The following is a 70,661-nucleotide window of genomic DNA, read 5'->3' on the forward strand; positions in this document are numbered from 1 at the left end:
ACTACATACACACACTCCCTCAAACATTAAAGGTACAAATGGTAAAGGAAAAAAGTAAGAGGAAAAGAGGAAGGGGTTAATCGTCTGTGGCAACCTAACAGGAAGTGGAAGTTCCTGTTGGCAAAACGCTGAGTGCCGTGGGGAGGCAATTCTGAGGTGGAGAGAGAGAGAGAGAGAGAGAGAGAGAGAGAGAGAAAGAGAGAGAGAGAGGGGGGGGGAGGGAGAGAGAGAGAAGAGAAATGGAGAAGTCCCAACATCTTAAAAAAGCAGAGAAAGAAAAAATACTATGTGAGCAAATGAAATGAGACAAAGCATGGAAAAGAGAGGAACGGAATTCACACTTTAATTAACACAATATTGTCAACACTGAATATTGATAGAGCAAAAACTGCACAAACTTGCAGTAAACAGACATTAGTCATTATTACCTCATTTGACAGTGTGACAATATATGTACATCAGAAGACAGTCATTGATTTTGCTTGGTGTTAAATGAATTCTAATTTGTTTGGAGTCCAATGCAAACAGAAGAATTATTAAAGTGTGTGGGGCCTGTAAATCACTTCCTCCTGTTAACTATTTAAAACAGTTTCACGTGTAACTATAAAGAATATGGCAATGTGAGATAAAGAATGCCAGCTCACTATGACCTGTAGCGTCTGTTCTTAAAAAGTTTACCTGACATCACTCTCTTAATACCAATCGCAAATTTTGTGTGTCAGGGCATGAGCAGCATAGCGTGTCTTGGTTATCAGTACATAAAAAGAAAGAGTGTGTATGAAAAGAGTGTGCCTAAAAAGAGGGTGCATACAGTGCAGAGATCGAGGGTCAAAGGAGAAGCCCAGAATGGAGGAGGAGGAGAGTTGGATCGTTCGATGCTGAGCTTGAAAATATGATTTCATCCCGCAGCTCTGGCGATGTGGAACACAATGTTATCAGAGGATATGAGAAACTAATGTCTGCAAACAGACATGTCTTTTTGCTTCCTCCTCGGTGATGGGTGGAAGTATAATTGTGATGTGAACATTAATCTTTAGTCCATAGCTACTGGACTGGATCTGCCAGAGTTCAGGGTGCCTCCAAATATTTGTTCCATCCATGCATCACATTGCCAGTTTTTAATATTGCTGAGGGTGTTACTGGGAGAGCGCGTTAGTGAATGCAGGTGGGTGCAAGGTTGGATAAAGTAAGTGCTGTGCTCCATGTCGACGTTAGACTTTAATCTTTAATTGCTGGAATGGCTCCAAACTCCAAAATTCCATAAACATAACTATGGAAATAATAATGAATTATTTGCTGAGCACCACTGTAGCTGTTTAATATAATATGACAAAATAAGCATGTGATGTTTCAGGACTTAGGTACTGCGGGTATAAGCAAAATATATGGCAGCTTGTTTTAGACATGAGAAATATAAACCAGTGCACTGTGGGAGAAAAACTGATTCACTGAAGACAGTGTAGGAAGGGTAATAGTATATTCGCACAAATTCAAATTCAAAATCCAGCAGGCAATTAGATAGGAAGCAGAATTCGTAAGTCTAAAAGTCGATCTCCAGTGACCTGACTTCCTCATAAGACTCTAAGGATGTGGAGTATCTAGGTGCTGGTTGTGAGGCACAACATGCGCTCATGTTTACATACCCACAACAACATTACCTTAAGGGGCACCATGACAGAGCAGACCGTGATTCTCTCCAAAGCCCACAATGACAGAATGGTCAGGATGAGCAGCAGGGCTGAAGCTGCATTACTGAACACACACACACACACACACGCACACACACACACACTCACGCACACGCCCACACACACACACATACTTTTTGTTTTAGACCTGGACACATGCACATACTTTTGCATAAAAACCACTGAGATTTAAACCTCTGCACTTTTTTTTTTTCACACAGCGAGCTATAATTTTTTTCATTTAAAATGTGTTCAGTGAAGTGGCACACAGTGAAGTGGGATTATCCCATGGCATGCAATAACTGATGACAGATATTTCAAAGCAGACTTCCTTGAGGTCCTTGAGGCTTTCTCCTCTAAGGAGAGCACACATTCGGGGAAACACACTCACAATGACGCCCAGACCTCGTTTCTGTCAGTTAGTGCCTCGATTATCCACACAGCGGCCACTGCGTCTGGCATACACGCATCTCTTCCTGTGTTTGTGCGAGACACTTCGTCTGCTCCCAGGGCCGCGGTTCGGCTCCACTGTTCCGTCCCTGTCGCAACTCCGCTGTGGCGCATCAGGGCGTCTCACCCTCTGATTTCCTCTCTCCTCATTGGAAAATCACCTTCCTTTTTTCCACTGGGTTTGAAAAGGGCGCATTGCTGGGATCCGGACGGGTGGAGGTACCTTATCAAGAGTGTGGGTGAAGCCCTGCTTGTTGTGCTTTCATACGTTTGATCAGTTTAGGCTGTACACAACCAGGTGTTGAAAACTGTCAGTAAGGAAACTTATACGATAATTAATATTTTGTAACATATTTTATATTGTAATAATTCTAAAAGCAGTGCTTTTAGAATGCTTTTTAAATAGTGTATAGGATCCGTCGCATGACAGGGGAATAGAAATTATACTACACATTAGATATAAACTGTGTTAATACAGATTAATTGGACATTATAACATTTATTTTGTTCATATTTTATTGATGTTTTTCTCTCTTTTTTTGGTAAAATATAGAAATGTTTATACTTAACTTTACATTTATACAGAGTGGACATGAGCCATATTATCAAATAAATACAATGAAATATATATGTATATATATAAATGTATATATATAGTGCAATGGTTATGATTATTTATTGATCCTGTACATCTAGCTAAATGACAGCCAGAGGTAGAAATAGTATGTTTTAGGGACTAAAGTGGATCTACTTGGCAGTGCACTGCGTTCTGAGCTCAACACACTCACAGGATGTGATAACACATCCGTCCACATGCACGTGCACCAGACATGCGGACCCTCACCACGGCAGAACCCCGCACTACCCCGATTACAGCGTGGACCGTAGCGCTGTCGGCCCTCTCCTCCAAAACACTTCGTTTAGTTTTACAGCATAAACAAACTGACTAATCCACCGCTGGCCACGGCATGAGTGCAGGCAGCAGACACACTGACCACTTGCTTAATGGTTATTAGGCCTCCCAGCCTGCTGTTGTCTCCAAACCTTTCTCCTCTTCCTCACGGCCTTCTCATAGTGTAGAGCCACTGAGCACTTGGATTACTAGACATCATAAAAGGATGCTGATCAAACAGACGGATGCCGTATCATATTAGCGTTAATATCTTCATCAGTCAGCAGTTAAAAAAAAAGAGGACTCAGAAGGGCTAACGGAAGGGCTTCAGAAGGGCTAGCCCTAAATAGAGATCAAAGGTTAGAAATTTTGTCTCCATCGCTTGTGGAACATTTGAAGGGGGAGGTACATGCTGAGAGAAGAAGAGTAAGCGGTCAATGTCATCGCTACTGGCCTCTCTACCTCTGCCATCAGCTACTAAATGAACACAGTGAGCCTCTTTGTCCTCAGGCACACCCTATAGCAAGGAGCAACCTCTCTGCCACACCGCCAAACACACACACACACACACACACGACAGCAAGGAGGATTAAAACCCATGACCTGTGTATTACCGTAGCGAAATAATGCAGCGCTTATACCTAAGTCTATGAGAAAGAATTTGTATATTCTGTGTTATATACTTTCATTAATTTCTGATTTTTTCGAATTCTCTACATATATGTCATGTTGACATGTAATATTTTGTTTATGCCTAAGCGGCCTGTTTCAGTAAACAAAAGAAAATCTTTTGAGTTTTTAACTAATTATTTATTTTTACTCACTGTATTTGTTTCCTTTTTGGGCTCAATTCAGTGTGCCCATACCAATTCCGTATAATCTCAGCTACATTTGCCCCCACACACACACAGAAACATGAAAGTACAGCAGGCACACGCGCACACACACTGTATCCTCCCACAGACATAAAAGCACATGCACGCTCTCACCAGAACCTAAACAATTTCCATTACATAAGATTGTCATATATCTGCCCCAGTGCCACTGTGTGCAGAGGAGCAATGGCATGTGGACAAAGCAGAAAAGGTGACCAACGAGCGCACAGAGACCTAGCAGCCTCTCCCGCTACAGCACTGCAGAACATCCCAGCGCTTTCTAGCCTTTGGAAAGAGGACGGAAAGGACACACCAAGAGACGAGGAGAGCCGGGAGAAAGAGGAGGACTTCGTGCGGTCAGGTAAAAAACTGTCTCCGTGTCACGATACTGATCATGTGCTGAAACCCCAGCCCTCGTTCATTAGTCTAATTTAGACTGAGGTACATCACAAATATGTATATCAGACACATGTAAATCATGCACATATACCTAACTGAAAGTAAACACAAGGAGAATGGTTAGGATAGCATTTACATATCCTAATCAGAAACAGCTTACACACACACACACACACACACACACACAATCGCTCTACGCACCATATACACTAGTGTGGCCCATAAGCACTATAACTCTGCAAGCAACCTGAGCAGAACACCCATTGTGCTCTAATACAATCCAACTTCCTTTTCTTACACCGTGGTATTCTTCTCACCAGAATGGAGAGCCAGCAAATGAAGGAGGTGGCAAACGAGGAGAGGAAGAGAGGAGGGTGACGGACTTGAGTGGGGGTTGATAAGAAACACTCCCAGAGATGGACCGGTATTCCCTGTTTGCCCCACTGTCCTGTTCATTTCCACAGCGGGACGCCACGAAGGGCCTGCTCTGTGAGAGACTCAACGGGGTCAGGAACGGGTCGTCATCCCCAGGGACACGCACGAGCACGTCCCCCCGGAGAGCTCAGGACGTGAAGTCCGGTCCGGCGCACCACAGCCAGCACACAGCTAACACCGGTGGACTGAGACCGAGGAACCGTTTCTTCAGCTCCGGGGGAAAGGACCATAGACGCTGAACGACTCTCACGCACACGCGCGTCAGCGTTCAGGAAGCAGCGGGGCAGGTAATCCTCTGTTCTTCTTCTATAGGCTTGTGTCAAGAGATTCTCATGTCAAAACGAGCAGGAGCTGCTTTAGATCAAGAAGGAGCAGCTGATCAATTTCATGGCTGTCGAGCTAAGCTCAAGGGTTTAAAGTCTTTTTCTTATGATGTAAAAATAGTATCTTTCACTCTGCACACTCTGTAGTTTGATGTTTTACCTTTTCATAAAGTGGACTATCAATAAGCTTTAAAAAAAAAAGGGATTTAAAATGTAATCAACAACATGAGAAATCTAAAAACCTGTGGAGGCATATGTGTCACCCAGGCAACATAAGAGAGTAGTTGTGGCCTTTGTGACATAATGCATAGCATTTCTATTTTTTTCAAAACAATAACAAATCTGATTGGTTAACAATCACTTATACTGACATGAACCTGTTAAATATTATGCATGACTTTCCGAGTTTCATCAATCAACAGTTTATTTGCAGAAGATTTCAACCATGAATTAAACAGAATGTATAATCAGCAATATGAACTTTGCAACTTTTATGAAAAAAGTAAATTTAGAAAAAGTAGCTGTTCAATTAATAACATTCGTACACTTAAAACTTTCCTGGCTGAAAATGTGAATTGAAATAGTACTTCACATTAAGCCAGAATTCGGGTTGTAATTTTTTGCTACATTTAAGCTGTGCTCTGTGACTAGGTGTAGATTAGACGTTACTGCTCGGTTAGTATGCAGATGTGTGCTAACCCTCACCCTTCCTGTGTCATCTGCTATCTGTTGTCATCAACAACAAAGCATTTCTAATTTATGACTCCAGGACAATAACCGGAGCCTGGGGTTAGTTATGGGGAAAGGCCGCGCACGTCTCCTGTCTCTCTGTTTGGATTCGGAGGCAATGCGCCAACAGAAGATTGTACACGGTGGATTACCGAAGTTTGCTTTTTGTGTACAAAGCTCGTAAACCACTTCCCATCACACTTCTGCAGTAATACTCGCAGTCTGTCTTATTAGTTTATGCAACTTTAATCCATTTGTTTTGTTTTTTCCACTGCATCTAATAGCAGCGTAACAGAGGGCTCTGACACAGTCAGTCATTAAGGAGGACACCAAGACAAATGGCAAAACTCTGTGTGTATTCTTCTGTATAATTAGATTAAAGTCATCTTCACATTAAACATACAAGTGTAAGTGTGACAATAAAAATATATAGTGAGGAGATATAAAGTATTAGCATTTAGTATTATGGTTTTATTCCAAAAAAAAAAAGCCTGTGTAGACTTTGGTTGTAGAAATTCAAATTTAATCTTAGATTTTCGGTTGCGCTGTATGAATTGCTATTTTAATGACCCAACTATCCTAAACTGAAGTGGCAGATGTGTGCCTTTCATAGCACAGACATTATAATTGCAGATGCTTTACATATGCCACCTTTTATGGAAGTACATAACTCTCATAACTACCTGACTAAGAGGAAATGAAAGTGTCCCAAAGGCAATTACACTGGTTGTGTGTGTCTGTTGTTGTTGTTGTTTGGGGGAGTTAGGGTGATGATTTATGCCAGTCTCCCACCTGTCTTGACACAGCTAAACTCGACCCATCATCCTTGACCCAATCATTGACCAAAGCAGCCAGGCCAGCCTAATTCATCCCAGGAATGCCTGACCTCTGCAACTGCTCCCTCTTAAGCTTTAAAGTATTCATGTCACCATTAAGCACATGTTCAAGTTTAAAACCTACCTCACACATGAGGTAACGCTCTAACTGGAAGTGATGCACTTCTCTGACCAGTAACAAGGAGTTATTTGGAGATGAACAATCACTGACATTCACCCCTACAGCTGTCAAAGAAAACATATCTCCTGATTTGGGACATGAGATTGGTTATAACCATCCTCTAACCCTCTATCTTTAGTTCAAAGCTGAGGGAGTCAAACCTCTAAGGATCAGATTAAGGTTGTCTCAGATGTGCTATGACATGTTACTGCTTTGAGAGTCTTTGCAACTGGTTTGAACATATACAATCTATACTGCCAAGAATGGTCATTTGACAGTGAATCAGACATTAACCTTAATCAAATTCAAACAATGTCATGTGGTGTGACCGCAGCTTGTGGTGCGACGCTGGCTATGGTAGCCCTTGGGATGTGGTTCGGAGGAATGGACTTAAGTAAATATTTACTCCGAGGGTAGGGGGTGGGAGTCATGTGCAGACACTACAAGGCCTCTTATGGTGTGGGCATCTAGTGTACCCACTGCAACATCACCGCTGTGAGGAAAACCAGCCAGGCAGAGCCTGCCAACACATCCTGGCACGGTCACAGAGCGTTACCAGAAGGTTCTAGACATGTCGCAGCCACATTGCCATCATACAGGGGAGAATACTGCTGTACGTTCGCGGCTGCATGTTCTTCCTGGGTTCAGTTTTGTTATTACTTCAGAGTATAGCAAAATGATGTACATTTGCACAGAGTATAGGCAGCATTTCGTTGCACTTCATCTGGGTCAAAATAGGCCTTCATTAATAATGTCAGTAGATATGTTATGGGGAGGTTGAACAATGTACATTTTCACAAGTGCCACTGTCCATATGTGAAACACCGAACGATAGCCTGATTTTAACAGGACAAGAGCACCTGCTGTTAGCTAAGCACCTTGAAGCAATTTGTTTTTACAGTCAACAAACATGGCAGACTCTGTTCTGCATATTCTGAAATAATCCAGATGTTAGCTACAAATACAGTATCTAAGCAGATGCATTGCAAAGCTTCATGTTTTGGGTAATAAATAAACATAATAGAGGAGGTGAAGCATGAGTGCGCCAACTTATTTTCAGACACCTGCAATGTATGAAAAAAAAACCCATAAACACATAGCAAACATTAGTAACACATGGTACAACTGTCTCACTTACAAATGGCATATATTTTACATATCTAGTCACCAGTGCTTACAACCTTAAAAGACTGTGTGTGTGTGTGTGTGTGTGTGTGTGTGTGTGTGTGTGTGTGTGTGTGTGTTGCACCTTCACTGTTCACACTCTCACATAGGATAGAGATTGTTGCCCTTGTCTCTACCTCATAAATGTCTCATGATAAGGCTCAACTGTCTGGTGCATTGTCTCAGCATGCTGAAATATGACTAGTGCAAATGACCTTCTTTGCCCCCTTCACAAACTCTCTCTCCCTTTCTCTCTCTCTCTCTCTTGCTCTCTGGGAAAGAGAACTGGCTCTCCTCTCACACTGTGATTCCTGTGATGGCTGCTTCCTTTAAGGTACCCAGTCTGGAGGAAATCATATTGTTTAAGATTACTTCCTAAGAGAAGAAGAAAAAGAAGATGAAAAAAGGCCAAAGAGAGAGAGAAAGAGAGAGAGAGAGAGAGAGAGAGAGAGAGAGAGAGAGAGAGAGAGAGAGAGAGAAAGAGACAGACGGATATTTCTGTCGCCCCTAATATTCCGTTCCCACCAAGGCCACTCCATACAAATACACACACACACACACACACACACACACACGCAGACGCTCACTAAAACAGAATAATGCTGAGGAAACTACTAGGTAGTAATAAACCTCTTTCAGACTCTTCTCTGGGGGCCAAGTATGGGGAACATCAATTGTTGTTTAATTAGTCAGGCGCTCATGAAATCCTATTTTACCAGTGTGGAGGAATAACTGATTACAAAAGACATGCCTACTACTTTTGTTATATTTCTCAGTTGCTTCTGAGCAGCGTTTTATATTCCAAACCTACTTTTAACCAAACACTAATTCACTACTGAAACCACACGTTCCTTCCTCACTAGTGACTTTTGATATTAATTTCAGTGTAGTTGTTGAGTAGATCAGAATTCCATAATATGCTTTTGGAGTGTAAGTATGTTATATTAAGCAGCTTGTCAGTATAATACATTTTTGCAAAGCACTTAAACCTTCATTGTATGAAAGGTACTATATAAATAAGGTAAAATTTAGTTTTATTGCAAAGAATAATAATAATTAATAATTCATGATTATTGTTGTTGTTGAAGTGACTGATTTCAGGTATTGCACTATGGCTGAAAGGATGGCTTAGAGACAGAGGTCACTAATATTAAAGACTCACTGTTATTTCTGGAAAACAGACTACAACTAAATAGTAGTAATGTCCAAGTGACCTCATAACTTCAAGTTAATCTCTGAAGTAATTCTGACAACATTTACAGAAACACTAGACTTTAACAGGCATTTCTATATTTAGTAAGCAAAAACAATATCCTCATTTATTGGAACACCAAGTGAAAATATACGTGAATGCATTAATGTCAAGAGTCACTCTAACATTCATATGAAAAAACTCAATGCATGAATAATGCTGAAATACTGTATGCACAGTATCTGTAATGCCTAATCTCTATGAAAACAGTGAGCTCATATTTTCTGGAAACCAATTGGTTTCTTGGGCATTAAAACAAATTCAGAGTTTAAAGTTTTTTCTTTAACATAATATTTGCCTTAAACCTGAGTCTGTCCATTTTCTTTATAATGTGACTGAATAGAGATCTGGTCCTTGCTATTTCAACTGAATCTAAACAAACAGTATCTAATACATAGGCAGGCCCACGTCAAAGGCTAAAGGGACAGCTGCATGGTTGTCTAAAACCGTCCTGCTTTTAGACTGGATAGCTCATGCAGACAGGCAGCTCCCACGGTCTGACTTCCCCTGCCATGCTGTTCTCCATCAACAAACAGCAGACCTAGCCACCAATGACCCTGAGACCAGGCAGATTCATGCCAGAATTAGAGTCACTCATTCCTGCATACATTTTGTGCAGTCCGGCCACTCTCTCATAAAACGCAATATATCTAGTGTGCACTTAACATTCAGCGTGATCTCATATGGTCAGACAGGTGGAGCCAAATAAATTTTATGAAGCGCTTGTGGAGGATTAGGAAGCTAATGTAAAAGATCTGGCATTGTTTGGTGCAACTCTAAAAGAGGAACATGTGAGAAATCAGATGAAGGCAGAGCAGTAGAATATTAGTGCCACCTTCAGCACAAATGTAACATAGTTTATAAAAGTCAAAGATCTAGTAAGCTACAGCCCTCACCAATACCCAATACCATTTCTCTGTCTTCATATTGCAACCTATTCATGAGAAAAACTGTGTAAGAATAGAGCTTGCATAAGTTACAACTTGTGTCAGTGTTTCACCGAAAGAGTTGATCTTCCCTGTTTCTCCCACAGGCAGACAGGGGTCAGGTGTCCAGGTCGTAAGAAGCCATGGGTGACTGGAGCCTTTTGGGGAACTTCCTAGAGGAGGTGCAGGAACATTCCACCTCGGTGGGGAAGGTGTGGCTGACCGTGCTCTTCATCTTCCGCATCCTGGTGCTGGGTACGGCAGCTGAATCGTCGTGGGGCGACGAGCAGTCCGACTTCATGTGTGACACGCAGCAGCCTGGCTGCACCAACGTATGCTACGACCGCGCCTTTCCCATCGCCCACATCCGCTACTGGGTGCTGCAGATTGTGTTCGTGTCCACGCCCTCACTCATCTACATGGGCCACGCCATGCACACGGTCCGAGCCGAGGAGAAAAGGCGGCAAAGGGAGCAGGAGGAGTGTGAGGCCGGGCAGGGAAGAGGAGGTGACGGAGGAGGAGGTGAGAAGGCGTACCTCGAGCAGAAGGAGAAGGCGTCCGAGACACCAGCCAAGATCCGCCTGAAGGGGGCGCTCCTGCAGACATACGTGCTGAGCATCTTGATCCGCCTGGTTATGGAGGTGACCTTCATCGTGATTCAGTATATGATGTATGGCATCTTCCTGAACGCCATGTACCACTGCAACACCTTGCCCTGCCCCAACCCTGTCAACTGCTACATGTCACGGCCAACAGAAAAGAACGTATTCATCGCCTTCATGCTGGTGGTGGCTGCTGTCTCGCTGTTCCTCAGCGTGGTGGAACTCTACCACCTTGGCTGGAAGAAGTGTAAAGGACACGTTACAAGGTGCAGGGAGAGTCGCATCACTAACGGCAATATCGACGCCAGTGACAAAAGTGGGAAGGCTGTCTCCACAGCGACTGCAGTCATGGCAACCATCAGCATGGAGCTTCCAGACACGCCACAGTCACAACCTTCCCAAATACACACACCACCGCCGGATTTCGATCAGTGCCTGGCTTCAGCAGGTCCGACGTCGCCTGCGCTCCTTCATCACCATCATCTCCATCCACTCCACTCAAACTACGAGCCTTTTTCCAACCACTTGGCCCACCAGCAAAATTCGGTCAACATGGCCACCGAACGCCACCGCTACAGTCGAGATGAGGTGGGCGCAGGTGAGGACTTCCTACGGATGAGCTACGGGCACCCGTCAGTAACGGCAGCGCCCTGCAGACATGGCCCATCAGAATTGTCGCCCAGTGTTCCCTCCACGCCCAGGTCTGATGGCAGCTTCGTCAGAGACAAGCTCCGCCTCAGCAAGACCAGCGGTTCCAGCAGTAACAGAGTCCGGCCGGATGACCTATCTGTGTGAGACAGGCTGGACCACAAGCCCAGTGGAGAGAAGTGCCATGCAAAATCCTAGAGGTGCAAGAGAAAGACAGAGAGTCTTCAGTAAGTTATTGGTACTAGCAGCAGACTACAATTTTAGATGACCAACTTCTCTCTAGTTGCATAAAGATCATCTTAAAGCTGCTGTAAGCAATGTTGAGAGTTTTTGCAGCAGACTTTGCCACCACAGAAATTTCACTTTAATCCCATGACTTCTATGCAAATGACACACCAAAGCCCCTCCCTTTAAAGACATGCACACTTAACACTTAGCCCTCCCTTCTATGTGCTATGCCCCCAGATAAGTGGCAGGCGGGTAGGACAGCCTTCTTGTAGAAATATTTTCTGATTGGTTAATACAACCAGAATGCACTGAATTTTTAGCTGTTGATTACAGATCTTGGGACATTTTTAGAGCATCATTTTAATGATAGTTAAAGGATTTTAAGACAGTTTTGCCGGTGTTCTTTTAAAAATGGCTTACATTTGCTTTAAGTGGCAATGGACATAATGGAGAGAAGAATGACAGAGAATGAGGTAGAAGGAAAAGGGTAAGAATCTGTATCAGAGCACCTAATCTGGTTTCATTGAAACTATAGTATAGTGTAGTACATGGATGAAATAACAGTGAGACTAAGAATAACTATAGATGGGATTTCACACTGTACAAATAAACTTAAGTCTTGGAAAAAGACACTGATGCACAATGCAACTTTATCCTCAAAGAAAGGTCAATAGTGAGAACAACTTTATCATTAACCTCCTGTTCACTATCCACGGGTCAGATTTGTACAATCAGTCTCTTCTTATCTTCAGAAACCACACAGCAAACACACCAGTCATCCCAAAACCAGGCTAGTGTACAAAAAGCCAGACTACCTGTAAAAATTTCAGCCAAAGAGCTCCATCTCAATATGTTAGTGTGACACTTTAATGGAGCCAAAACTGTGAAAAAAGACCTCAGACCCTTGTGTGTGAGTGACAAGTAATTATTTAGATTCTGGACCATGGATTGCAATGCTACTGTGAATTCCAAAGAGAATTTCACTTCCACTGACCACATCTTATGGAGATCATGTTTGCGCAGTGTGGATGGACAGTACGTTTCCTGCGGAAAACAAATAATCTCAGTAATGTCATTGGGGCAGTTCATTTGGCATGGTGTGATGAACTTGGCAAGTTGGCAGACATTTCTAGAAATAAAAGGTCAAAAGGAAAGCCAAACAAGCAGGATAGCCACCACCTCTCACTTCTGCAGCTCCAGTACGATACACCTACAGTCAAACCCTCCAATCATAATCAAACGGATGTCAGCTTATTGCTTTTGAAATTGCTTTTGAAAAGCATCAGACCTCCGTCAGTTTCACGATCACAGGTTTTGCATGGCCTGTGAAATCCTGAAGAACAGAGCCGACTTGCTGTGAGACTCTCATGAGAGCCTGGAGCAAAACAGATGGCTGATGCATGCGATGATGACTCTTAACAAGAAAGCATGATAGCATTTTGATTAACGTCACAAACATTTACACTGCAGCCACATTAAATGCCGTTAGACTACAATCGCTGCTACGTGGTATTTTTTTTTTGCTAGATTAAACTGTTTATGGAAACCAGGGTTTTGATTTTTTTAGGCATTTAATTTTAGCAGCCTGTGGGTGACTAAACATGTGAAGCAATGTGTGATATAGTCTTTATGTAAGCCTAGCCATGTAAAATGTCACAATGATCACACTTATGCAGGAAAATCAAGGGTATGAAACATAATTTTTGTTTGTTTCAAATTTGGTGTAAATTAATTTTCAACAATGTGTGAGAGGGAGATTACTGGCAATGTAACATATCATCCTATGTGTATGTAGGACTATGTGTTAATTATTTTTGCTTTTCAGTCAATGCAATATTGTCAATACAGCATTTTGATTTATTAAGACATTCAGCCAATATTTACACATTACATCAGTTTCTATTTCCATATTTCCCTTCAACAAATGTACTGTTGTATTTCAATTTAATAATAAAACAATTTTGCCATGTGGATTCTCTGTCATGTGCTGCTAAAAGGTATTTGTGACCATGATTAGAAAACAGGCAAAACTATACAGCAGCTACACAGGCCTACTTAGATTTAATTAAGGCAAGTGTAAAGCAACTTCATTGTTGTATCTGTTATAGGCCATATGGGGCATTTGAGAAAATAAACATAGGTCACCCAGAACACATAAACCCAGAACATTCACAGGATAATTAAAGTTATATTTTCCTGATTACCATGAAGCTCTGTTACATGAATGTCAGCATCTAGTCTTCTAGGCTACCCCTAATTAAATTATGCCAGCAAAAGAGAAGTGTTTGCAGTGAGCTGTAGAGTGCTTATTTGATCGTACGGCAGTGAGTAAAAGTGAGTCCAGTATTTAGGTTCAAAAAAGATCATGTCCATCATTTTGCCTAGCCTCCACCAACATCCTCATCACTATGTACCATGCATGAAGGACCAGGTGCTTTTGTTGCTACGGTTTTGTTTGTTGTTGTTGTATTTTTTGCTCACGTTTTATTCACGCAAAGTGAGTTATTTTTGAGTAGGGCCACTTTCACTTGTACTTTCTCTTCTTTAACTGTGGCCTATTGTTGGGGAATAAAACACCACGGTTTAATCTACATTTAAACATAACGGTGCATGATTTAATAGCGTATATACGGTAACGATACGATTTTGGGATTTGTAGTTTTTTATATGCTCATACCATATTGCTTCACATTACATGCCAGCGCCAGATAATACTACATATTCCAGCAAACATTTTTTGTTTCGCCGGTTCATGCGTTTTTAAAATGAGGAAAGTTTGCCAACAGGGATGAATGTAGGACGGCTGATTCGAGAGAAGTGTAGAACTGCTATAACTAGTAACATAAATGTGAGTAACAATTTTCAGCGATTCTGTATCATTATCTGTTTGTTTGTTTGACTAAGGTCAGTAGCCGCATAGCAGTGTACTAAGGATTGTCAGTAGCAAAGCCACAGGCTAGCATAAGCTACTGAGATGATATCTGAGAAGACCGAGATAGCTGGTAAATTCAGCTTCATTTGGCAGCTACATTTGCATTGCAAAAGATGCACGTCCGGTGTCAGTGAAGTTTGAGTGAAACTGTTTTTGCTTTAAAGTTTTGGGTTTGGTGACATTCTAAAACGCTTAATGTACTAAAACCTAGGAAGCAACATTTCTCTCGTATACTACTTGTCGGTGATCTACCATGACACTGTATTTTAAGAAATGGTAATATTTGCGTAAAAAAAAAAAATGTTTAAATGGAGGGACAAAAGCTTAACGTAAATATTATTAATTTATTCTCAGAATACATTTTCATCCTGTTGGTAGCAGAGAGTACTCATGACTATTAAAGTTTGAGTGAAATCTGGTGTTCCTGTGTCAATGTTTCAGTGCATCAAGCCACGTTAAGCGTTTTCCTTATACGTATAAATGGAGACAGCCGCTCAGTGTAACTACTTTATTTATAGGTTACAGGTTAATTCTTTTGACAGTAGATAGTACTCATGACTAGTAATATGTGAGAGGGGTTTGTTGTTTACAGGTCATTGTTTTAGTACCTTAAGCCTCATTAAGCTTTTTCCGCGTTTTAGGCAAAATAAAAAGAGATCACATGGGGTCCCAATGAAACAAATAACCTAAAGTCATAATTTTAGGAGCCCTTTGTCTCAGGCCTTTAGAATCGTCCCCCATATAGTAACCCATACTGATATAGAGTGCTCCTTGGAGTAAGTAGGTCATTTATTGAATAAGCATTTTTTAAAACATTTTTTAAAGTGCTCTTTGCATTCTGGTAGCAATCAATACATCAATTGCGCTGATAATACAAAGGAAAAAATCAGGTCTGTAAAAAACCCAACCGATCATTTCATTTGGATCAAATGAAATGATTGGATTGCTTACCTGCCTGCCTCTCTACCTCACAACCTGCCCACCTGCAGGTGCTCTGCAGTCTGAACATGTACTCATTCCTTCACATGGTTCTACACACACAGTTTACCTACTCTATCTTTAAGGTAGCTATCTCTGTTCACTCTGAACAGCGTTTTGGTTTACCTGTGTCTGACAATACACTCTCAGCAGATTTGTCATCATGAGGACGTTGTGGACACGCATTGGCACTATGGGTACCGTGGCTCTTGGGTCAACCTTGTGGTCTCAGAAGAAGACTGAGGCTGTTCGAAAAGATGTGGAGTCTGACAAGACTTCTTCCACTTCTGACCAGTCCTCATCTCCATACGAGCTTAAACTTGTTCAAGTCTTGTTCAGACATGGGGCGAGAACACCACTGAAATCTATCCCGGATGTTTTGGAGGTACAGCTTGCTAAGAAAGTAGTGTAAATGAATGGGGTCCAGTGCAAAGACAACCATTTACAGTACTTCATTGGGCGTAGCAACATATTCTTGAACACTGGACCAATGTTTGCTTGTCTTTTGAAGGCGCAGTGGGTTCCTGATCTACTGGAAGTTCCTGATCACACCAAAATTGATTATGTGGTTAAAGACCTGCATGGAGGTCCTAGGCCCTCTGCTCCTGTTGAAGACAGCTACAGAGCCAGTACACTCACGGTTTGTGCAGTTATATGTTTGAATATTTTTATTTAAGGTCTGGAGTATGACAGACAAGTAGTTGGCAGACGCCGAGTGAACTAAGACATTGCTCATTGTTCCTTTTTTGATTTTGCGTGAAGTATGGGAGAGCAGGTCAGACCTGTTATACGGCAGACCAGTTCTAGTAGAATGGAATTGTCTGTATGATCTACTGCATTTGTACAAATTGTCTGTTGAAAATGTGCAGTACTGTCACTTTTTTTTTGAAGGACAAAGACAATGAGCATACTAAAGAGTCGACAATGATGTGTTTTTAAGATTCTGTGTGGATTATTCTTATTTAGGCTTTATCTTATATATACACAGTCTTCTGATATTAACTTTGATTAACTTTTACTTAAGTACTCAGTGTGGCAGTGACATTCAGAAAGCGCTCGGAGCACAGTACTGGCATCTCTGTGGCCATCTATGTAGTCCTAGCAGCCAGTGCCTTCAACAGTGGCATCTACCTGTGCTCCCCTTAACCATTAGGGTGGCACATACCCGGGTCAGCTGACCACAGTGGGCATGCAGCAGCTGTATGACCTTGGACTCAGGCTGAGGAGGAGGTACATCCAGGATGTGGAGTTCCTCAGTCCCTCCTTCAGCCTTAAGGAGGTGTAGTAAGTCCCTTGTTTACCTTCTGCTGGCAAAAAAAACATTGGCCAAGATCAACCGGGCTGACTGTTGCTTGACTTTTGAGTCGGAGTCTCTTCCTCTGCAGCATTCGCTCGACCAACATCGTTCGCACCATTGAATCTGCAAAATGTCTGGTGGCAGGGCTGTTCCAGCAGCAACAGACAGGTATAGCCGTATGCTGGGGGGAAGGGCCAGGGGTGGCGTGGAATGGACGTACCTTTAACGTGGCATTAACACAGCTTGTGCTGGTCCTCCCTTTTATTCTTCTTTAAATTATTTCTAGACACTGTGCTGATCTACACAGAGGAGGCTGCGAGAGAGATCCTCTACCCAAACTATCATGGATGCAAACTGCTCAAGATGCTTAATGGGCAGGTTTTGTGTAAACTAATGTATATCTTTCTTAATAGCAGACTGAAAATAAAATGATTGTAAAAATGTATGGAATACAAAAATAATTGGCATATTTATCTTGCATGAAAAATGTACAGAAAACATGACACTTTAATGGCACATATAAAACATAGACAGCTCCCACAGTATATGACTTGCACAGCGCAGCTACACAAAACGTATGGCCTTGCATAGGCAGGCACATATCTGTGAATACAATGTTTCCTCAAACAACTGCACATCTGTGTCTCTTCATACTATGCATGATCATTAATGGTGAGCTCTGAGTAGGTGTATCGAATTAAGTCTAAAAAACTAAAATAAAATGGGTCACTGTTCTAGATGAGCCTATTATCTGGTTGAAGTGGGTCAAACAGCATATGCTAGTTGTCAAATGAAGTGCGGTCTCAGCTCAATTCACAATGGCATATGCCATGTTACCCTGACAAAGGATCACTGCAGAAATGTGCAGATGGATATGCAAGTGGATATAAGAAATTGGATATGACGGTCAGATATCTCTGTTGTTAATTGTTCTCTGTAAAATGCCACTTGAACATAAATCCCTGTTGAGTTTACAGTTCTGTGTCATGAATTTCTGTGATTGGCTTAATCCTGTGATCAGATGTCTGTGATTGGCTGTGGTGTATGCCCTACAGTTATCGCTGGGCAGAGTCGGCCACGTTGCCAAATATCGCTTCAGATCTCCAGACTATTCAAGCTGAACTGGGCATCAGCCCCTGCCAGCGCCTTGACTTCATCCTCATCAGAGACGACATGGTGGCAAGAGAGGTTTGGGAACTCTACACAGGCATGAAAACTAATGGTTAAAATCATGATACGGCACCTCCTAATGACACATAATATCAGCATCATATTATTAATGGCAGAAGCCTCTTAAAATTACCATGTCAGTGTATAAATATTCAGTGATAAGGTGATTCATCAGATAAGCTACATTCTGTATGAGCAGAATCACTGTACCCAAAGATGAAAGGATGTGCTGTTAACCCTGTTGAGGTTGCTGTTTATCACACACATTTATGTTTCAATGTAACGAATTCAAAATTCAAGCTGTCGGCCTGTGGCAAAATAACTACTGGAATCAGCAGAGAAAGGCATGGAAATGCTCTTAGCATCAGGCCAGCATGTTTTCCATGCTGACCCTCTTTGTGCTTGTAGACTCATGGTATGCCGTACCCTTCGGTGCTGCAGAACTGGAAGCCTGTAGTGGAGCAGAGAGCTGTGGATATGATCTACCACATATATGAGCCCAGCAATAGGTGAGCTCCTTAGATGGCATCTGCAGCACGTTTAGGGTTGTGGAGAAGGACCAAGATAGGGTTGAAGATGGACTGCATGTGTGAAGTCAAAAATGATGTTACGTTTATTATAGTGGAAGTATAAGCTCTGACAGACATTTTCTAGATTTAGCTTTACTGAGAGCAAAGAAGATTGTCAAGGTCTAGACTTTTGATCATACTTCATGTTAATTGCTTTACTAAATTCAAACTGAAGTGGACTAAGATGGTGAGGTTGGTAGGGACTACATATGAGTGTTAAAGGCTCAGAATTATGTGGTTGTGTTTGTATTCAGGCAGACGCTTCAGTTATGCGTGGGTCCTGTCTTCCACACACTCCTCACCAACATGGAGACAAAGGTTAATGGTATTGCCTCTGATATAAACAGGTGAGCTTTTCAGTCTTCTTAACACCAGAACTGCATAGTCAAAAAGAAAATCTTTCCACACACCTTGTAAGCTTTAACACAATCTATGCCTTAATAACCTGACACCAGGTGGAGGTACAATCACCAGGCTGCAATACTTTCCTATGTCTCTTTCCCCTTCACCACTTACTGATTACAATATAAGATATACAATATACAAAATAACACCTGTTTATCCACCTTACAATGGGTATTGATTATAAAATTATATTGATTATAAAATTCTGTTGATGGCATATAAAGCAGCACAACACTTAATCCCAATTAGCTGTTAATCATCCCTGTTTATTAAAGGCACAGGATGCTGGTCGGTTTGTGTTGCCAAGAGTCAAATCCATAGTTAAAACACAAATTTTGGCATACCAGAAAATCATGAAACAAACTACCAATTAATGTTTGAAATTCTGACACTTTAATGACTATTAAGTCTTTTTAATCCAGATTCTAATATCATCTAGTTTTATGGCTGTATAGTTGTTACTTAATTGAATTTATTCCATTTCTGTATATCACTATGTTTATTACACCTTAATTCTTATTGCTAGTTCTTGCTTATTCATTTTTAGACACTTTTATATTTTTACTTTCTTTTATTGAGCTTTAAACATAAATGCCTATTGATTGTACATTGTTTATTATATTTTATATAGCCTTGCACCTTGCACTATATAAATAAATTTGAGTTAAATGTGCCACAGACACTTGATTACTGTCCCCCCCTAGTGTTGGGCACTCGCACAAAACAGGTGCATTTGTTATTGTCAGAATCAGGCTTTATTGGTCAAGTGTGCTTGCACATACATGGAATTTATCTTTGGACATACAGTAGCTCATGGTACACAATTGACATTAGAGCTTTCACACTGTGCAGCACAGACACCCATACCTGAGTACAACACACACTTTCATTCCTATACACATTCACACAGACAGTCTTTGAATAAAAACTCAAGCCACAGGCTTGTCATATGTCATTTTTTCAATGATAAAACAGCTATTATACTGACTTCTAGTGAGGCCACTAGAAGTCAATGAGGAGGTGTCAGATTCTGTCCCAAATCTGTTTTAAACATGGCCCCTTCCACGTGGGGGCCCTGCTCAATGGAGCATGAACTGGTTCATTTGAGGACTACAAAGCAGTTTTATTCTTCATCTTATGTCAGTTGCACTTTATAGATAAAACGTAAAAATAATTACTTTTCTAAATATTGTTTGCGACTTTTTGGCTGTAACAATTATGTATTGCTCATTTAAAGTGCAGGGTACAGCAGGTAGGAGGCGGCATTGCGGAACAGAATAAAATAAAAATAGAATACAGTGGAAAAAATAGAATATTTGTTCAGTATATGATTTTGTGAGTTAGAACAGCAGTGCTTCAGTGTAGTAATTGCTCATGAGTGTGATGGCAAGAGGAAAAAGAGCGTTGCTGTAGACTGGTTGCTTTGACCATCATTTTGGTCAAGCGCTGTTCTGAGAGGGGGAGCTGAAACAGGTGATGGGTCTGCGATCATCCTCTCTGTGTGCTTATGGGTTCTGGAGTTGTGCAAATTGAGCAGAGTGTGCGGGATGACACCAGTGGCCTTTTCTGTAGACCCAATGGTGTGTGCATGTATGTGTGATGTTTCACGGCAGAGCTGCACCAGACTCTGATTGAGGCAGTGAGGATATGCTCTATGATGGCTGTGTAGAACCGCACCAGCCTGTGATGGAGATGGTGATGCCATGCTCTGTGGTGCCTGTGTAGAACTGCACCAGGCTATGATGGAGGTGATGATATGCTCTGTGATGGCCATGCAGAAGTGTACCAGCAGCTCATGAGGCAGGTTGGATCTCTTCAGCTGATACAGAAAGTACATCCTCTGCTGTACTTTTTTGTGATGGAGTTGATGATGTCCCACTTAGTCTCTCATGATTGTAGTTCCCAAAACCTTGAACTCCACATTCATCACATTCTTGGCAAGGGCTGGCAGTGGTGAAGTGTTTCTCCTAAAGTCCATCTGCACTGTTTTTAGTGTGTTTGGCTCCAAGTTGCTTTGACTGTTCGACTACCCTTCTGTAAGCAAATTCATGACCATCTTAACATTCATGACCAAACTTCACAATGTTAGCAGAGGGGCCCATGGAGGAGCAATTTGTGTACTGCAAGCAGAGCATTGCGGAGATTACACACAGGGGGCGCCAATACTCATTGTCCGAATATCTCAAGTGTTTTCCCAGCTTCACCCGCCGCTGTCTTGTGAGGGAGCTGGTGATCTACAAGCAGGTGGAAGCAAGCATGCTGAATTGGGTGAATTTATTATGTAGCAGTTCTGGATTGATGGTATTGAATGCAGAATTGGGTGAATTTATTGTGGAGCAGTTCTGGGTACTGGTATTGAATGTTGAGCTAAAGTCCAAGAACAGAACTCTTGCAAAAGTCCTTGGCTGTTAGAGGTGTCGAAGGATGAAGTGAAGCCCCATGTAGACTCTGTCACTCTCAAAGGATTTCCTAGCCACAGAGGTCAAGGCAGTGGGCCTGTAGTCACTTAGTCCTTTGATGGTTGTTAATTTGGGGATGAGAGTGATAATTGAGGAGCATTTAAAGCATGCAGGTAATTCACACAGCTCCAGTGGTCTGTTGAAGACCTGCATGAAACAGATGCAAGTTGGTCAGAACAGGCTTCAGACCTTCAGGCAGGAGGGTGGAATGACTTCTGTCTCTGGAAGAGTCTGCACATCATCTTCACAGATCTTTAGTGTTGGCTGTGTGGGTTGCTTGGTAGAAGACAGTGTTTGAGTAAGAGAATGTTTCTGCCCTGATTTGAATGGGGGGTGAAATTGAGGTGGAAAGACACAAGATTCAGCTCATTGGCCAGCTAATCATTCCCCATTGTCTGGGGCGACTTCTCCAGTCAGTTGACTAGTCGTGGGCTGATGGCCTACTTCCTTTTTATTCGATTCCAGTCCTTGTGAGAATAGAAATGTCCTCACAGGAACTGATGTAAGATGCCAGCGTCCATGCATTCCTCCAAATTGTTGGTTGCATATTCAAACACATTCCGATTAATATCTGCCAGGCCAGCCTGTGGCTTGTCTATTGCCTAATTTGTCCATATTTTCAAGGTACTAACCACAGCAGACTTGATCTTCTGCCTGTAGGTTTAAAGATGATGAATGAGGCAGTGATCATACTTTTCTTTAACTTGTGCTTGTTGAGCAAGGAAACTGTTCCTGTACTCGGTACACGACACCACTCTGATGCCGTGCTTGATAGCGCTGGGCGTGTTTGATATGCGGTGGCCACCGTACGCTGCTGACATCACTCTGGAGCTGTACTGGCATCGACAAATTAAGCAGCACTATGTCAAAGTCTCCTACATCGGTCAGGTAGGAGCCTTCATGCACACTCCGGTTCCCTGCACAGCTCTGACAGATCCTGCATTCATCCATCCACTGGGCCTACTAAAATATATTCTCCTGTGTCCCTACAGGATCAGAAGATCCCAGGCTGCAGTGATGTCTACTGTCCTCTGGAAGAGTTTAAGCAGGTACTAGCCATGTATGCTCTGCCCAAAGAGAGCTACCATGACCTGTGTAACCATACACAGGACGTCCCCATCCATTGTGAGAGCACATGAGCCTATCTGCCTCACCATTAAGGATCAAGAAGTAGGCCATGTTCCTTGTTCCTAGTTTTCTTCCTATCCCTGAGTTAAAATTTAATTTGGCATAGTTGTGATCTGGAATATTATTTAAGAAGTGCTTTCTTAATATATACACTAACAACTAATTCAGCATTCCATATTATTTCCTGAACTATTTTAAAATGTGTTTATGCAGTTGTTTTTTGTTATGCTTTTTAAAATCATTGTTAAACTCTATAATTCAAGAGATTTTTTTGTATGCTGTTCAAAATTTAATGCAAGATCTGTGTTAAAGTTCAGTAAACATACTATAAAGACTGTGGACAGGAGCTATAACAACAGGTCATGGGCTTCAAAGGTTATTTAAAATCTTTTTATTTAATTAGCAAACTGTCACTCAGAAACACAGAATATTTAATACAGTTGACAAAAATGAATGTGTGCTTATTTCTGCATTAGAAATTTCCCTTTGGTGGGCATCAGTTTTGTGAGTGAGTGAGTGATAGAAACTCTGGGGCTTTGCCTTCTCTTTGTGTTGTAAGAAGTTTTTAAAGTCATGAAAAGAAGTGGATGCATGAGCATAGATAATGATGTTATAAATAAATGACTGAGTTGGCTTTAAAAGGTTGTTGTCTTTAAATGTTTGATCAAAGAGTGAAGAGAAATGATGAGCCAAGTTGCCACTGATGGGCCCTTGAGCAAGGTCCTTAACTCTCAATTGCTCAAGTTGTATTCAGTCACAATCGTAAATCACTTTGGATAAAAGCATCAGCTAAATGCCACAATTGTAACTCATATCTTCATGCATAAACAAAGGGGTAATATACATTTAGAGCTTAGTCACATCAAATACTAACAAGATCACTGGATACTTATCATTACACTTTTGTGTGTATACTTTTATTTACATTTATGGCATTTATATAACACTATAATTCAAAGCTACTTACAATTATGACCGAATACAATTCAAGCAATTGGGGGTTAAGGCCATTGCTCAAAGGCCCATCAATGGCAGCTTGGCAGTGGTATGGCTTGAACTGGCAACCAACTGCGCTACCACTGCCCCATGAGAAGAAATTTGGGGGGAATGTACATTCATGTTAGGTGAACCATATATGACCCCCCTCCTACTACTTTAACTACAAATAGTCCACTTCAGAGGATCATAAGTAATTTGATTAGACTGCCTACACAGTTGTTTGTTGGCCATCTGTGAATTGCTGCAGCAAGACAGCTAAGAAAAAGTCAAAAAAATTAACACAAGGAGTTTAGGTGTAGCTTTTGTCTCTAGTGTCAATGCCAATAAAGAAGGAGTAATCAGCTTTAACCTCAAGAACAGAAAGACGGGTCACAGTCTGGTAAACAGTATATTAAATGAATGCCATGGGTTTGTGGGTGTGATTGCCGACAACAGCAGAAGATGAATTCTGAGATGTACAGAAACAACTGCTTAGGTCTCAAATGCTAAATGCTAGCAAATCCCTCATAGCTCTAAATTAAATTTAGATATCTATCCACCTACTCAGCTGTAGCATAAACTGAAATGGTTGTTTTAACGTACCTGCATTTACACTGCTATGTATACTACTGGCAGCCCTTAGACAGTTCTAGAAAGTTCTAAAAATTCTCAAAAGTTCTAGAAATATTTGGACAGTTATATAAACATCTTGAGAGTTCTCAGTTCTAGAAGCAACTTGAAGTTTACTCAGCTCTGAATGTATCGGAAATGTTCTGGAAAATGGATAGCCTTTCAAAGGATAATTTTCCTGACCACAAAAGCAAAGTTTATGGGGAACAATTATCATTTTCTATATATTTTAGGCCCAATTAAAAACACAAACACACAGTACACATGAACAAAAAAAAAAATTGTAACAGTATTTTCAATCCCTGCTTATCATAGGTTTATTTCTGCTATCATAGATTAATTTCTGTCAATAGTAAGTGAATTCCAAGGTCACAAAGGTGCAAGGTCACTCGAAAGTTTGACTGTTTCCTCTCTTAAAATATGTAAATTTCATTGTCCTGGTCACAGAAATTTACAATGAATATTTTGTTTATATTTTACACATAAGCAGTTGGAATATAGCACACTGAAGCCAGGAACAAAAATCTTGTTACATAGTGAAATGGCTGCATTGCAGACCTGATAAAACCTGTATGAAGATGAACCTCAGCATCTGATGACATCTCAGAGGGTCATGCACGGCAGTTTTGTTTGGGAGTGGGCTTGTACTTGTTTGTGTTAGTTGGGGAGTAAGGGTAGTGCTCAGTTTTTGTTGTGTATTTCCATAGATCATGTAGTTATTGTTTCTTTTTAGTCAGCTTTTGGGATTTGTCTGTTTTGACCATGGTTCCCATTACTTTCATTTCATTTTTCCATATTCCATATTTTTCCATTTGGTTATGACCTGTGCATAGACCAGGTTGCATCAATTTTCTTAATATTATGTTAATTTTTTACGTAAGGTCCCCTGCTGTGAGTGGACTATGTATGAAAAAGCTGTTGTACATAGTTCATGCACAGTTGTACCGTTTGAAATTATTTTCAATAAATGCTCCTAAAATGTCATCTGATCTTCATTTAAGTCATAATAATAAACTTTCTTATTTAACAAACACAATGTTATATATCTGTATTGGAAAAATGGTTGGTGAGGGGAAGAAACTGTGAACCCTTTTATTTAGTAACTTGGGGGACTTTTTTTATTGTCAGTAACCTTTACCAAACACTGTAATTGCTGCTCAGTACCCTGGGTCAGGTAGTTGATATTTTGGCCTGTTCTTCTCTACAAAAATTAATGTATATTTTGTGGGTGTCTCGCTTGAATAGCCTACCTGTGATCACATCACAGCATTTCTGTGGAAATGAGGATGCTGACTGGGCTTTTTTAAAGCTGTTGATCCATTTTATTGAAAATTTCTGCACTTTTATATTTTTTGCCTCAGCATGTTGCATGGCCTCTTTCAAAAACAAACACCTGCCATTCTGTTAAGGAATTTCCTGATCCTACTTGTAATTTTTGTCCTTCAATGTCTGTAAGCTGTAAGATGCAACAAGGTAGCCTGATACCGTCATATCCCACCTCCCCCAAGTTGGGCTCAGTGCTGTTTTCTCCAACCATAATGTCAAGCACATTACCCAACAGTTGATCATCACCTGTCCACAGAATACTGTTCCAGTAGAGCTGCAGAACTTACAATTGGTCTTCAACAAAATTGAGATCAGGTTTTTTATTGGGATGAGGTTTTATCTGTGGTAACCTCTCATAAACCCTTGTTCAGTGTTTTTCTTATAATAGCCACTGATTAAGTATGCCTCGAGTCCGTAGGTGTCTGGGGCTGTCTGCCACTTGTTTTAAGGTTCTACAGTGTGCCGTCACCCTGATCTTTGTAGGAAGCCTATTCCTATGGAGAAAAATTATGCCAAATACCTCCCTTTCATAAATGACAAAGAAAAAACAAAACAAATATTTGAATATTCTTGTAGTAAAAGAAAAAAATCATGACACTTGAATTTGAAAAATCAGAAAGACAGAATAAGAGCATAAAACATCTAAAAACAAAAAATCCTATAAATGAATGTAGCAGTATGGCCAACAATGGGTTGAATTGCAGCAAATTTAAAATTACAACATTTGAAATAAAAGTAGTGAGACTTCATTTTCTCACTTGTGTATTGGTAATATGAGTATATCCAGTGGTATGTCAAAAATATGAGGCAATCACACAGTAAAATTAAAAATTTATTTATATTGATTTTGGTCTTTTTACAGTTTCAATTTATCTGTGGTTTCAGAAAAAAAACATTTAAAAAAAATCACCACTTTTAAAACTTCATATAACTTCACTGCATCATATCCTGTGGAAGCTTTGAATCTAAAAAAGCTTTGAATCTGAGGAGGTTTCCTATTAACTCCTTTTAAAGAAACTGAAAAAGCCAGTAACTACTTTTATTTTGCACGATGACAAGAAAAGATGCATCACAAAAAGACTTGCCTACCAATATAGGTCTTATCATTGTAAGATTGCAAAATATGAAAAGAATGGCATTTTTCAACAGTAAATCTTTCCATATTTCGCCTAACCATTCCTCTTCACTTGGAAAATGATTCAGTGCCTCTAACCCCACCTGTTTAGTTTTTAATACATCATTATTAAAATCACCACAAACGAAGGGCGGACAACAAACTCCCTCTCAGTAATCATTCAAGTACATCCCAGTCCATCTTACCTGATCACTTGACAAGTATTCTTAGGTTTAAAAACAAAGCTACGGTTTTAAGTGCACTCAAGATTACACTATTTATAAAAAATAACTGTAATAACAATAATAACAATATGATAATTGCAGTAATTACAATAGTAGTAATCATTTTAAAACATTCTACACAATTCTCATTTACAAATATCACTACAACTAGCAGGCACCCACCCTGAGAGAAACATCACTGGGTCAAGTTCCCCATCTGTAGCAACGGCAAAACATCTTTAGTCTGGTTATTTAAATAAGAATTACAATTATCGTACGGAAAAAAAAACAAAAAATCAACATCAATGACCATAATTACATCTACAGACTGGAACTTCATTCTCATTTGACAGATTTGTTATATGTACAGTCCTCATATTTCAAGAACACCCTTCCTCTTCACCATGCCATCCGTGTTCTTCACCCATGAAGTTTAAAACAGAATATGACCAAGATCAGTACAATTTATAAATTTAACTTCATAATTAAAACTTTTGTATATGCAGTTTGTGCCTGTTCTGTGCATGTCTCTATTCAAACATCGGTTTGAACAGGTACAATACACCACCATATACGCACGTTACCTTAAGAAGAAGCAACACAATGACGGCATTTGTACAGTTTGGGATTGTGTGTCCTTATGTGATTTCTGACATTTTTCTGTCTGAAGAATGTCTTGCTGCACAACTGTAGGAAAGAGAAAGATCAAGAGAGTGGAGGAAGTTGAAAGAAAACAGATGGAAGACAAAAAGAAAGATAAGAGATATAAAGGAAGTCATCAGGATCAGACGGGTACCTTGGTATCAGGTCATTATCACACACTATAACTCCTTCACTTATCACAAGAACTGTTAATATAGCAACTTATCAACATTCACAAAGCTGGGGAACACACAGCTATTAATAATGTGTTAGAAATCTAGCTATGATTAAATTAGTACTGTCTTCTTATATAACATAAGAGAATGAAATGCAGATTGCAACACTGTTAGTAATGCTATAAGCTACTGCATTCTCTGCTACATATTTCTCCAGGGAGATCTACTGCAAACAATAGAATACAGAAAAGAGTTGGCACTTACAGGGCATGGCCAGTGTTTGCCTTCAATATGTCTGATGCGGTGCATGATCAGGGCATCGCAGTCCCTGTACGACGATCTACACTGTAGGCATGTGTGGGCTCCACCTGAGCCCTGACCACAAGGACCCTTCAGCTGTTTAACCTGAGCCCGTTGGATGGACTCCAGCATAACAGTGTGCCGGCTGCTCATAGGATACAATTTCTTCACCTTTTTGGAAGACAAAGAGATGAGAAGAAAAAAAAAATATATATATATATAGTATACATGTGTATGAGGTTATTGGCATTCATAAGATCTACTCCATAAGCTTTCCATTTAGAAACAAAGACTTTCACAAAGTCTCACGAGACCTTTAGACCAAAGTATATAACAATGAAAACAGAACAGTATCCCATCTGTGGTACCTTTGCCTTTGGCAGTTCCCTTTTAACCTTGCAGGTCCTCTTGCTGTCTTTGTGCTGAGCAGAACTTCTGATGGCTTTTGGCCGTTGGGACACACAAGTCTCTTCCTCTTCTTTTTTCACTCGGAGGAGCATCCTCTGAGAAAAGAGAGTCGACCTGTTGCCAACCCCAGCCCAGTGTGGCCCATCTAGACCAGTTCGGTCTGGCAGGATTCTTGCACTAATCCGATCTCTTCTGACAAGGCCAGGTGATGTGTCGCTACGGGAAGCACTGCTGTGGGAGACGGACCGGGTCAAGCAGATGTCCACGCTCTCTTCCTCCCTCTTAATTCCACCTGGAGGTCGGCAGAGGCCAAAGAGAAAACCTTGGTCTAGCAGTTTCACAGGGGGTTTACTCTGACGTTTACCTAGGTCAGAGGCATCACTTGCTGGAAAGGCCTGCGTCAGGGGTATAGGGTCTGCTGGCTCTTCTTTGATGGCCCTATACAGAGGATTTGTGTGGTAATCTTGGTAGTTTGTACTGGAAGCATCCCAGCTTCTGGCACTATGTAGAACTTCAGTTTTTTCCCCTGTTCCATCTCTTTGTGCCATGCTCTTTCTGCTCTGTCGGACTTGATCTCCTCTGCCTACTCCACTTTGCTGGAGTGGCAATCTGACTGTTTTGTCGTTACAGCCGTGTTTGCCTTTGTCTGACTTGTTTTGCCTTGAACCTTTATGCTTATCTGTTGTACGTCCTACATTGTAGCACAGCTTACGCTTTGACTTTGTGCCACTGATCCTTAATGGCCGATCCACTGATGTAACATCCTTCGGAGCTCTGACTTTTGGAGGTGCCACTGTTAGCCCCTGGTAGTGGTGGGCACCACCAGGGTAGGGGATGGGTTGCGAGATGGCGAGATTGGGTTCCCGTTTTGTCCTCACTGTCCTCGCTCTTTTTGGAGGAGCATGGGCTCGTTGCACTGCGACTCTTTCTCTGCCAGCAGGCTGAGGTATGGGTTTGTTTGGGCCCCTAGTGTTACTTCTAAGTGGGCGTTCAGTCTTCAGCCCTTTAGAGTCTGCCTGCAGCAGTGAATGGCTGCGTGTGGCTCTAACGCTCGAATGCTCCATGTGCCCAGATGCATCATTCTTCCTCTTTGAACTCTTTGCCATGGTGACTTTGGGTTCCTGAGGCTCCACTTTCATCACCTTTTTCAGAAGATCCATTCTGGTCATGTCACAGAGGGACAGGGAGGAGCTGACACCCACCAAGTCTCCAAGACCAGTTCCGCAGCGTCCTAGAGCCTGTGTGCGGGGTTTACGACGAGCGGTGAGTGAGTAGTCATTCACCTTCAGCTTCCTAAGCCGCTTCTTTTGCCCCCAGCCTGACAACTCTTCTGGACTAGGTAGTAAAGACTTCCTCTGCAACCCCAGGAAAGTGAGTAGCCGATATTTCTCCTGAGCACGAGGGCAGTGAACTTCATCCTGCAGGACTGCACTGCACACTTCTTCCTCCACCATCTCCTGCTTCACCTTCAAAGGCGTCACTGGGTTTGGCTGAGCTCTAGACTGCACCGGAGAGAAATCAGACTTTGCCCTGTAAAACTGGGGAGGATAAGAGGACCTCCTCTTGCTCTTAGAGGAAAGGTCAATTTTGGGCAATAACCTGCGCAAAGCAAGCGCTGCCCCCGGAGTGGAGCGGAGCAGACGGCGGGATGGAGAGGAAGATCGAGTAGAGGTGGACGGAGAAGTGGAGATGACTACCGAGGAGGGACGAGGGCACAGTTTCCTCTTGCTGGATGGAGATTTGAAGTCCATGAGTTTCATCCTGCGAGTCGGGCTGCAGGAAAAGCCACTGTCCTCTGGCTGAGGACTGTGAAGTGCCTGCGTTCGGCACTGAGCTGGTAATGTTCGATCACAAACTTCCCCATCTGATTCATCTGTCCCCTCCACAGCGTGTGCTCTGCACTGCATGGGGCTACTCCATACAGATCCTAAGGCTTCCCCTTCATCCTTCTCAGTCGTATTCTTAAAGCCAACTGTCCTTCCTGCAGGGGAGTGTTGACTTCTCCGGCTGTTCATGGAGGAAGAACCAGGCTTTACAGTGAGCGCTCCCGCAGGATTCAGTGGGTCAGAGAATTGCTCGTCAGCCTCTTTCTCCTTCTGGATAGCAGAACAGGCCTCCAAAGCAGGCCACATGCGGAGGTGGCGAGCCATTGCAGCTACCTCTGTCAGAGTGTCCAAGTTCAGAGTCAGGGTGGAAGTGTAGGAGAATTCAAGCAATGCAAGCAAACTCTCCTCACTGAAACCTAGGAAACATAAGTAAACAATAAAGGAATAATAAATAAATAAATGAATAATGCTTGATACCATTGCCTGGACAGTGACACTGATTATGGGAAAGGGGAAATGTATTTCAAACATAACCTATTCATTTTTATATTGAACATTGGTGTTAGACTCTTTTCCTTGAGAACTGAAGTTCAGTGTTTTTTTCCTGACTCAAGATAACTGATTTAACTCATCAGGTAATTACCAAGCCCTACTGTGCTGTGACCACCTGAATGTGGGAATGCACCATGTTCCAAAGAGATGACATGGCACAATTCACTGCCTTTTTTATGTGTGGTACACACAACAAATCAGGCTCTCCCCACACAATTCTACACCAAACACCGAAATTAGACATCATGAAAAACATCATAAAAGTGAGGTCTATTATGATATTTCAAAAGTTGTTTAAAAAAGGCTTGCCTGTGAGGTCAACATGAGGCTGAGGGTTAGTGGCAGAGTCCATTTCAGTGAACAACTCCTGGAAATACTCGCTTACAGCCGCCAAGACTGCTTTGTGGGCAAGAAACAAGTGGCCATTGCCGGTTTTCAGTGTGATGTCGCAGAACTGCCCTGCCACTCGCTGGCTGTTCAGCTTGCTCAGAACTCCACGGCCGTGTGATTTCACCATCCTAGAGACGTTCCCTACTTCTGAGCACTAATGGGGAAGGGCGCAGAGAGAAGGAAGAGCCGTGTCACGTAAGTGTTAAAACACGACCCAGGTGGACTCGGGTAGTAGTACGATCAAACACCGACAACTTACCGCTTTTTCAGTCTGCCTTAGATGGCATTCCTCACAGCCAAGAACAAAGTCACGGACCTGAAAGTACATTCCTAAAAAGAACACAAGCTGTGGCTCAACAATGTTTCCAGAACAGAGGTAATAACATTGCAGTAAGAAATCACATATGAACAGAAATGCTACAAAGCAACAATGCAAACATATTTAGGCTAAGCCTAAGTAGACATTGCTTGAACTTCAGTACTTTTGTGGCTCACGGTTTCTAGTGCCTTAAATCACAATTGTTGAAAGGGTTGTAAAAACCCTTAGGCACAAGTTAAAGTTATTTTAAACATTAGTTTCTTCTGTTTGGTTTGGTTCTGATGATGCGCTGACGTTGCCACCATTTCTCTGAGGAAGACTCAATTTTGGATTGTTATACAGCAGAAGCTGAAACTAAACGAAATAGAAAGTTTCTACACCACACCAGGTTTCAGGTATTAAAATAAATCCTAATTGTGGAGAATGGGCTAGCTCATTTCTTCACAAAAGACGTCCTCATCTAAATTTGAACGTGTGCATCCGTTTATCAATATAAGCCATCCACATTTCACCGATACCGTATGGTATGGATATATGTCGTGTATCACGACCATATAGTAGCCTATTGCGTTTTATATATATATAAAAAATAACTCCACTTATGAACGGCGACAATCGAGGTTGAGTAAAGTTAACTAAGTTGCGAGGCAACAAATTTTGTCAGTAGATGACTAAACTTGGCTGCAACACTAGACAAGGCACTGCATATCCTGTATCCTGCGCAATATTCATAAAACACTTCCAGAAGGTCGTCATCCAAAATATCACCACTGGCTCTGCGAGGAGTTACAATTTTTTTTTTTTTTTTTTTTTTTTTGTGGTAATAACAGAATAACTCACCTTCCCACCAGTAGTGTTCAGCTACCAGTCTATACGTGTCCTCCAGGGTGTGGTGCGACTTCCCCGGTATCTTCGCGTGAAAAACCTCGATTGACTTCAGTCTCTCGTCGTCAGCCAGTACCTCTCGGTACTGTAAGCAGCCCTTCTCCAACTTTTTACGGAACAAGGAGCCGCCGATCATTTCAAAAAAAGGCGAGGAGGCGACGGTCGGGCAGGTCTTTGCAGTGCCGACGCCATTGAGATAACCGAGCTCCGGTTGTTGGTCCACTGAGTGTTTGGCAGTGCAAAAAGTGTCATCACTAGCATAGTGCGCAGTGTAGGTGCATTCACCAGCCATTTTCACCGGCTTCCTCGTTTTAAGCCTCCTTTCCTAAACCTAACCTAGTCTATATCTGTTTCACAGTCTTGAGAAAGCATAAACAACATCTGGATCATCAGTAAACGCGGGACCCTAATTATTAGGGGTACGCCTGATCTACAAACTTTTCATTATTTATGGAAGTCTGTAAGACTCGGACACAAAACACAAAAGGCCAATTAGTGGTGTAAAAGTAACTACTGCAAATAGTCCAACACTGGCAGTCCTCCAGGACAACAACCTACTACATAAAGGATAGGTGGTAAGTCTCACGTAAAGGCAGAGGTCGATCAACAGCCCGACCGAGCTAATCAGACACCCGGAGCAAGCAGCCGCAGATCCGAGTAAAATCCATCTTCTTGAGTAGTTGACATCGCCTTCCCACGAGTCAAAAGTGCAGCGGACATCAAAATATCATCAATTCCAACCTCAGCCAAAATACGCACAATCCATAAGCCATACGTCTAAATGAACCATTTTACGGAAAAAAAAAACAAACAAACCTATTTTTTAAAAAATCAACTCTTAAAGTTTTCCAAAAATTCGCTGCCCCTTTCTGATGCATCAAAATGGATTAAAAACAGATCCTTAATTGTGTTTATTTGCATCCCTGGGTACACAGGAGAAACGCCGCGCCAATCTCTTATTAATATTAAATTACGGTTTTCCAGGTGGCTTGCGGCTAAGCTACTTATTCTCTTGATAACTCCACTTTAACGAAACAATGCGGGCTAGCCATTGGCACTGAAATATCAACTTGGCTAAAAACAGATTCGGGCAGGCTGTCTATTTATCCGAGCCACGGTTGCGGCGGCGTACGCAGCCGTCTTCCCTTCCCGTGTAACTTGTGATTTCTTTTAACTCGGTAGCAACATGCTGCAGCTATCTGTCGCCAGCATCGGGAGCCCAACGACCTATTGCGAGGGGGTAGGAGTCTTCCCGCACATCAAAACAGGGGGGAATGACTTCAGAAACAGCAATATCCTCCGCGGGTCCCCCGTCTAAGGCTTCCTGTGCGCGTCCGAGCCATGTAAACCGAGTCAGACGATCCAATAATCCAATTTTTTAACTCGTAACCTTCTGTTGGTAACCATTTGTCAACCTAACTTCTCTTCGACGCCCGACGTCTCACCCCTCCCTCCGTCAATGTCTATTAGTAGGCTCTTTAAAGAGCCGCTACTACAGACAATATAATTGGTCTATGAGGCTGTCCGTCAATCGCGTCTGTTCCCCCGCCCCCCACTTTTTTCTAGATCAAGATAGGTTGTTGACGTCAGCGCAGTCTTACCAAGTGAACCCTGTTAAGTTTATCATTGTGGATTAGATAAAGATGTTGTGCTCGCTTCGTTTCGAGGCTTTCTTTTCTCATTTTCATAACAGGCCTTGATTACATTTAGTCAATCGTTGTCCTTCAGTCCTTCTCTATAATGCTCGATGGACAGATTACAAAGCTTCTTTGATGTTATTAATTAATTTAGCATCTTTCATCCAGGTTACTCCTCTTTCAGCCCTCAAATATCACATGAAATGTCTCTGTTTCAGTTTGGCACGAAGAATTGTGCATTGGGTTTAACGGCTGTTTTCCTGCAAATTATTTATTTTAGTTGATCGAATGTAGGCAAAACTAAATTTTAACAGGTAACCTTAGTCTATACACATATGTTCTAGTCTTATCTCTAGTAGGTGTATATTTAAATATTTAAATCTTTTGAGCAATTCAGTGTAAATTGAGTGATCATCAATTTCTTAAAACTACATAATCAAATGAAGAAAACACAAATTCTTTTAATTGGCCATGAACTATACAGGAAAAAAATAAGATAGCTTGAAGTCTTGAATCTGTTTTGTTCCTAAAATTAATTTGATTACAAACAAAGTCAAGAAAAAACCTTTTGTGCTGTATAGAAAGCTTGCTCAAAATATAGCATCAATGAATTAAACTAAAAGGAGGAACAGAGGCATTCTGATACAAGAGACTACAGTGACAGCTGTCTTTTTAATATAAATAATTTCAACATTTTTCTTTTTATTTATTTATTAAGATATTGTTTAGCTTCTACACAGATCTCCTTGTGTTTGAGTTATCTGCAATAGGGATTTGAATCGCATGCCAGCCTTCTGTACGTACCAAGGATTGAAAAAAAAGGGTCTACCAATGACCACTAACCCGATGTTCAGGATAGGAGTTAAGCTACATTTAACTGCCACATTTAACATTCCCCAAGCCAGCTGTTATTACAGTAATAAATATTTTTCATTCTAGAAATAAAGAGTTAGCATAGCATTTCACTAAAGAATCCAACAAGTTACCACTATGAATTATATCATCACATACCATATGAGTTCTTCTCTGCCAGTGGCATTTTCAACACACAGTATCCAGTGAGTTTCTGGAAAGTGGGGGCACCAGGATAAAGAAGGACTCAAGCCCCCTTTATTTCCCATATAACGGTGAATGAGGACAAGACACATTTGCTGGTTAGAACAAGGTTGCTACAGAATTGTTATTGTGGTGAAGGTCACACTCAGCTCTTCTGCAGGATTGAATACTTTAGTACAATAAAGTAGAGAGGAGAGATGACAAGCCATGAATGGACATAATCACATGACTGAATAACAGTCTAATAAGACCCTGTTGCATTGAATAAAACCAGATGTGTGGAGCATTAGCATTATAGTGATTAATGTTGTGCAGAGTGATTAATATTGTTTATATTTTCAGGCCTTATATTTCCTCTGCAGTGACCCACTTATTCACCTCAGTAGTGCAATAATAAAATACTTTAATCAAGCATTCAAGTGACAATGAGATGTATACACACACACACACACACACACACACACACACACACACACACATGCACGCGCACATACACACACACACACACACACACACTCTATGCTTTTACAAATGCATTCTAGAAGTGTTAAAGGTGAGATCATATTAGGTGTCATATTTAAAAAGGTACCCTGTTACTCTGCAGTTATAAAGCAGACTGGGTTTTATTTTATTCGTATAGTGATTTTCACAACACTGTCACAAAGCAGCTTTACAGATACTCTGGTATAGACCCCTAACGATTCAGCCAAAGGTGACAATGACAAAGTAAAACTCCCTGGGACAAGACGGAGGAAAAGACCTTGAGAAGAGTCAGACTTAAATGGATCATCTGTCCTCCTCTGGAGATTTTGATATGAAAAATACAAAAGTGGGATTAAGCAAAAGCTTTCCAAACATACAAAGGAAAAAGGTAGGTGAGAAAAACCAATGGGCAATGATTGAAGCCAGACAAAAGGTATAATGGAATACTGATTGTGGTAAATACAGCATTTTAAAGATAACACTGTAATTAAGAGCAAAGGCAGATGTAGAAACCTCCACGCCAAACCAAGGCAAGAGTTTATGCATGTCTTGGCAACCAGTTTGTTTCATCCAATCAGACGTTTGAGAGTGAAAATTTAAAGAGTATCAGGTGAGGTTATGCAATGCAGGAGGGTGAGAAAGAAAGTGTCTTTTCATTAAAATGTACAGGATCTATTAAATTCTTTATTTACATTTAAAATTTGTGCGTTTCCCTTAGGTGTCTTATTTGATAAGCTACTCACTATAGACCAATAGGCTATTAGGGTAATTATCTGGAGAGTAATAACATCAGGATGCAAACCTGATGGATAGCAAATGAGGTTAAAAAATACAGAACTTCTATTTGATGAATGCTATAGGGAAGCAAGCGGAGCACCAAAGTCAACTCCTCCATGTGATCCAGTGACCCTGGACCACTCTGACATTAAGACTCCTAGGCCTGGAACTGCTGTGAACCAAACTGTCCTGACCATGTGGGAGCAATCAGAATCAGTAATGAGTTCTCCCTCATCCTGCCTAACCAGAGGTGTATAAAGACATCCAGTGAAATCCTCACATATAAGAAATAACATTTGAGATCATTTCCGTTGGAATTGTCCTGAGATTCCTGAACTAACTACAGAAAGCTATCCAAACATATCACAGACAAAAAGTTGCTTGAAATGTAGGCTACATGAAATTTAATTTCACAAGTTGCATAATGTTAAGCATCCTACACCTCATACAGAACTCAGTAGCAGCTGCATCCATCTGAACTTCATGAAACAGCCAGTTAAAATGCTGATATCACATTACATGATCATGTTGAATGATATTATTTCAAAAAAATTATTTCAGCAGATCAAAATTAAATCAGCTTGACTGATTTTATATAAGGTTGGTAAATTTTTATATCAGTTACCATGACAAACCAACATGATCTTCTCATAACTATTGCTTCAAGTTAACAAATGTTAACGCAGACAGCTGTTTAAACAAATGCTTGTGTCAGCATTTACTGTTAGTCCTATATCGTGATCTACATGTCTAGCGTATTCGCCACATCTAGATTGTTCTCCACTTTTGACATCCTTTAATTTTACACAGAGCAGAAATTCCAATGGATGAAATCTATTACAGAAGTGATCAAAATATGTATTCCTCACTGAACTTGTAGTGCTTATAGGTTACAGTGAATGCAGCATCAAATGCAACCGTGATGAACACTTAAGACATGACATACAGAAGAACAAACTAGACAGACAGAAAACAGAAGAGCAATGACTGCTGGAAAATTACACAAAGGCAAAAAAGATACTGCAGCTCTAACTAAGACATTACAGATGACTATGTATAATGAACGTGGTACAAAGTGGTATAAAAATGAAAGCCTGCTAATTTGGCTAAATAGCGGAGGGATGTGTTGTGTGATTAGCTTTTTAATTGCATTAACTGTCAAGTTGTTTGGAAATGTTGTTGCATGCAACTAGTTTCATGAAAGTTTCACTGTGTAAAGTTAGTCTAAGTGCTGATGCATTTTGCCACTGACATCATGGGAAAATACCACTTACTCATAACAAAAACAGACACAATTTCTAAAGAACTAGTAGAAGCTAATTAAACATTCAGATTTTGGCCTCCAGTAACATACAGGTGTTATAATTCTTGATCTCCTTGTCTGTGAAGACAGTAAGGAATGTCCTAGGAAGTTTCGCTGTCTTTTGCATAATCCAATCAGACCCAAAGGTGTCAAAGCTTGGTGTCCCCTATCTCTGTCAGACAAAAAGGTGTCAGGAATTAAGTGGAGACTGTTTTATTTTTCTGTCAATGTTTGATCAAATATCCCGTGTCCATGTTGTTTATCCTAAATGTACATCCCACACAAACCAACAACCTGCTAGTATACAAAGTGAAGTTATGGGGCCCTTCTTTACAAAGTTCCCTGTGATTGAGGGATTGAGGCAGAACCAACCACAAATCTCAGGCTTCCAGAATGTCTGAGACCCAGATTTTGACAAGCAATTTTATTTTCTGTTAGGGTATACCCTAAAAGTGCTGTTATCCGTAAGTATTAAATGTTTTAGTTCATTTAGAGAAATATCAAATTCTATTTCTGATTCTTTTTGTGGTATTTTAGCTTGAGAAGCTAAATCTTCTGATATTTCTCAATCTTAACCATGATAGTTGAAACTCTGTAGCCCATTATTTATTATTCTTGTTCTGTATGTCTTGACCTAGTTCTGTACTGGTTATTTACTAGTTGCCCACTAGATTGTTCTGGTTTTATTTGATGTTTTTGACTCCAATAATGAGTCAGATTTGAACAGTTCTCTAGACCCCATTAGCTCTAAAGCTCCTGCTATTGGTAACTCCTTTTAGCTTTATTATTCCTGTGTTCTCCAGCTTCTAGCTCTTTTTTTTTTATCTCTCCCACATCCAATGTCTTAAAAAATAAAGCAAAAAAGTGGCAAAGGAAATCATTTTAATTGAGGCAGCACTTAGGGCTGCCTCCGTTAGATTTATGATTTAAAACTATGGGCCCAATTCCTTCAAATGGGCCCGATTCTGTCAAATATTGAGTTAAATGGGTTTCTAATTATAAATATAATTTTGGCAACCAAAGAAAGAATATAAATAATACAAATAATCTCAACGGAAATTTTTCTGATAACTATTTCTAGATGATATGTCATAAATATACTCAGAAACTTGCAATGTTGTTTAAAATCTAAAATGTTGGAAATTTGTAAAATTATTGTCACTGATCATTTTCTTTAACTAGATAGCTGAACCTAAAAAATAAGATTACTGAATTTAGAAATCAAAAGGTGGTTCTAAGTATTTGAAAAGACTGAGGGAAAGGGCAGGCTTTTGCATACCTGATGTAATGGACTATTAGAGTCGTAGAACCTGCCCCACCACCCTCAGGCCCATAAACTCACAAGAGGGTCTTGTGGGGGAGATGAGTGGATCTGATTATTTGCCTGTCAATTTCACTTGTTAAATGTAGATCCGTTAGCTCCTTTTGTGTAAATGTTAATTGAAGGCAAATGTGCAAAAATGCTTGCTGACACTGGCAGTACTTCCTTGCCTGTTATTTCTCTGCCTCTCTGTTGTAAAGTCAATGCTACTGTAGGCATAGGTGTCAGCTATGCCCTTTATCTTTTGAGCATGAACTTCTCACACTAGGCAGCCAAATTAAACCTCTTAGGTCAGGATCTGCTGACTAAGACAAATGCTACAATTCACTGTTCCATGGAAAGTATCTTTCCTGAAGTTCCAACTGTGCATATATCAATTGTCCAGTTGGTGGCATATAGTGACCCTTCTCTTTGCCTTTCTCAGTTCCCTTGATCTCCCAGACCTGAAGATCTAACTGGTATTGCTCCCGTTCTTGCCTCTCAGAAAGAACAAGATAGCATTCCAGTTAACAAAGAAGGGACAGATGAATGGTTTCTCTTTTGCTCCTAATCCTGACAGTATTTTAGATAACATTCCACCTAAAGCCAAATAGTTTTCTCTAGTTGCTTTATGCAACATATTCATTTGTGTGCCTGCTGAACCAGGAGTCATATAGGTAGTCCCATCACCTACTACACTACTCTCACCCTGCTGTTCTTCTTGCTACAGATATTAGCAACTCTGCTCAAGTGGCTGAGCTGGTAACACTCATCAAACTATCTACAACGACTCTAGATATGTCTGGGTGATAGTTTTCAATTATTTTATGCTCTGGTCTTACTGTGGCTTTTCTCACTTGCTCTCATTTCTTATTGCCAGAATCAGAGCTCTATTAGCTACTATTCAGCTGCCTTCTTAGTTAGCTTTAATGGAAAGCCCACAATAAGACCTTTGACCCTGTCTTCAGTGGCAATGCAGGGCAGACTTTGCCAATAAAGAGCCCTTTTACCTTCCCACAACCCAGTCAATTTCTCTCCATGCCTGTTATACCTGAACTTATGTCTCTTAATGGTGCTGCTGCCCATCAAGACATTGGTGGCAACTGCAAGAAATGGGCCTGAGCAGGTTAGAACTGCAAGCTGTATTCTGATGTAGTGGGGCAACCTCTGAGAGGTCATCCAGTGATACCAAACTCTAACTCCTTATCTTGCAGTGACCCATATGAGCAATGGGGGGTAATCATGGTATTTGAAAGATACAGGTATGAACCAGTCTACCTCTCATACACAAAAACATTGTTTAAGCTGTATTGTTTGTCAAAAACAAAATGCAGTGAAACGTCACTTTTAATACTGCCTAAACCAACAGGTTTTTTCAAGTTTACAGATATTACAGATTCGTGCAAAGGCAAAGGTTTCACATTTGTTTTTACCCACAATCTTCTGGAATGGAGTACAAAATGGAGAACTGAAAAATAGGCTGGAAATCAGTCATTATGACTGTCACAGTTCCTGTTTCCTTAATGTCAATGCACTCTGTTCTGAATAAACAGTCCTCAGAACATGGGAGATTCTCACAAGTACTGGTTACAGTATTGACAGAAACTAACTACATGCAAAATAAATGTATACTCATTGGTCAAGGACACACAGACAGCCCTATCAGGCAGTCTCCTCAGCTACAACTTGGACTCTGATTGGTGACTGGGTGACTTCATATATATTCTGCACTGACTGGAAAAGTGAGGCCCTTCTGACAACCTTATCTGCAGTAGAATTTGCCAGCCAAAATAAGTGGATACGCTTCTCTCACTACGTAAAACCCTCCCCACCCTGGAAATGATTCTACTGAATATTATTCCAAAGGGAGCAAGTGAACATTTCATGGGAATATAACAGTGAGTGAAGTGCTAGTATCCTCTCTTCAATGACCCTCCACTTCCTCGCACTGATCCAAAGTTGTTTCAAAAATCTAGAAGAAAGAAGAACAAAAACAAACATTGAAACAAGGGTAGAAAAATTAATAAAAATTAATCATGTGTGTTTGTATACTCACTAATAGCTCCTCAGCCAGGATGTTTTCCCAGTATAGCATAATTCTTTCTGCTATTGTTGCACCAATATTTAGTGCTTAATGTCACTAAATGTTGTCTTTTTGTCCACATATTCCCATCTCTTCTTGAGTCAGAGTTGATAGTAGTATCCCAATTTAAGCCTGAGCACCTGCATCAAGAATACTATGAATTAACAAGGTTGCATGACATAAGAATGAGCATAAGGATGAGAGAGACATGATAAAAGCCACCAAGCTGCTGAAAGATGTACAAGTTCTGGGTCAACCAGCATCCCCAGTCCTACCTGTTCCCTGGCTCACCTGGTGGAACCTCTTATGAGAGATATGAATGCTACGAGGTTCCTGAATGGCATCTGGATTGCTGGCACACCTCTGAGAAGGCCATGTACAATGACTACTTCTCCAATAGAGAGCAGTGGAAGAATCTGCAAGTCCAGAGCTGTGACAGCGAGGTCCCACAGTTGCAGGAGGAAAGACACCCAAATCGGAGGCTCTGCCACCAGCCAGGGAGGAGGGTGTCCTCCCCTCACTGTGGCAGCAGTTTGTGACACGCCCTAGAGAGCAGCCCACGTAGGCTGTCTCTACACACATGGGTGCAATAGGGATGAGCACGCTGCGAACCATGCAGACCTACACTGCATTCCTGTCCATCTCCTCCATTTACTCACCTGGGATCCTTCTGTTCCTCCATACCATGTGTGCTCTGAATGCACTTACCACTGTTGTCCAGAAATGCACTCCATGAAGTGCAAGCAGAGTAATGGGGAAACAGCTCAACACTGACCTCAATGGTGCAGGCTCTTTACTAGTACCAAGAATAAGAAAATCTACCACAGGGGGCAGAGCCTTTTCCTATAAAGCTCCCACACTATGGGTGCACCTTTCACACCTTCCTGTAAATGTTTGAGACTCAGACACAGTCTCAATATTTAAAGCTATGCTGAAAACCTATCTGTGCAGTCAGGCATTTTATTAACCAATTCCCATCTTGAGTAAAGGTGTAGAGCTGGGGGTCCATAAGTATCGAGAGTTGTGGTAAACTGAAATGTTATGACGCTGTCACTTCACCTCCGTTTTGTCATTCAGGTTTGTTGACTGAGAGCAGTGGACTGCTGATGTTCGTGAGTGCTCTCATGCCTGTGTTTCCTTCTGGCTCTTTCCTTTTAGCTGTGCTGCCATAGCTAGATCTGCCAGAGTTCATCATTGCACATTACAGTTCCCTAATTTACACACCCTTGTAGCCAGACATGCCTAATCTAGTCTCTCTTTCTGCAGAGGTACACCTAATCCTGATGTTACTGAGCCTCAAGCCATTTTAGCTGCCATGGCTATTCCTGATGTCCCCTGCTGTAGCCCACCACACCTCCACCCCAGCCAATTACTCTCTATTGTCCTTAATGGACATTCTCTTGCAGAATGTCATGATGTTATTGAGCCTCTACCTGTCTCAGCTGCCATGGCTACTCCAACCACCCCCTGATGTGCCCTCCTCTAGCCCATCACACCTCCACCCTAGCCATCCCTTAATGGATGTTCTCTGTGCACACCATCGGAACAAGACTAGGTCCTCTAGACAGTTGGACTAGACATTAATTGCTTATTTTTTCATTTTATATTTAAAATTGTCATTATTGTGGTGACTGTTGTCGGCCAGAGGAGGATGGGCTCTCCTTTGATTCTTGGTTCCTCTCAAGGTTTCTTCCTCATGTTCTAGGGAGTTTTTCCTTGCCACTGTTGACCTTGGCTTGCTCACCGGGGGCTTGGACTTGGACATTTGTAAAGATGCTTTGTGATATCTGTTGTAAAAAGTGCTATATAAATAAATTTTGATTGATTTTGATTGTTTTGTTGTGTATATGTAACCTGTAGGCAAGAAGATGTAAGTGAAATGGAAATGGAAACTTGTGTTCAGAGTTAAACTTATTGTGAGGTAATTTATTCGATTCTTCAAGACACGTTTTAGCTATGTTGAACATTTCCTTCTGACCTAAGGGTAAAATGTATTATTTCCCATATAACACCACTCAAACCACACTGTAGAATAAGTCACTGTTGAATATTAACAAGCTTTTCTCAACAGAATTGTCATGCAATACCTTACTTTTAATTTATTTGAATATGCTCCTACACAGCAAAGACTGCATTATAGTGAGCCATTTCACAACTACTCCATCAAGTTTTGACCTCTTGTACTCATTTCCGAATGACCTAGGTAACTTTGGATACAACATCCTCTGTTTTGTATTCTTGGGCCTGGTTATCCTGGTTGTTTTCCCTATGCACAATCTGAAGGTACCACAATTTTGTACCAATTTGTACCCATTTTGTAATACCATTCAAATGTACAATCAATTAAATGCAAAATTAAACATCCTGGGACCTCACAGACTCTACATTGTTTAAGAAGGAGGCAAAAATGCTTCAGAAAGGTTCAGCTAATCCCAAGACATAGATCAAAGAACTAGTGAAGAAGGTAGAGCCATTAGGTACCATTGTATTTACATCTGCCAATAACAAAGCCTTCTTACAATGGCCTAACAAGATGGCATACAAGGAAGAAACTTCTACTGGAGTAGAATAAAACCCCAATCAGTCACCAGGATAAAGACTTCGGTTTTCAGAGGAATGTTCTCTTCCATATGAAACAAAAAATTAAATTGTTTATTCATAATCACCACTATATATTGAGAAAAAAAATGGTAAGGCTTTTAACGCAAAGAGGCATGAGGATGGCATCATCATGACATGGGAGCAGTTTGCTATAAAAGAGACCGGTACAATTCAGAACATGGATTGTAAAGAGGGAGAATTATAATGAAATGCTGAAGCATAACCTCAGGAAATAATCCAAAAAGTTCAAATTGATCACAGCTAAATATTGTAGCAGTACAATGATCCTAAATTGTTATTCAAAGTTGTGACAAATGGCTTAAAGAAACCAAAATAAAAAGTATTGGAGCAGCTATCAGAAAACACTGACCTGAATCCAACAGAAAAGTTATGGAGTGAACAGAACAAGCTTATTCATTCAAAGAGAATCACAAACATGAGTAAGTTACGCCAGTGCTGTCAGGAGAAGGAGCAAAAATTAGGGCAAAACATTGTGGGAAGCTTCTGGAAGACTAGTCCAAAGTGTTTGACTGAAATGGCAAAAGCCACCAAACCAAAAACCACCGAATGTATGACATGTTAACGCCAGAAAATGTGTAAAATGGTATTTCATTCCTGTTCGTTAAATGCCCATAGCGATCATCTGCGCGCTCTTTCCAAGATGAAAGCAAATAAAAGATCCCCAGCAAGCGAGAAATGACCAACCTCGGTCATGACATCCGTAGTTCGTTGTAAACTGCCTGAGGCGACGGCTTCAGTAGTTCTAAATCAAGACAGAGCAGCAAAAAATCTCTCCTCAGTCTACATCCGTTTATGGTTTCTTTGTAACACCTTGGCGTATTCCTACTATTGCTGTTGAAAATTTTTGCCATTATGCTAACTCCAAGCAGACCAAAAATTATTTACCGTCGAACAGGTTCAGGTATTTTTGCAGAAAGGCGTTAGATTATGAATCGCTAACGTCATATGCAAATGAGGACCAAACACAGATTACCACATATCGAGCAAACTGTAAAATACGCCAGCAATCCACTTTTGTTTTATGAACTTGACCTACTGTATGTCCCCACTGTAGTATGTAAATCCTAAAATTTCTCATGACTTCCATATTGAAACTACACTCTATGGAAATAAACAGCTATGTACATCTAGCTGACACGTTTATCCAAAGCAATTTACAATTATGACTGAGTACAACTTGAGCAATTGAGGGTTAAGGGCCTTGCTCAGGGGCCCAACAGTGGAAACCTGTTAGTGGTGGGGCTTGAACCCGCAACCTTCCGATTACAAGTCAAGTAATCGGAATCTGCCTGTGGTAACCTACACTAAACGTGAAAAATTGAGTTTGAAAGTCTTTAGTTTTGGGGTAATAAACTTTTGGCCTCACAAGTATATGGCACATCTGTGTAACCTCAAACTACCCGTGTATAAGCAGCCGTCATTCCACGATGCAGTGTGTGCAGGCAGGACTGAGACACTGGTAGCGGTCCAGGATGAATGGGGTTCTTAATGCCCCATGCCCTAATATGTCCTTAATGTCACATACTACTGGTGCACTGAAAGAAGAATGCTGTGTCATTTTCGGTGTTTAACACCAAAGCTGCCTCCACGGGGTCCAGATATCTTTTAGAGTGTAGTGTCTTCCAATTCCATCTGAATAAGAAATTATGCAGAGATAATGTGAAGGAATGTTTAATTGACTAGGCTATTTTATACACAATTAACCTGAAAACTCATCAATCAATTACCAGTTTAAAATGATGAAGTGCAAGCAAAAACAAGATGGTCCAAAATATGAGGATTATTAGAATAATCTCCATGTAAATCATGAGATACCTCTTAATTAATATGCAGTTATCAAACTTTGAAAAGTGTCAATGATTTGTCAATACTTTTGCCAAACTAAAACTGAGCATAATAAGTGCTGTTATTTAAAAACATTAAAACACACATCTGTGATTTTCCTATTCCAGCCTTCGGTCAACAGGGGGTTATCCATAAACATTTCCTTTCTCTCATTAACTATGACTCTGTGAGTAACAACACTGGCCGCTGCCTTTAGAATGTACAACCAACTGATCTCTACTGTGAGTAGGTGAGGCTGTAAGTATCCTGCCCTTTTTAACCTTTACTAACTGGGTAGACCAAACTGAGACAGATCGAAGAGGATATGAATAGAACATGGAAAATAAAACAATGACCTTTATTTATTATGACAATTCAATTGAATTTTTCTATTGAAAAAAAATGTTATTGACAAAATTCTATTGAATTTGCACATATATACACTAGAAAATGATTCAAATAATTGAAAGCCAAATGTGCTATTTGAAAACAATGTTGCAACAGTATAATAGCAGAAGTATTTCCTGACCAGCTCATTACTAAGTTATCCAGCAGGAAAACCCTTTCATGACACACACACACACACACACACACACACATATATATATATATATATATATTTATATATATATATATATATATATATATATATATATATATTGTGCATCTAACTCCCCCCCACTCCTTTATAAGTAGTGAATCATAGATGCTTTCTTACACCGAACACCCTTTTCTGTTGGTGAGTTTACTTTTCATGCCATAGGATGCACATGTAGTATTGATCCATTTTATCTTAGTTACGATCTAATGGGTCTGTCAATAGCACTTTTTATTTCAGTTCCAAAATTACATTTAGTTTCAAAGTGCTTTATATAGGACAGATTAACCATTAAAGTTTATATATGTGATTATGGTTCAAGTAAAATAAGCTATATTTAGGGCAGTGTAAAAGGATGCATTACATATTCTCTGCCCTATTTGTTTTTTTGTTTTGAGAGAGAGAGTGAGAATGAGAGAGAGAGAGAGAGTGCAAGTCAGTCAATTTTTTAAAGAAACTAAAAGAATGTGCATGACCCAAATGTTTTTTCTTGCCCCATCACACCTGATTTAACGTTAAAAGGTTTAACTGGGCGATATGCACTTATGATACAACTGATCCAAAATATCAGCTACGAATGTTTTATGAAAACATTTTTGCATAGCCTACTGGTTTGGTTACATAAAATACAAGAAAGGGACAGTATGCTTTATTTTTTGTTGTAATATTTTATATTTACTGGAGTTTCATACAATATGCAAGATCACACTATAAAAAAAAGACTAGTAGATAAAAACAAACAAAAAAGGTGAACGTATTTGAAAAGTAGTGGGAATAGCCCATAAATATTATTTAGCAAAAAATAGCTTTCAAAATTCCAGAATTACATCACCTTAGATAATAGTTCTGCAACATAAAAAACAAACCAATTTCTAGGTTCAAATTAAATTGGCAATAGGCATGACAACTGTTATCAGAAGCAGACTAGGCATGCAAGCATAACAGAAGTATGCCAATCTGAACCTGGAACCAAAAACCAGTCCTGAAATTTGGTTAATAAATAGTTTATGTAACTGTGTTGACGTAAGACTTAAAAAGTACTGGATTAAGTTTGAGACATATTGCAACAAGTGTCTCGAGGTAAGAAGTGTAGGAAATATGGGAGGGTGTGCATAAGGATGCACTTCAAAGCAGAACTTCTCATAAAAAAAGAAAATTTCTAGTGGATTTCTACTAATGACTGAAAACGTAGAGTAAAGCACCACTGATACTTTATTAAATCATGTCTTTAAATCCCTCATTAGAAGTACAATGCCACTAAGATATTTTTATTGTGCTACAGACTTATGAAATAACATGCTGTTTAGCCACTGTAATACAAATATTCATATTTAACAAAAACAAAATTGGCAGACAATCACAGGTTTTGCATTTGTTTGCTCCCAGCTGAGGAAATTTTAAAGTACTTTAAGCAACCTGGTTCCTGATGGGAAGTCCCACAGAAAAATGCCGGTCATTTTAAAAAGACTATAGAAACCTTATAACCTATAGGAACGCACCTATTAAAAACCAAAGGCAGAAGACTGCTAAATACAATTCAGTCATACTTTGTGGATTCCTCTTGCCAGGTTGCATTATCTTGGATTACATGCCCACCTTAGGTTACACAAATTTTTGGATAAAGACATCAACGATATCAAAAACTGACAATTCCAAAGTACAAGTGAGACAAATTATTTAATGAAGACTTTCAGCACAGTATAGGTTGGCAGCTTCATTATTCAATATCAAAAACCACTCAAAGTCCTGTCCACAGAAACGCTAATGCAACCTCATGACGCCTACAGACTTCTTATTCCGTCCCAAGGTTGATTCTACAACCACAGGGGGTGATCATCTGTTCTCTTTCTGTACAGACTAATCTGTCTTTTCTCACAGAGAGAGTGGTTCATCTGAGGCCACCGGCAACACATACCAAGAACAGTGAGCGCCATCTTTAAGAGCCACTGTGTACTGATGACACGTGGCTCAACTGGGCTATGAATTTTAGCTTCAGATAGGAATTCCTAAAACTAGTCAAACTTTCCATTTCACTTCTGTAATTCCCACTTTGAAATCAATAACAAATCTATTTTATGTTTTATAAATGCTTTTAAACACATACAAATAGGTCATATAAAACCCCTAAAATTATAAATAAATGCATCATGAAGCTTGCAACGTAGACTTCTTAGAAGTACTCTGTTGATGTTTTACTCTTATGGTCATGAAAACCTTGGCTCACTCCAAAAGTCTGTTGGCGAGTCACAACTCATGTACAAGTCCATTAATCTGTGCGAGTCCATGTGCACATTGGCTCCATGCATTTTAAAGAAGGTCTTGTGTTCATAAGCACATAAACGAACGTCAATTATAAACATGGGGCAAACTCGTTGCTGCTCCAGGCGAGTTAAGGATCGATGCACTTGCTGCTGGATTCTACGGTTTGTGAGTGCTCACTGCTTTGGGCCAACATGTCAGCACTCTGGTCTAGAGCTCCATCAGTCTTCGGCCGCTTGAATTCCGGCGGCTTGCACATTGGGTCACTAGGAGGAGATGGTCTCTCTAAATGAAATGAGAGGTTTATTTGTGATTGATTGATTGATTGATTGATTGATTGAGATAGATAGATAGATAGATAGATAGATAGATAGATAGATAGATAGATAGATAGATAGATAGAGAGATAGATAGAGAGATAGATAGAGAGATAGACACAGAGACCTTTTGCACACTAGATAAGTTAAAAGGGATTCACTTCTCAACACCACCACAGCATGGTAATTTTTTACATAGTGCTTTACAGCACAAATATTTGTTTGTTGATGAAAAGAAAGAAAGAAAGAAAAAAGACCCAAGCTAACATAATAACCACTAACCGTGTTTGGCTTTCTCAGTGGAGGATGGAGGGATGGCGTTTTGTGAGGAAGGTGGAGATCTGGGAATAACTGGTGTTAGCGAAATTCGCCTACAAGGAAAACACAAAAAAGAAAGACAGAAAGAAGGAAAGAAAGATGAAAGAGACAGCGAAAGAAAGAACAAACTGTTTAATATTTAGGGATTATACAAATACACCCTCAAATCATACTTTCAATGTGAAATGTACCATCAACTAGATAACATGCTGACAATAGCAAGAATTGTTTCAGAAATGCTGAGAATCTAAGTCATGGCTGTTAATGGCACTTAGAAAACAAATGTCCTTCGACAATAAATAAATAAATAGAGAAATCTAAAAATGCTTACAACACAACACCCAGTCAAAATCTATAGTGCCAAACTGTAAAATTGTTGCCTGCACATCAAACTACTGCCAATAGGTAAAACTAGAGGAATTACACTTTGAATGTAATGTTACCATTCTCATACAGGGGAACTGGGTATAATGCCAGCACCTGAATGCAGCAGAAGCAGACGTGATATGCACTGGACATTACTGATATAGCAGCCAGTGAGCGGGTTCAGCCACACTGTGTGAGCTTTTGCAGGCCAATGTAGGTGTGGCAAAGTCAAGCCGTATTGGGATCACAGTATGGACACACACAAAAAACCTACACAATTTTATGGCTACTAGAGATTTTGATGTCCCCTATTCCAGGCAAGTACATTCTTCACTGTGATATGTCAATGCCAAGCCGTTAGCTTCTCTTCCAAACTTCTGTGACGGTCATAACTGTCTGCAGTCTGCTGCTGACGTCACATCACAACAGGGTGTAGCACCCCCTGCAGGAATGCTGGTACTGCATCCAGTGGACACAAGGCATTCAATTCTGAGGATATGAAGTCTTATAGTATGAAGTGAGTGGGCTGGGACGTATGTAAAATGATTTGGCAAAGGATATTTGACATCTTATCCTGTGTGTAATTACAACAGACCCACCCAATCAGTTTCTTTCTCATGTCCGACAAGAATATTAGGTGTAGTGACTTAGTTATTTTACCTTAAGGTAAAGGTAAGCTTATTACCTTTCTTAGATAATGAATGTCACTGCCAAACCATTTCAGTAATGGCTCAAGCAAACACCATTAAAGTTTAGTGAAAGCATTCTACTGTCATAACATTTTGCAATGCTCCACATTTTCACTGTATAGAATGTAATGAACATTTCCTTCGACCAACAAATTCTTCTACTGAAACAATACTGTCAAAGATCGCCCTGATCAAATGGAGTTCAATTGAACACAGGCAGCTCTCTGTCTGATGCCATCATTTCATGAATGATGTCAATTAAACATTTACTGGAAATGTATTTTAATGCGGTCAAAAACTAATAATTGCAAATCTAAATGTACCCCAGATACAAACATGCTCCCCTACCTTGGAGTGGGTCCTTTACGTACAGTGGCATTTTTTACACCGATGGGTCCGAGGGGGGTATTTGGGTCAATTTTAGGTGAGAGGGGTCCCTGAACAGACAGTGGAGTGGAGGGGGCAGACTTATTTACACTACTGGCAGGAGCAGCTGGGGTCACAGGGGACTTCAGGGTGCTGGATTTGCTCCAGCCCTCCAGGGTATTAAGTGGGATACGTCTGGGCTGGGGCTTGGCCTTTAAGGCTTGTGGGGTACGCTTGTCTTCAGGAGCAGGAACACTAAGAGTCTTGATGGGGACAGTAGCAGGAGAAACCTCTTTCTCCTTCTCCTGGGTGATGGGTGTGTTGGCACGGGGCACAGGTGACGCTGTTCGACCGCTGGCTAGAGTTCTCTTTCCCTTCTTCTCAGTGCCACTGACTGGGGTGATGAAGTCCAGTGGGGGGCGCTCCTTCAAAGGGGTACCGAGCTCCAGCTCCTCGAACGACACAAAAGAGCAGTAGCCATCCGTTGAGGACACGGCCAAGAAAGAGCCATCACGAGACCTGTAGGGACATGGTTGAAAGAGGAGACATCAGTATATGTAACATTTCAGTGAAGTAAGTGGGCGTGCGTGCGTGCGTATGTGTGTTACCAGCTGAGGTCACTGAGGGTGTGGTAGTGGATGTTGGACACATAACCAAATGGCAGTGTCTGTTGGGTGTCATAGAGATAGACTGAGTCTTCAGATGCAACAGCAAACACCAGTCGATAGGGCAACTGGAACATATTGGGCAGTGGCTGCAAAGATCCATCTACGAATAACAGAAAATGCATATTGGCCATGTTCTGAAGCACATTTATTTTGGGCACTACTTTATTTTAATAGCCATCAACATTACGTGCTTGGATAAGGCCCAAACTCCTGTCATCAATGCTTTTATGCCTTTCTGTAAACCTAAAGTCCCATTAATAATTATCTTTGGCCCACTGCTAAGTCTTACATCCTGTTACTAATCCAATTCTTGCCATGACAATAATTTAGCTAAAGTTTGTGTCCAGTGTATGGCTATAACCACATAAAAGTCTTATGAATGAACCCCCAACATTTCCTTTGACCAGCATATAGATGATATAGAATTTAGAATAGCAACAAAGCTTTACTCAAACCACCTATGCATTATATGGTTTTAAATGCACACCTACATGCCAGTCGTAGTGGAGTATACACTTATACTTTAGCATAATTAATCATAATTAGACATGATGGAAGGGACATACCTTCTTCCTTCTTGGTTCTGAGATCAAAGTAGACAGGGCAGCAACGCACAGCCAGAGTTGCTTTGCTGGGACAGGGCAGATGGGCTGTGGGTCTGAGAGACCACACACACGCACGCATGCACGTGCACACATACACATTACAAAGGCCCAGCGATAGAGCAGAATAAAACAGAATAAGACCTAGCAGTAAATCAAGCAAAAATATGCAAAGGTAATGGTCAGTATGGAAGATATTAAAGAATGCTGAAACAGCTTAATACACAACACCGCTGCCAGCTCTTAAAGGCATAAACAATAATAACAAAAACAACACCTCTTTAAGCTCTTCCTAGAGAAGACATAGGTGGTGTTTGTGACGTTTTCTCCTGTCTCCACACAACCAGCTGAAAACACATACAAAATCGCATCACACCCCCAAACCCACCTATGCACGCAGTGTGAAGTATATTTTAGAACATCTAGAATTTACAGGTTCCTTTTCATCACTTGATAAACACAACAATCATACCAGGAGCAAGAAGGAAAGATCCGTCAGGTGTGAAGGTGAGACGTCTGAAGAAAGACCGCATACTGTCATCATGGAACATCCTGTAGTTCTTTACCTGTGGAGACGTCTTGATATTACGCCGATTTCAAGTGACAGTAAAGCTTACAGACTTGCCACTGAACTTAATCTTTAGCTATATAATTGTTTTGCTGCACTGACCTCTCCCTCCACAGTGGAGCCTGATGTCATCTTACTCACACTGCAGGACTTTTTCCTGCTCTGTGAGCTGTATACACGCATAACTCTGAAAGGGAGGCTGGGATTAGGTGCTCAGTACTTACAATGCAATTAGGGGCCCCAATACCCTCAGTAAAGACAAACACATACACATAAGCATTACCTATCACAGCTAAGTGTGCAAATGTACTGCCCTAGAGGGTCCCAGGTCACACCCTGCACATAGCTCTTATGGTCATTGAAGATGCACATTTTCTGACCTGCATGAAATACCACACACAAGTGAGAGAAGGCCAACAAAGGCCTCCGTCAGTACTCTCAAACCTTAGCTGATACGAAGACTGCATTCCATTCCCAAACAATGAGTGATTTTATAGATGGATTTAGCTTAAGTCGTAAACATTTCTGAGCACAGTTGAAACAAAATCATAATGTATTGTTTCATACTCTTTTGGATGTCCCACATGATGGCAGTATTGTCCACAGAACCTGAAACCAGGAAATTCCCATCAATGGTCCAAGATATGTCATATACATCCTCAATATGCCCCCTGGAATGTACAAACAGCAAATGTTTCTCAAGATGTTTTACAGTAAGTAAACTAAAGTTCGAAAATTGAAAGGCTGTAATGTGTGCGTGACCTCAGAGTCTTCACTACATTCCAGCTTTCCTTGTTAAGATGAGCATCCTCATCGTCCTGGAAAACTGGGATCTGTTCAGGCTCTTTGCTGTCATTCAGCTTCCATAGTAAAATAGATGCATCTAAATAAACACAAACAGTGCAACACTAACACTAGTATCTTTATACTTGAATGTGGCTTATTATGTATCTATTACATACTGCAAACAATTAGTCATATTAGTAGACCTATGAGAGTTAAATGCATGAATGTAAATTGACAGTATGATTGAACTAGGGTGCTCAACTGTTCTCTTGATTTGGAGTTAATGCCCTGTACTTCTGTATTACCAGCCCTACAAGTGAACTACAGTGTTTCTGTATGACACTCACCATCTCCCCCTGAGGCAAGGAGCTCTGAGGTTGGGGAGAATCGCACAACGTTTACTGCTTTTGTGTGTCTTGCTAAGTTTGACAGGAACTCCACTACAGCCTTTCCATCAGGGCCACGGTCGACACGCCACATCTAGGGAAATGCAGAGGTAAGAAGTGATAGGAAAAATCACATTTAACAAAAGTGGCTAGTATTTTGATTGCTTATGCATTTCAGGCCACTTTAACTCCCCAGTTGTAAATGATATGTGGTCACATGCTATGTTTTAGGGACGCTCACTCACCCGCACAGTTGTGTCCACTCCAGCGGTGGCCAAGCGGTCAATCCGGCCCTCTGCATTTTGTTGGAAATCCAGACTGTACACTGGCTCCTTGTTGTGCCAGGCGATCTCACACGTTACCACCTTCATCCTGATACTAACAGACGGCAAAATATGCCAAAGAGGGGCTGATATGAAGAGAACGGGGAGCGGCTAGTCTCCAAGGCGATCCCCCTGAGGGAGAAGTGCAACGGGACCAGCACTGGACGGACAGTGAAACCCTGAACACAAGGGCCCAGCCAGCTGGATAAATAACGTTGTGTAGTATAAGGCAGGCATGCATGCATAAGAAGCGCTGTAGGACCAATTAGCTTATCAGTTATCAGTCGTAACACAAAGTTAACAAAAAAGTTACATACAGCTAAGTAACTGAAAAGGTAAACAACTGGCACAGGAAATATATTGAAAAGGAAAAGTTATTGAGCGAACCTAGCGAGCGTAGTTATAATCTTAATGACTACAGCATAGCTAGCGTCAGAAACATACCACCGCATAACTGGGGAATAAAATACCCCTAAAATGCCAGTTTAACGTCAGTCAGTGATTGATTGTTCATTTACTGGCCAAGCAAAAATGAAAAAAACAAAACAAAACCAACAACCCCAAAACATTTAAGTCATTAGGCTATTTATATGCTTTCTCATCATGTTTTTTCCCCCACAAACAGCAGCTAGCCTGCAGGCTAGGGGCTATTCCACTGTTGCGCAAAAGTCGCTGTCCTTTTTTATTGTTACGTATGCATCGAATCGTTCCTAAGAAGCACGCAATAATTAGTTCAAACTTACAAGCAACGGTAAATGCAACTTACAGTCAAGGCAACAACAGTTAAAAAAGCTCCTGTACGTGAACAGAGTAGCTATCCCGCTTTCTCTTCGCTCACTTCCACCAAAACACCTTTTCCCGCCCTCGTTTGATTTAGTTGTTCCGGCTTCCCCTTGCCAGACTGTTCAACTAACACACACAGAACACAGAGTGGTGGGCTTTGTGCGTAAAAATACTTGTATGTTAATTTATGTGTCTTGATAAAATTCCACACGGTTATTGTGACTTTATGAAATCTATTCAACACGCATTCAAGTAACCTAGAGATTATGATAATAAAATGAGTGGATCGCGCTGTAATTACAAAGAGAATTAAAGGTTTTAAATTTCGTTTTATGAGAAGATATTTTACACAACAGTACATTTGTCTAAAATACACACACAGAGAGAACAATATTAACATTTGACACGTTTACTTAATTACAATATTGTCGGTGCTTGTTTAAATGTGATATTAAATATTTCCGGCAAGTGTCTAGTTGTTGCAGTAAAAGTCCCCTGAACAGTGACCTGAACAGATCACTTAGCTTTTGTTCAGTGGATAGTAGGTTTATACTGCGTATGAACGAGAGGCAGATTTAACATCTTGAATCTAGGATATCGCAAATGTCTCTTTCTTTACCTTTCAATGAGTTAAACCGTCATCATCTGACATCCTGTAGTATGTTTGCATAGTCATGAAGCGAGAAGCATTATAGGTCCTACCATAGGGCTTTTATTAATCAGGAAGTATTCTTATTATATTAATGTAAATGGCTTACACGAAATGAACAAGCAACAAAAATAATGAAACACCAATTTATATGATTTTAATTTTTTTTTTCTTTTACAGGCATGTTTAAACTCTAACATTGCATTTACTCCACATTTGAGGAGAAACCTGGTGTGTGTATGTGTGTGTGTGTGGGGGGGCAGCTCTTCATAATGAAAGATACCAAGTTGCAGGAGGTATCATATGCAAAGTACTGACAAATGACTTAATCATGACTTAATCTTCCTCCAATGTATAATGTAAAGGCAGTTTTGAAGATAAAACCAACGTTCAGTCAGGTTTATTGTAAAGACCAGTTAGAAAATCACAAGAATAACTTGAAGTCTGCTAAATTGCATAAAGAGTTATCAGGGATTAGAGATCAGAAAAAGTAGTATTTGATGCATAGACATTATCAACATAAGAAAACATAATTCAAAAATAAAGTACACCGGTTGAGGAGTTTTATAATTGTACATATACACATAAGATGTATAATATCCTATGCCATTAGAGCTTCATAAAGTATATTCAAAAGTAGTAGATGAATATTTCTAACATTTAAATAATTTAGTAAAGGTACAGGAAGCATCACAGGTGTTTTATTCCATTTTAATGGTAACGTCAAAAGCTACAGTGAAATTTAAGTCAAATTTTGACACAATTATTGTAGCAGTTTTACATTCTGAGAGTTTAAAAACAATCTATGCCTCTGGTTAAATATCAAATACTCTTTTATAATAAAACCTTTACAGAGTAAATCAGTACATCATATCGAACATTGCAAAACTGAAGAAACAATATGAGCTACACATAGAAAAACCTGAGAAAACCTGTAAGAAAGACCCTTATTGGAAGCACACCACAAAACATATAACAGTCATACTTAGCAAAGAAAGGACTACAATTTACACATCAACATGGAAGAAACCATTGCAACAAATCAATGAGTCCATAGTTTCGCATACCACAATTATTCATTTTTATACATTTTACACTTATAATGTAATATATTGGTCAATACAAGCATCAAAATACTGTTTACACTCCATTTAGTTTTACTCAATTTCAATCTGAAATCAACATAATGAGTAGTTTGACCAATTACCAGGCTTGATTGGCAATTAAGAACAATGGGAAAAAAAATGTGAAAACTGATAAAAAGCATTACTGATTTGTAAAGTTAAAAAGGGGTAGACAGTGTAAACAGAGCATTTTAAGATTTTAAGACATTCCCCAACAACTCTAACTGAAAAAGAGCAATATCAGTAAAAAAAAAAAAGCCCTGGAATTTAAGGATTGTTGAATGAAACATCCATTCAGTGGTCATTTTTTAAACACATTACATAAAACAAGGAAATAAAAACTATACAGAGTAAAATATTGTGTATGTGTCAATGTCAGTCAATATCTAAACAGTGCTTAATAAAAGAATATCTTACCCATCTTACTTTGTACACGTTGAGTGCAGATTTATCCTATTTATAAACAGGTGACCAGTGCTTGTACTTGAATACACCGACTGTGCTTTAGGAGCTCTGTCCTTCTGCCAGAGGAGAAGAGATCACATCTAAAACCTGAGCGAGAATCTCATCAATGACATCGCAATCGAAGTTCACTTGTTGAAGGTCCAGAGCAGGTACATAATTGACCAGAAGATGTGCAACATTCTTCCTGAGTTCCCTTAACCTGAGGCTGGAGAGACAAAGTAAAAAGCAACATTCAACATTGTATCTACATGAGTTCTTATCATGGACTTGAAATTTATTTGACCACTCAGACTGTATCTATGGTAGTGAGCTCAAGACTTACTTGCATGTCTGTGTGGTGTCTCCTTGTCTACTCTCAGTCTCTGGTCCTCCCTGTGGGTCACCCTGTGAGGCTCTTCCTGGGTTGGAAGGTCCTGCTGGAGCCATTCTGTTATCGGCTTGGTTGTGATGAGGGAAGTCTGTCTGAGACCCTCCATCTTCTACACTTAATCTCACTCTTTCTCTGTCTCTATTCATTTCTTCTAAATCTTTCTGCAGGCCTTCACAGCAAGTCAGCAAAAAGCTGTTCTCATCCTTTAGATTTTTCAACTATATGTGAGGGTATCATACAAGGAAACAAAAAGACAGAAGAACCAGGTAAGACTTCCAATACATGACAACAAGCTCTAATTTAAGACAATTCTTTTGTCCTTCTCACTGTCTTTAGCGACGAGCATGGCTGGTTAATGTGATATTAAGGCAATATCTTCCTGTTTGACATTAGCAACTCACCCTGTTCTCCAGCTCTTCTTTCTGCTTGGTTCTTTGGTCCAGTTCCCTCATCAGAAAGTCCACCTGACATGCCAGCTCATCATCCACATCTGGCACTGCTGTACCTCCATCACTTTGTGCTCCTTCTCCTGCACCACCCTCCTGACCCTCCCCCTTATTCACCACCCCTGCCTGGGCCTTCTCCCTTTTCAGCTTTTCAAGCTCATGTCGGAACTGCTCCATCTCTCCCTGTGCCTGCAGGTAGAGCGCCTTATACTCCTGCTCGCTCTCCTGCTTCTTCCCTGCCTTCTCCGTCTGTTCCTGGAGGCTGCTCTCGAGCTCCTCCACCCGGGAGGTCAGGAGGTGGACTTGTGCCTGGTACTCGTCTCGCTCCCGGGTGGTGGCCTCGAGGAGCTGTGACATCTGGTGACATCTTGGTTCGTCCTCTTGTAGCTCCAACTTCACTGTGCAGCTGTCCAGGGTCTGGTCAGTGACCTCACTGGTACTGTGACTCTCATTCACGTCTCCATTTTCTTTCCCCAAGCTTGTTACGCTCTTTATCTCCTGTTCTTGATTTGTACTCCTCTCCAGAGGAAGAAGACCTTGTTCTGTTTCTGATTGACAGGTACCCCTCTCCACCTCCTCCTTCCCTTCCGAATGCTCCACTTCCTGTTTCATGACTTGCATTGGCTCTGTCTGGGTTGTGGAACAGGCTTGTCCACCAGGAGGGGGCAGAGTAGCTGCTACAGTATTCTCCGTTGCCACTGAGGTATCCATGTCAATGTCATCATTACACCTTTCTGACTTCACAATGGAAAAGTCAAAGTTTGACAGACTGGGCTTAGGTGTGCTGTTACTCTCAATGACAAAAATATCATCATCATTATCAGCTGATGCTCCTTTCTGGGCATCTGTTCCACCATCAGAATCATCAGACATAAACACAGATGGTGAAGCACAGGCCTCTTGTGAGGCTGTGGATGGCGAAGGGCTGCCTGGGGTCGTGCCACTGAACAGCCTGGGTCTCTTTTCCACACTCGTCTTTGCGCTCAGGTCCAAGGATCTCTTCACTCTGAGGAGGGGAAATCCAGCAGACATCAGACATGTGAGACGTGTGGAAGCTCAGTGACTGAGCACAGTGCTGAGTGCCCCATTACAATGGAGCAAGACAGAGCATGTGCATTACAGAAAGCGGGTGTTAGAGAAAGATACCGATGTACCTAGATGGAGTAGTGGAAAGAGATGTCACACTGGAGATGACTGGCATGCTATCAGAAAATCTGGAATCTGTGCAGTTAGAAAAAACCCATAGCAATTTCTCAATACTGGTAATGCTTGTAACAAATACAAATACAGACACACATTGACAGAACGGGACCTGACCTGCAAGTCTGAGATGGCTGGAGTTGCGTGTGGAGTTGGGTGTAGCTTTGGCGGGTGACCTGGGTGAAGTGGTCTGGTCAGTATAAAAAGAGACAAATAGAGAGATATATGTACATGAGAATAAGATGTGCCTGCTATGAATTTTGGCTGCAGTTCCCAAACTGTGGTGCCCACACCTCAAGAAGAATCTGTAAAGACTGCTGTATTTTATATACAGAATTGTCTTTGTCCTTAACAAAATGTACTTACTGACTGCGATGCTCTATTATATGTTTTTTTTAAACTATAGCTATCCCATCTCTCTTTTCTCTCATGCAGCTGTACACCTTTATAACTGAGTTTACTATACTGTATACATATTTAACAGCAACTCCAAATAAGGCGGGACTGCCTAATTTTCATAACAACCATTAAAAAGTACTAGATCAGCTCATTTCTCAATCAACAATGAAAGCTGACCTGATAATGAAAATGAGAACAAACGAATACACCTATTGGGGACTTGTGATTACTGGGTTGTCCCAGGAGAAGAATGAAAAATGTACTTTCCTAATTAACCACATAAAACTCCACCTACACAGAGGACATTACCTGTTGTCTACTTTGTGCCTGCATCAATTTCTTAATTCTGTTACTGCATCAACAAACAAACAAACAAACAACACACATGAGCACATGCGAGTACACACACACACACACTATATGTCATTTATTTAAAATTGGCTGCTATGACAGGTTTCTTTACTCACTGCTGTTTGTATGTTTTCTGGTACACTTCTTCGTTATCAGAATCCTCAGGTTCCTCTGGAACTAAACAGCTCCTATATAGAGCATTTACATTTATGGCATTTAGCTGACACTATTATCCAAAGCAACTTACAATTATGACTGAATCCAACTTGAGAAACTGAGGGTTATGGGTCTTGCTCAGGGGCCCAACACTGGCAACTTGACGGTGGTGGGGTTAAAACTGGCAACCTTCCAATTCCAAGTCATGCACATTAACCACGGAGCATGTGCATTCGCACACACACACATATGCACACATATACACACACACACCTGAACTGAGGGTCAAGGTTCAAGTGGCAGAACCATTTTTCAGGGAGTTTTTTAGTATCGATTCCATCTGGAAGTTTCCTCCACTTCAGGCATTCATCACACTGCACCCAGTTTTGGTCTGGCCGCTTCCTGCAAGGGCACACAAGCACACATATCTCCTCAAAGAGCCAGCAACAAAAGACAAAGGTGTGCACTGACACGCACAGGCACACACAAAAAAAACATTCTTGATAGCCAATTATAAAGAATGTGTTTCCACAAGAACTGGACAAGTGAATAATATACACCATATCCCTAATAACAGTTTCTGTTGTTTTTTTGTTTTGTTTTTTTAAATCACAGGACATATGGACCGAGTGCATGAATAAGGTCATGGCCACACAAGGGCAAAACTGCAGTGAAAATATTCTCTGCCACTATGAATGTCCTTTATTCAGCAATATGGAAATAGGGAATGGTGGAACACAGGTCTTCTCATTCTTTTCCGTTTTGTGAGGCATCACTAGCCTTTATCGCACAGAGTGAATGTTTAACTTACTTTAAGACAACTTACTTTAAAACAGAAAATTAGAGTGCCTGTTTTTTTTGAGCCAGTACCTAAGCCCAAACCAAAAAAAAAGCATAAAAGTGAAGATCTTTCTCTTGCTGCAGAATGGACTGCATGGTTGTGTGTTTAACTTACGGAGTATCCTCTATAAGGACACCTGATTTTTTCTGGAATCTATGATGGACCTCTTTCCAATAGTCTTCAAGTTTGATGTTTAGATTGTACATAGTTTTCCTGTACAGAAAGAAAGCAACTTTCTTAAATGTGATGCTCATCAGCAAACCTGAAGTGAAAATCACATGCCCATGTAAGTTTCTCTAAGGCATACCTGTATTCCTCTGTGTAGTCAAAGTCTTGTTTGTTGTGAGTTGGCTTGAGAAAGTTGCACTCTATCACACCAATGACTCCCACTCCAATGTTGTTTGCCTGGATACACCAAACACTACTGTTTCAGATTTCAGTATTAACATCATTTAAATGTACTTTTTCAGCATTTGGCAGATGGTCTTATCCCATAAGACTTAATGATCTGAAAATTGAGATCAACCACATAAGTGTAATAAGGTGTTCACCTGCTTAACTGAATAAGGTTGGACACCTCTGCTGTAGGGCTTTATGGGTGTTACATTTTTATTACATTCTCAAAATGTGCAGTACAACACATTTACAGACAGTAAATGTGTTTATTGTCTACAGTTTATTGTCAATTGTCTCTCTGCTGATTGCCAGATACACTATAAGAGAGTGGATCTCCTCCAGTGTAGTTACAGAACTGTACCTACTCTACCTCTCTGGCTTGTCTCTTCACTGAAAGAAGAGTTGATAGTAGGGTAAGACTTGCTTTGAGAGGCTCTGTATACATATACGAAATCCTGCTCACTAAGTAAATATGTGCAGTTTAGTTGAACATAATTTAAGGAGTAGATTAAGTGCACATATAGTAGCACTTCTTCAAGATTCTCACCTTCAGCTGACACGCGACTCGCTCATAGGCTTTGATGAGGCGGTTTTTGTGATACATCATGATGCCATACTGCTCTTTGCTCTTGGTGTTGTAACCAAAAGTGATTGGAATGGGCTTTTTCTGACACAACAAGTTAAGGATCAAAACATTCAAAGTATATAAAAACATTCTGATAATGAGATAATCTCACTTGTTCATCAGCAGTTATTTACTGGATATTCATTAACTCTCTTTACTATCTGGTAGAAGGATACAATGTTTGGTATTTTTGGTCTGTACTTGTCCTTGAAGATGTATGCAAGACTTTTGGAGATGAGCTCAGTTTTCACCTTCTGTCCTCGAATGATTATGTGCATTCTGGGTTTCAGGTAGAGAACACTGCAGTATGCCTAATTCAGGGAATTTTGCAAACACACACACACACACACACACACACACACACCCACTTACTGAGATCATATTGGATTAGGTAACTGAAATACCCCAACTGACACCTATACCAGTTAGTACAATGGCTGAAATCTCACCCGCAGTGAGTAGTCAGTCTCAGGCCCTGACTGCATTACATGCTCTGGCTTTTTGTACTGCTTCTTGCTGCTTTCATATACATCAGCTGGGATTCGGATATCATAGCGATCAGATGAGAAGTCAAATTCCAACTGTTCCGATGAACTCCTGTAGTATTGTAAAGTTTCACACAATGTCAACATTCTCTTTTACACTCTGTGAGTGTTCTCATATCTCTGAACTTTAACCATCAAATCCACAAAATGCCCTTTCTACCTCTTTCCATCACCTATTCATCAATTCACTTCCTTTTATCTATCCATGTTTTTTCTTTCCGGTGTCTGTGAGTGATGAGTAGCTCACTTGCGGAGGTTCCAGATGATGATGCGGGTTCCTGTGGAGTTCGTTGAACTTGGGCTGTTGATGGCTTTGAGCTCACACAGCAGCTGATCCACAGTCTGAAACAGCGAGTAGCGAAGGATATCCTGCAGGCTTGCCGCATGCTCCGGAACAGGGACACATAATGAGCCAGGTCAAGGGCCAAAAGGTTATTCGAAGGTGACAAAATTAATAAGGGAATTAAGAGTCTTAGAAAGTATTTGGGCTACACTGCCATTTATGCATGTCTGCAGTAAGTGGCTATATATTGTTTTGTAATCCTTTTCCTTTTAAGTAATGCTTATCCTTTTCTCCTAGAGTGATATAATTCAGCTCCCTGTTCTATTTTCTGTTCAATTTTCAGGCTCACTCACCCAAGCAGTCCCTGTCTAGATAAGGATATTGGTCTTCCCAGTGTATACGAACATGGTGATAGGCACTATGATGTGCTCTGCTTTTATCTGCTCCAAGTAGGTCTGCGACAGCAGTCCCACACACATACTGTCTTCATTCTTTGAGAATACGATGGCATCCTTCCCTAAGCGCATGGAGCCCGACTTAAAACCATTACCATAGATGCCCACAGGGACATGGCCATTCACCGTCTGCTTATCGTTGAACCCAAAACTGTGAGAAAAAGACAGAAGTAGAGCCTGAGTTGACAGTGTCACAGAATCATATTAGACAAAGAGAAAGTATTAGAGAGGGAAGGACTAGGATAGATGTTAAAAGCAGGTGTGTGAGAAATTTAGAGTGAACATACAGTTTTTAAAATGTTCTTAATAAATGGCTGGTTAACAAGGCAATAAGACATTTAAATGACCATCTAATTTATAAACCTGCCTTTCATAAAGTTTGGTCAGTAAACTTGGGAAGCACATTGCCAAGATTGCTGACAACACCCCTCCAGAATGAAGCTGATGCAGCCTTCATCAATACATCACCTACCTGAGCATTTTGTACATCTTATCGTAGTCCATGCCTGCTCCATTATCCGTGAAGGTAAGGCAGTCCTGGCCTTTGATCATGGTTTTATCAATCCAGAACTGCTTAGCAGTGACATCTGGGTCATAAGCATTGTCTGAGAACAGGAACAGCAAAGAGCTTTTCATATTATCCACTGTGACACAGGAAGGCTTCCTGCATGATGACTAGCAGACACCACATGCAAACATTGTTAGCAAAGGTTTAGGATGTGAAAATCTCACTTCACATTTCAAATGATTAGCGGTAAGACCTTTAGCTAGATGACTATAGCTTAAATAAACAGAATAGTTGAAAAGTAGCAACACCTAGGAAAGCTATTTACTATTCAATTAACTATTCTATATTACTCAATATGTAGGTTGGTGTCAGTGTAGTCATGTAGTAATGGAGTATCATATCAGTGATAAAACCATGTGAAACATAGAACAAGCAGAATTAGCAGTGACTCACCAATCAGCTCAGCAATAGCACTGAAGGACCAAGTATGGCTGGTGGAGTTTGAATGCAGGTAGTTTGGACTAAGCTTTGAGAGGAGAACATAAGATAAGGAGCATTATGAAATATACTTTAATCTGTAGAGCTGCTCTAAACAAAACCTGCTTTTTACAGTAGAGAGGCGACATCATCAGTGTAGCTTTATGTACTGAATTAGGCCATGGACTGAACTGCTGTGGTGCAAGGACAATAAGGATATGGAAACATTCAGTGAGGAATACAGTGTTTTAATTTTTATTTTATCCATTTTAACAATGCCTGTAATCCATTCAGGTGAAGGGCCTTCTGCATGTGTGTCAAAGGTGTCTAAATTCCCATTCATGGCACACAGATACTCCCATCAAGACCACAAAACAGAGGCATTAACACAACATTATTATTGTCATGTCATAGCTGGACTAAAGAAATCATAGACATCAAAAACTAGCTTGGGAAATCAAATACACAAATTTCTGTGTCTTCCTAATGTAGTTTTATTCTTTTTGCCTTTTACCTCCGGAAAGTTTAGTGTCAACACTATACCTTTTTACTGTATCCTTGGAAATTTGAGAAAATTCTATTTGTTGATTAACAAAATACAAAGAGAAAACCATAGTTAACTTCCCATTTAATTATCTTTAAGGACACCCAATTCCTGTAACACAGCTACTTGATACAGAAAAAAAATAGCTAGGTGTTAGCTACGTTACGTTACAAATTAGGCTGGTTTACTCCTTATGTTTGGCACTGACATACGGATGACACGAAACTGAAAGTTAACAAGATTCGCACAGAGCAAATCCACAACTGAAGAAACAAATTAGTAATGCAGATGTTGCAGTTTTACTAGGTAACAGCTCATCATTCCAACTGCGTTATCAAAGCAAATAAGCGTAAACAGGATGATGGAAATGATGACGACCCCGTTATTTTAGCACAATCAAGAACGGTATCCAGAGTGGCTATTTTAGAAAATTATAATTGGTGATTTCTTTTGTAACAGAGCTATGTAATATATAGATAATGTACATAACAAATGCTGGTAGCTAGATAGCCAGCTAATTACAAATTTGACACTGCGATTGTGATTCTAGTAACACGGCCACAATCAATTTCTGTCAAAATAAAAGTAGCGGTAAAATAAAATACAATACCTTTTAAAACAGCAAAATAGATTTTAAAATAAAACAAATAAAATGCATTTCAATTAAGACGTGATTCATTTAAGATTCAAGAAAAAACTTATACATGGACCAAAGTTCCATCCATGAACAAACAATAAGAAAGAATTGCGTAACTCAAAACCTCAAACTAGTGTGGGTGGGAAATAGTTTTGCGGTGGCAATGTATTAATAAGGTCATATGACACATGGCTATTTAAGAAAAATGCAGTTTTTAAAGTAAAATAAAGGTTTTGGACATCTGGGAACGCATCTAGTACTAGGCGATAAGTCAAAAATATGGCATTTCGGTCAATTTAGGTGTATACCCATAGATAAACTACTGTGGCTAGGGAATATAGTTTTGAACTAAACCTATTTTACTTCAAAATCGTATTTTTCTTAAAGTTTCAAGCGTCCTGACTATAAAAGTATCAATTTGGGTGCATTGAGCATTACAGGCAATACAACCAACTCGACAGAAACCCTTTTCAGTTTATCGCCTAGAGATGTTCCCGGTTGTCACTCTGACACTAACGTGAGTCGAAACGAAACCGAGAGTTATAACGTTTCGCGCCCAGTAAGCCAACAAAAGAAGACAGAAATACCATACAGTGAAAGACAGAGTATCCAAGAGTTAGTTAGCTAGGTAGGTACCTAATTAACTCTCCAAGTACCCAATAAACCTAACGAACTACGTTACCTTTAGCGCTATAACTATCGACAAGCCATAACATTAGCTAACTAGCTACGTTCGTGACAGGGTACGTAACAGTAAATAAGTCAGCCATCTGAACGACTATTTACGTACTTCTAATAATGTCGTAAAACTCACGCATTATAATGCACATGGACTATTTCCATCAGGCGTCCCCAGTGTCTCTGTGCCTGCGCGTATCCAAAATAACTTCACCTACCGCACTAAGCCGGATTCCTCTGTCTGTCTGTGCCGCCATCTTCCGTGACACCCGAGGTGACCCGCGCGAGCGTGCAGACGGCTCGAGCCCTACGCGAGGCCATGTTAGTCCCGCTGAACACGCGAGGGTCGTGCGTGCAGCTTTCCAGGGAGCGTACTGCGTTTTCCAGGCTGACGGGGGGGATAATGTTGGGTATAACGAGCTAACCGGATTTCCAAAGGTTAGCTTTTAGTGTCCAATACATGCAAATAAATGAATAAATATGCATCAGAAAATCTGAGTCATCTGTGAGCAGTTTCATGGAAAAATTAAAATAAAAAACGTTTTCCATCAAACCACATTCAGAGTGGTCTGGGAAGCATTCTGAATATATTCAACCAGATTTTAAATCTTTTCTGTTCGTCCACAGGCAACTACTTATGTGGAAAATATGTGCAATGATATTCAAAATTAAGTTTTGAAAGAACTGATATTCATTACTGACAAAGCTAGAAATGTACCGATGCCCTAAAAGTTCATGAATTTGCATCTTTTATACACTGTTTTACCGTGATAACGAGTTAATTTTATTTGTCTTATCGAGATCTCGAATTATTTATTTAATATCACGAAATAACAAACGTTGTTTTCTCGAGATAACGGAATAAATTTATCAAGAAAACGAGATAACGAAATAATTAATTTTATATTTTGAAAAACCTAAACATAATCAGATAATCTAAGAAATCGTTACCCTAAACAACATTCTGTGCATCAAGATCAGAGGAGCAGGAGTGCATGGACCAGCTCGTTATTATTTTCTTTAATCAATGATTGGCGCAACCTGAAATAGCTTTGAAAATATATACGTTAGTGTGCCTCGCCTTTATATGTGTTTCTGTACATGTTTGTGCTTCAGCAACATGGGACGTATCTGAATGGTGGGTTTTCAGAGATCTTGTGTTTATTCACATTTAGTACTGTGTAACGTGCTGCTTATGCCCAATAAGGAGGAACACTGACTCCAGGAACGGGTATTGGCTTTCACACAAAGTTAAATGAGAAATAAAATATCACTGTATGATATGGTTAGTTAAGACAATGGTAATGTAATTGTGCTCTGCAATCCAAACCAGTTGTAATTCATTCCAGACCAGTTGTGGTCAGGTGCAGATTGTTCTTGTTAATGTCTGCTAGTTTTTAGTCATAATAAGAGCAATTGGTCTTTCACGACTTCATGAGCCATCTCCAGTGACATTATATGAGTGATCAGTAGCATATACTCCAGCCATAGATTACTTCAAGACAGGGCTGTGTCATATGATTTTAATTTGTGTGATGACAGAATTTGAGTCTTACTGTTGATACCTTGTTGCTGACTCCACCCTGCCTTAAGTGATTGTTGTAGCCTTAATGATTGCTGTGGACCCTGCTGAGAGAAGATGCTGTAGGAGTTGGTGTAGCAGTTGGTGTAGGAGTTGGTGTTGGTATGTTTCTTTTGTTGTTCATGTTGGAATTCAGCCACGCCTGAAGCTAATCAGCGTGCGAACATATATATATATATATATATATATATATATATATATATATATATATATATATATATATGTGTGTGTGTGTGTGTGTGTGTGTGTGTGTGTATTTTTGACCATATTTGTGGCCTATTTTTATATTGTTTGCAACAATAATGTTTTATATTTACCCTTTTTTCATTAATATATTTTCTTATATTCTTAATTGAAAATTTGGGTCTTAATAAAAGGAAAGAAATAATCAAATATGAGTAAGTCCCTTTTATGTCAGTCAGTATAGGTCAGTCAAAAATCAGTACTGAATTTTTTTAATTTACAGAAAATGTGATATAATATGTTGTAAGTCATATGTATGAAATGACTTAGGACACTGCTTTTGATAGTTGTGGGTAATATTTTCTGCATTCTTCAGTCCTCTTTAAAACAAGTACATGGTCACATTCAGCAGGATTAAGTGACAAAATCTTAAATGTTGTCAAAGAGAAATTCTCTATTCCACTTTGTATTCTGTTTTATTTGTCATTTGTTGTGGGATTTTGCTTTCTTTTTAGTTGTTGCATTCAAGGGGCATTTTTGTCCCTCATATTAATAACAAAAAATCATCTGCCTGTAAAATGTTGCACAAATCTAGGAAAATTAAGTAAATCCATTAGCCCTGCATTCTGCACACAAATACATGCAGAAAACATGCAAACTAACATACAAAACATACCATGAACGTGACAAAGGTGGTGTTTTGCAGGATCTCAATATATAATAGTAATAAATGTGCAACACACCCATTTAATTTCATTAGGACATATATCTTTTAACTCTTACTTTTAATCCAATTAGAGCTGTGTTGAAGTGTTTCCACACATGAAGGTCACATAAGTCCTAACTATTTGTTTGTTTTTTTCTGCATGTTACACATGTAGCATCAATATAGGTACTGCTTAATTTAGAGATCTCACAAATTAAGTTGCTGTTTGTTCGGCATTTTTTGTGAAGTGTATGGAACTTTTTTCCCTTTTGCTAGATTTCTGTTCGCTGTCATCTGATGCAGCTGTTAACATGTTCTTTGTAAACAATTTGCTGGAACATTGTGTCATCCATTGATTTTTATTTTGTTATGGCATTTCAAACATACCTAAATCAGATCACTTCCAACCAGAGAGAAGATAGATTACTTATTTCATCAAAGTTAACATTTCAGTGTTTCTAGAATATCAGTGTTTCTAGAAAACTGCGTTGAGGCATATACATTAATGATGCACTATGACAACAATCTCCTATGATAACAAACCATATCGCCTCCCTTTAAACAAATGCAGTGGCATTAGATGCCTACAATAAGTATTGTATTAGATGCCTACTATAAGTAGCCTACAATGAAGTTCATATTTGAATATGTTGTGTAAGCTATGCTTTTTAGTCATCAACTTCCTGTTTTTGTTTTCATTTACTACAGAGTAATGTGCCAAAATTAAGTAATTTCATATAAGTAACATAAATAACAAAAGTAGCCTAACATAAATATATCAAATATGATCTTGAATGATCAAGCATTAGAAACAGAATGTTAAAATATTCAAAATAACAAACTGATTACAGATGGAACTAATCATTAAATATGATCTTCAGTTTAGAATATTGCAAATGTCTAAACTAAGTAATTGATTAATTGATTGAGTAATTGATGGTTAAGGGTCTTGCTCAGGTGCCCAAAAGTGGAAACATGGCACTAGTGGGGCTTGAACCAGCAACCTTAACCACTGAGCTACCACTGCCCAAATCAAATTACTAATGTTAATACATTCTGATATACTTTAATGTGTGTAATACATGGGTCAATACAAGCCTCACAATACTCTTTACACTCCATTTAGTTTCACTCAAGTTCAATCCGAATTCAACATCATGAGTAGTTTCCTCACCATATCTTTTAGTTCGACCAATTACCAGGCTCCACTGGCAATAAAGTACAATAGGAAATAACCTTTGGAAACTAGAAAAAAAGATAAATATTAAATATTGCATATTAGTTAACATATTGCATATTAGTGAACACAATGCCAGGCAATATACTTAAATACACAGACTGTGCTTTAGGAGCTCTGTCCTGCTGCCAGAGGAGAAGAGATCAGATCTAAAACCTGAGCGAGAATCTCATCAATGACATCGCAATCGAAGTTCACTTGCTGAAGGTCCAGAGCAGGTACAAAATTGATCAGAAGATGTGTAACATTCTGCCTGAGTTCCCTTAACTTGAGGCTGGAGAGACAAAGTAAAAAGCAAAAAGAAATGGTCAGTCATTCAACATTGTACCTACATGAGTTCTTATCATGGACTTGAAATTTATTTGACTACTCAGACTGTATCTATGGTAGTGAGCTCAAGACTTACTTGCATGTCTGTGTGGTGTCTCCTTGTCCACTCTCAGTCTCTGGTCCTCCCTGTGGGTCACCCTGTGAGGCTCTTCCTGGGTTGGAAGGTCCTGCTGGAGCCATTCCGTTATCGTCTTGGTTGTGATGAGGGAAGTCTGTCTGAGACCCTCCATCTTCTACACTTAATCTCACTCTTTCTCTGTCTCTATTCATTTCTTCTAAATCTTTCTGCAGGCCTTCACAGCAAGTCAGCAAAAAGCTGTTCTCATCCTTTAGATTTTTCAACTATATGTGAGGGTATCATACAAGGAAACAAAAAGACAGAAGAACCAGGTAAGACTTCCAATACATGACAACAAGCTCTAATTTAAGACAATTCTTTTGTCCTTCTCACTGTCTTTAGCGACGAGCATGGCTGGTTAATGTGATATTAAGGCAATATCTTCCTGTTTGACATTAGCAACTCACCCTGTTCTCCAGCTCTTCTTTCTGCTTGGTTCTTTGGTCCAGTTCCCTCATCAGAAAGTCCACCTGACATGCCAGCTCATCATCCACATCTGGCACTGCTGTACCTCCATCACTTTGTGCTCCTTCTCCTGCACCACCCTCCTGACCCTCCCCCTTATTCACCACCCCTGCCTGGGCCTTCTCCCTTTTCAGCTTTTCAAGCTCATGTCGGAACTGCTCCATCTCTCCCTGTGCCTGCAGGTAGAGCGCCTTATACTCCTGCTCGCTCTCCTGCTTCTTCCCTGCCTTCTCCGTCTGTTCCTGGAGGCTGCTCTCGAGCTCCTCCACCCGGGAGGTCAGGAGGTGGACTTGTGCCTGGTACTCGTCTCGCTCCCGGGTGGTGGCCTCGAGGAGCTGTGACATCTGGTGACATCTTGGTTCGTCCTCTTGTAGCTCCAACTTCACTGTGCAGCTGTCCAGGGTCTGGTCAGTGACCTCACTGGTACTGTGACTCTCATTCACGTCTCCATTTTCTTTCCCC

General features: G+C 40.3%; 6 protein-coding genes and 1 pseudogene across 12 annotated transcripts in view; 3 read left to right on the forward strand and 4 right to left on the reverse strand.

The window, feature by feature from the left end:
• The first annotated feature begins 4,784 nt into the window (after positions 1-4,784).
• Positions 4,785-13,495, forward strand: gja5a (gap junction protein, alpha 5a). The gene is made up of 2 exons (XM_027032657.2): positions 4,785-5,026; positions 10,237-13,495. The coding sequence occupies exon 2, from the start codon at positions 10,273-10,275 to the stop codon at positions 11,524-11,526; it is 1,254 nt and encodes a 417-aa protein (XP_026888458.2). The 5' UTR covers positions 4,785-5,026; positions 10,237-10,272; the 3' UTR covers positions 11,527-13,495.
• An 870-nt stretch (positions 13,496-14,365) lies between these two features.
• acp6 (acid phosphatase 6, lysophosphatidic) lies at positions 14,366-22,898 on the forward strand. Of its 5 annotated transcripts, none has more exons than XM_027032572.2 (11): positions 14,366-14,455; positions 15,671-15,902; positions 16,029-16,157; positions 16,671-16,801; positions 16,903-16,982; positions 17,101-17,188; positions 17,870-18,002; positions 18,393-18,493; positions 18,808-18,900; positions 22,134-22,305; positions 22,410-22,898. In XM_027032572.2, the coding sequence occupies exons 2-11, from the start codon at positions 15,681-15,683 to the stop codon at positions 22,554-22,556; spliced, it is 1,296 nt and encodes a 431-aa protein (XP_026888373.2). In that variant the 5' UTR covers positions 14,366-14,455; positions 15,671-15,680; the 3' UTR covers positions 22,557-22,898. The 5 variants fall into 5 exon arrangements, with proteins under 5 accessions (XP_026888373.2, XP_026888398.2, XP_026888408.2 ...); XM_027032597.2 differs by having other exon boundaries at positions 22,140-22,305; XM_027032581.2 differs by having other exon boundaries at positions 14,368-14,455; positions 15,668-15,902.
• A 3,604-nt stretch (positions 22,899-26,502) lies between these two features.
• si:dkey-229b18.3 lies at positions 26,503-33,735 on the reverse strand. Of its 2 annotated transcripts, XM_026995767.2 has the most exons (7): positions 32,271-33,735; positions 31,371-31,441; positions 31,031-31,265; positions 28,304-30,585; positions 27,900-28,106; positions 27,402-27,504; positions 26,503-27,235 (listed from the first exon to the last, which is right to left on the reverse strand). In XM_026995767.2, exons 1-6 carry the CDS (start codon positions 32,605-32,607, stop codon positions 27,403-27,405), a joined length of 3,234 nt encoding a protein of 1,077 aa, XP_026851568.2. In that variant the 5' UTR covers positions 32,608-33,735; the 3' UTR covers positions 26,503-27,235; position 27,402. The 2 variants fall into 2 exon arrangements, with proteins under 2 accessions (XP_026851568.2, XP_026851576.2); XM_026995775.2 differs by having other exon boundaries at positions 26,503-27,504.
• Positions 33,736-41,005: 7,270 nt separating this feature from the next.
• LOC113567859 lies at positions 41,006-41,519 on the forward strand (annotated as a pseudogene).
• Positions 41,520-48,186: 6,667 nt separating this feature from the next.
• On the reverse strand, positions 48,187-54,505 carry chaf1b (chromatin assembly factor 1, subunit B). Of its 2 annotated transcripts, none has more exons than XM_026996203.2 (14): positions 54,413-54,505; positions 53,569-53,701; positions 53,285-53,417; positions 52,914-53,034; positions 52,719-52,822; positions 52,435-52,531; positions 52,254-52,338; positions 52,056-52,149; positions 51,861-51,930; positions 51,548-51,639; positions 50,922-51,081; positions 50,296-50,832; positions 48,857-48,945; positions 48,187-48,542 (listed from the first exon to the last, which is right to left on the reverse strand). In XM_026996203.2, exons 2-14 carry the CDS (start codon positions 53,692-53,694, stop codon positions 48,388-48,390), a joined length of 1,863 nt encoding a protein of 620 aa, XP_026852004.1. In that variant the 5' UTR covers positions 53,695-53,701; positions 54,413-54,505; the 3' UTR covers positions 48,187-48,387. The 2 variants fall into 2 exon arrangements, with proteins under 2 accessions (XP_026852004.1, XP_026852013.1); XM_026996212.2 differs by having other exon boundaries at positions 53,569-53,825.
• Positions 54,506-55,312: 807 nt separating this feature from the next.
• morc3a (MORC family CW-type zinc finger 3a) lies at positions 55,313-65,916 on the reverse strand. The gene is made up of 18 exons (XM_035522846.1): positions 65,797-65,916; positions 63,696-63,768; positions 63,207-63,339; positions 62,662-62,885; positions 62,244-62,400; positions 61,901-62,048; positions 61,628-61,762; positions 61,374-61,493; positions 60,738-60,835; positions 60,545-60,643; positions 59,863-59,991; positions 59,550-59,621; positions 59,392-59,434; positions 58,801-58,873; positions 58,638-58,704; positions 57,439-58,489; positions 56,990-57,255; positions 55,313-56,872 (listed from the first exon to the last, which is right to left on the reverse strand). Exons 1-18 carry the CDS (start codon positions 65,833-65,835, stop codon positions 56,707-56,709), a joined length of 3,093 nt encoding a protein of 1,030 aa, XP_035378739.1. The 5' UTR covers positions 65,836-65,916; the 3' UTR covers positions 55,313-56,706.
• Positions 65,917-68,403: 2,487 nt separating this feature from the next.
• LOC113592253 (MORC family CW-type zinc finger protein 3-like) overlaps positions 68,404-70,661 on the reverse strand; it is an 11,092-nt gene continuing 8,834 nt past the window's right edge. Inside the window, 3 exon segments of the mRNA XM_035522847.1 lie at positions 68,404-69,560; positions 69,693-69,958; positions 70,142-70,661. The exon segment at positions 70,142-70,661 is cut by the window's right edge and continues 519 nt beyond it. Coding sequence (XP_035378740.1) covers positions 69,395-69,560; positions 69,693-69,958; positions 70,142-70,661 — 952 coding nt within the window. The 3' untranslated portion in view covers positions 68,404-69,394.

Source organism: Electrophorus electricus, chromosome 25 (assembly GCF_013358815.1).
Source record: "Electrophorus electricus isolate fEleEle1 chromosome 25, fEleEle1.pri, whole genome shotgun sequence".
Classification (NCBI taxonomy): domain Eukaryota; kingdom Metazoa; phylum Chordata; class Actinopteri; order Gymnotiformes; family Gymnotidae; genus Electrophorus; species Electrophorus electricus.

What these genes read in the sequence shown, in the direction of transcription:
- gja5a (XM_027032657.2), top strand. Translation starts at nt 10,273, where the DNA reads ATGGGTGACTGGAGCCTTTTGGGGAACTTCCTAGAGGAGGTGCAGGAA.
- acp6 (XM_027032572.2), top strand. Translation starts at nt 15,681, where the DNA reads ATGAGGACGTTGTGGACACGCATTGGCACTATGGGTACCGTGGCTCTT. An exon ending in ATATATGAGCCCAGCAATAG is followed by an intron (nt 18,494 to 18,807) that starts GTGAGCTCCTTA and finishes GTTTGTATTCAG; the next exon opens with GCAGACGCTTCAGTTATGCG. An exon ending in AAGTCTCCTACATCGGTCAG is followed by an intron (nt 22,306 to 22,409) that starts GTAGGAGCCTTC and finishes GTGTCCCTACAG; the next exon opens with GATCAGAAGATCCCAGGCTG.
- si:dkey-229b18.3 (XM_026995767.2), bottom strand. Translation starts at nt 32,607, where the DNA reads ATGGCTGGTGAATGCACCTACACTGCGCACTATGCTAGTGATGACACT. An exon ending in TAAGGCAGACTGAAAAAGCG is followed by an intron (nt 31,266 to 31,370) that starts GTAAGTTGTCGG and finishes CTTCCCCATTAG; the next exon opens with TGCTCAGAAGTAGGGAACGT. An exon ending in GCAAACACTGGCCATGCCCT is followed by an intron (nt 27,505 to 27,899) that starts GTAAGTGCCAAC and finishes TCTTTCCTACAG; the next exon opens with TTGTGCAGCAAGACATTCTT.
- chaf1b (XM_026996203.2), bottom strand. Translation starts at nt 53,694, where the DNA reads ATGAAGGTGGTAACGTGTGAGATCGCCTGGCACAACAAGGAGCCAGTG. An exon ending in GAGTGGACACAACTGTGCGG is followed by an intron (nt 53,418 to 53,568) that starts GTGAGTGAGCGT and finishes GCATTTCCCTAG; the next exon opens with ATGTGGCGTGTCGACCGTGG. An exon ending in ACCCTCAGTGACCTCAGCTG is followed by an intron (nt 50,833 to 50,921) that starts GTAACACACATA and finishes ATGTCCCTACAG; the next exon opens with GTCTCGTGATGGCTCTTTCT.
- morc3a (XM_035522846.1), bottom strand. Translation starts at nt 65,835, where the DNA reads ATGGCGGCACAGACAGACAGAGGAATCCGGCTTAGTGCG. An exon ending in AAGAAGAGCTGGAGAACAGG is followed by an intron (nt 57,256 to 57,438) that starts GTGAGTTGCTAA and finishes CCTCACATATAG; the next exon opens with TTGAAAAATCTAAAGGATGA. An exon ending in GACACCACACAGACATGCAA is followed by an intron (nt 56,873 to 56,989) that starts GTAAGTCTTGAG and finishes TTGTCTCTCCAG; the next exon opens with CCTCAGGTTAAGGGAACTCA.